The following is a 72,089-nucleotide window of genomic DNA, read 5'->3' as shown; positions in this document are numbered from 1 at the left end:
TGGCAACATATGCCATACCATACTCAAAAATACTACTGCCGAGATCTATAACTGCTTTGTTTAAAGAAATTCCTTGAACTTTATGAACTGTGCAAGCCCAAGCCAAAATTAAAGGAAATTGTGTTCTGATAACTCGACGCCCATGATATAAAAATTCACTTTGAACAGGACGGATAGGTATTGATGTATGTAAAGTATTTTGTCCATTGCACCGTGCTTTACCAACCATTGGGTCATCAAATTTGACAAACACAACTGAAGGAATACCACCTTGAAAAATAATTTCAGTTACAATACCCATAGCACCATTAACCAACCCTTGTTCAGCATTGATGTTTTTTGTCAACATTACCCTAGCATTTTCTGAAATCAGTAAATGCCTTCTTAATCCCCCTGCATCAACATCATTAACTGGAATCATGTAATCTGGTACTTCTCCCACAGCATTACTATCATCTGATGAAATGGAATGCTGAGCATTTACACGAACAATAATTGTTTTATGTTTTAATTTTTCTATCTGCATAGTATTATACTTTTCAACATTTTCCTTTGTTGAGAAAATATGTAAATAATCATTATAATCAATCTCATTGTACAACAATCTGGACACAAGACAAGAGATATTTTTTTTCACTTGGATAACCAATGCGAATACGATTTAATAATCCAGAATAAGAAGTGTCTGAAATTTGACGAACATTTTCTGTCAAGAATATTGGATGAAACAAATGCCAAACTAATTCATTTTTAAAGCAAAATGATCCTTTAACCGGCTTAAGCTGATAAAAATCACCAACAACTATTATATTACATTATGTTCTTATTCGTGCCACTCAAACGAACATAAATAATTTATAAAATAAACACAAACACGTATATTAGGATATGAAGCGCTCTGATAGTGCAGTTTACTTTTTTCGAAAGACAAAGAAGAGCTAGCGATAATGGGAATGACTTGTATATAAACTTTAAATACCTAAGTTTTGGGTTACAAATAATTTTTCCTGAATATTTTCTTTCACTTAGCCGTCTTTAGCTTTTTCTGACCTCCACCGCCCATGCTTTTTAAACAATCTACAAGTTTGGCTTTCCAGAAAGCCTGAAATGTCATCTCTTTGGCTTCATTAATGTCACAGAATAAACAGTGGAATGTAACTTTTTTTCTCAGCTATTACAGGCAGAAGATTTTTCTATTTTTTTTAGGGAAGGGGAGTAGCAGTTAGAAAAAAAATTACAACTTACCTGAAAAATCAAGGGTGGTGTTCAAACACCAAAATCCTATGTTGTGGATGGGAAGGGAAGATTTATACTTTTTGATTTTTTCGAAAAACACATTTATTTGGGGAGGACATGACTATACTCCAACAAAAAGTGTGTAAGGGAGGGGGCTTGCAGTGAACAATTACAACAGTAAAAGGTTAAAGGGGCTGGGACACAGATTTGAAGATCATATTTTCTAAAATTTTCTAAATAATATCATTATTCATATGTTGCTAAAGCATTTCACACCGAAATATATTAAAATCGTGTTTAGAAACCTCTTTTATCTGGAAATTATTAAAACTACAAAGTTGGGACGCGTTTGATTGACACATATCCTTGCACTTTCACAAAGTTAACTTTATCCATAATACTTAGGGTACATCGATACTCTGATAAGAGAGATAACTCTTAATGACAAAAATGTCTATTATCCCTTTATAAAATTGTCAAGTTGAAGTGTCTTTTTTGTCCAATTTTGCCCCGCAAGCCATGCTACAATTGTTTGAATTTTACTTAGCATTTACATTTCCTTCGGAAAATCATAAGAGTTAAAGAAACATTTTATATGAGTGAGCAGAGGTTTATGAACCTTCAGAAAAGTACAAATTTTGTTGTGCATTAATGAAAAATATGAAAACCATAATCCAGAAAGTTCAGTAGAAATGCGAGAAAGCAAAACCAACTCACCAGTATTGTCAGTCCGTGATCAGTAATGTGTGCAGACTAAACAAACTGAACACACCCCGTAAAATGTAAACAATAACAACACTAGAGTTAGTAGTGAGCTCACAAAATGATACCCCCGCCTCCCATATGATTATAATGGCAAAGTCCATGTTTTGCTATGGGAAACCCGAAATATGTGTCGGATCAAAAAGTAAAATAAGAGTTGCACAATGGTACTATGTAATAAAGATTCTGTGAAAGTCTCATTAAATTTCATTCAGTGGTATAAGAGGAGTTGAGGATAAGAGATGGGTACCCCAAAGCGTAACAGACGGACGGACGGACGGACGTACAGACAGACGGACGGACGGACACCCCGATCAATATATACCCTCCCACTTTTCAAGCGGGGGGTATAAACAGAGTTTCAGTGTGCCCTGTTAACAAACACAGGTGTTTGATGTGATATTATGAAGAATGTCGCTGTCATTCAATTCTAAGAATATTCACGTAAGATCAATTCAAATTAAATTGAAGTTATTTTTTGAATAAACATAGAGAAATTTAAAATGTAAACAATGCAACTGTGTCCAGGCCCCTTTAATGTTTAAATAAATGTAGAGGTGTCCACCTGATGACACGTGCCTGTAATACTAAATCTATGTGAAAATATTTTTATTAATTACAAATATTTTTTGTACAATGTATTTAAAAATGTAACCACTAAGCAGTATTCGTAAAATTTGTAAATATTTTTTACAAGAAGATGGGTAAAACCTATGCGTTCCTTTTGATCCAACTGCTTACTCTGTCAGCAGACAAAAAGTTAATAAAGCGCTAACTTAAATAAGTTCCGACCCTTTCTAAAGATATTCCTTAATCTCATTCTTTTGAGTGATATGGCCATTGAGCCCCTGGGGATATAAAGGGGAAAAAGAACTACACTTACATCAAAACCGTTTACTATTCAGAATCAACTTTTAACGCTTTATAAAATATAAGCACATGCGCACGGTGCTGACGATATACAGCATAGAAGAGTGAAAACTGCCATCAACGTAATTAACTTGCAAACTGAGCACATACAATGTCAAGCCTACTTTTACACACTTTCTACATAGCTATTCCAAAGAAATAACGCTCACATGCTTTAAAATAGAGGCAAGTAATAACATTTACATGCTATCAGCTAAAATTAAGCATTTACAAATTATCTGAAAAAAGAGTCCCAATTTGCCAACCCTGAATTGACGGCTGTTTTAGGAATATATTATAATTTTGGCTTCATTTCAATAATATAGAAGAAGTGATTTGATGACTTTTTTTTGCCATTAATGCAATTTGAAACTGCATAAAGTAAATGATTGCAAGACATTGATCGCGAAGTTCTTTAATTATAAATCCTTAAAAAGAAAAGTGTAGACATGCAAGAAAATACTCATATAATGATTCTCTGTGATCTTTCTTCCGATGCCTGTAGTTTCTTAAAGACATTTATGTCTCCGCTTACCCTGTGCTTTTAATTTCTAAAATTTCTTTCCTCATAATACATTCGCTGAATAAGATTTGCATTATTTAAAAATGGCAGCAAGTTATAGAATGACTAATGTACCAAAAAATTAAAGGCGATCCTGTATGTCTGACTCTCTATGATTCCTGTGCAGCTTGTTTTCTTTAAATCAACAATAAGACAGATCGCTCATTGTTTAACATCTCTATCGATATATTTAGAAAATCGCATCATCGCTTATTAAGGACCACTCGGTGCTCCTCGGGTGGCTCGTGCCTACTTTTTGTGTGGAGCGTATTGGAATCACCCGAGGATTGCCGATTGATTAATGGCAGCTTACACTGGGACTTCACATCCGAAATCAAACTTAATGTGTCATCTCTCGAGAGAGATGACAATCACTAATACCAGCAGCTGCAGCGGAAGTGGCCCCGCCTGACCGTAGGCTATGAAGACCAAATTTACTCTTATCTAACCCTATTTCTCCAAAAGCATCTAAAACAATTTCTCGTGTTCTAGTATAAGACAGAGGCCGATTATCTCTTCTAACTTTATATGTATTTGTATTTTTACAGAACGTCAAAGATCTGAATAAATATTCTGATGAATCAACCTCAGCATCTAACAATTTTATATATTCTTCTAACATATGTACGGGACAAGTATCACCATGAGTTCTAGCAATACACAACTCGTGACCTTCCTTATAAATATCTGTTTTACTTTTTACAATGTTAATTTTCATACACACATCATCAAATGATATATCATTAAGTCTAATATTTACGAGCTCCGAAAATCTCAGGAACCCTGCGAAGCCTAAAAAACACAAACATGAAGTACGCATATTATATAAATTATTCGATTTGTATCTCTGAACCAATAATTTTAAATGATCTGGTGTGATTGGTTCCTTTTTCACAACAGGCTTGGAAGTCTCTCTTATTGCACCCTCCTTTGTTAATTTCACTAAAGCAGATTCACATGGATCTTTTAGTCCTGCTAGCTGATGGGCCCAGCTTATGGAATGTGTAGCTAATTGAATTTTGCTTGATGATTTGCAATCTTTAGCGATAGAGATTATATATAGAGCCACGTGTTCATCCGTTGTGGGTAATGCAGAAATAGAAGGCAGAAAAGCGCCGCACCATCGACAGAAAGCATTGAATGCGTACCTGTATTGACTTAATGTATTCCCTGCTCTTAATTTAAGGCAGTAAGTTGGTAAAAGGTCCCTTAGTTGCTGTAACCGCTGATCTTCAATCCTTGCACTATCTGACCACCGTCCCGTTTTAAATATATCTGAAAAATGTATCTAACGGAATACAAAGATTAATTTGAAACTAGTACAAGGTCATGGTGTATCAGGATTCTCAATCAACTGCAATACACTGACTAAATAGATGTATCAGGACCATATATCAACTGCAATACATCTAACCAATACAAACAATCTGGTGTACCAAGGCCCCAGCTCATCTGCAAGTAACACCTCAAAACGTATCTACATATACATATACATGCTGAACTCGACATGAGTTTATCAACAGACTTGAGCGTTCTATTTTTAAGACCTTGCGTCTAACTTTACTGTCAGTATCCCAGAAGTGAATTTTTTTTTACCAAAACAAACATGCTTTGTTATCACCCTGAATAAGTATATCTGTACATTCATTGAAAAGTAAAGCATCTTTAACGTACGATCTATTCGTCATATCTTTATCAAAAATAAACGGCCAAAAAACAGCGGATGGCCAGTTTGGAACAATTAGGACCCCGAAAGCTTTACAGGCTTTTAGATGTTTTATAGCGCGAACTACTAAGTGAATAGGGGGTACTAACCAATTGTTTTCATGTTCCCAGTTTTGGGTAAAACAGTCAATAGCTTCCGAGCCAGGATTCCAAAACTTTGAATTATACCGTCCCAAATTACAATTATTATAATTTGCAAATCTGTCAACAGTAAAAGTTCCGAACAAATTGTTAACGAATTCAAAAAATGTTGCAGTAACACCCCAATCATCGTAATCTGTGATATTACTTAGAAAATCAGCTTTATCATTTTCTAGTCTGGGAATCCATTGTATGTCAACTGAAATTTTTTTTTTGTTATACACACATCTTGAATATATTGTAAGCAAGAGATAATCATTGTAAATGATGTTTCATACTGCCAGACTGAACAATTTTTACACAGTGAACCATTTTACTTCTTTATTCACCAAACTATCTTTAAATGAAGCTAAAGCTTATTCAATCGCTCGAAGCTCTCACCAAGTAGAGCTCATACCCTTCTCAAACTCTTTCCAAATTAAGTGAAAAATTTTTGAATCAACTTCAACAGTGTAAGCTCCTGACGCTAGACTACTCGCATCGGAGTAAATGATGACACTTTTCTATCTCTTTGATAAATACATTCCTCCAAACACACTATCGTCGTTTTGTTTTTTTTTTTTTTTTTTTTTTTTTTGTTTTTTTTTTTTTTTTTAATTTCTGACAGTCTTCTACTTATAAACATAAGCAACTCATGACTATGAAATATAGCATTAATCAAATACTTGTCTTGTACTTTTGGAATTATGTATTTTTTTTAAGAAATGAAATAACTGACAAGAAAGTAACCAGTGGTCCTTTCTACTACATTTTATCAAATTTATTACAGGTTAGATCACCCAATTGGAATTTTCTTTACAAAATTATATCAGTATTCTGTTCGTTAACAGTATTCAATCTGAAAAGTCCAATGAATCGATACAAATTTGGAGCAGAGCAAACACAGACCACAAAATTTAGAGGTGGGATCAGGTGCCATGGAGAAGTGAGCATCCCCTTCCGACCGATCACACCTGCCGTGTACTCCTTGTCATGATCGGGAAAAAACGGGAAAATCCATAGACATTTCAGTGAATAAATAATGGCCTAACAATTTGTATGAAAAACGTCAGTCAGCATTTGACTCAATGATAGGTTGTATGTGTTGACAAGGTCATTGTATCGACCGTAAAACTTGCTAAAAATTACTTTAAACGAAACTGTTAATATCTATACCGGATTTATACCGGATTTCAGTCCGGTTTTATTACTTAATATTAACATTGGCTGTGTTTTTCTACTAAGCCAGCCGTCAAATTGATTTGAAAACCATTTTTGTGTATACTCACGCGTAGAAATATGTCCGGAGAAATTCGTGCACTTTCGTGACGTCACAATGAAGCTACTGAGACGTTAATAAAAATATGACGATATAGGGCAGTGAGAAATTCAAATATTGAGTATATTTTTGGTGCATTTAAACATGTAAAATGTAAATATAGGGAATGTTCTTAAGTTTAGTGTGAATTATTTGTGTGTAAAGCACACAGACTTGCACGTAGGCATATTTTTCATGAAGCGCGCTTCATGAAATATGTCTACATGACAAGTCTGTCTGATTTACACACCAATAACTCACACAAAACTAAAAAACATCCCTTAATTATTATTCTAAAAAAAAAAATCAAATTCTAAAATTGATAAATATATTAGGTGATACATGTTAATATATAACTCAATGACATGTAAATCAACTTCGAGATCGAAAACGCAGTTGTTTGGGTCTATATTCAACAGGGTCAATTTTCAACTCGTCAAGGTCAGAAGTGCCAAGAAAAATTAATTCCAAAATGTTGAAAAATGACCTCGGATATAAATTTCACGAATTTTGGTCTCAATTTTCAACGTTTAAAAGCCACCTTCGGTTCAAAATTTTATTCAACGTAGAAAAATAAGGCTCGGGTCAATTTTCAAGCGGGTCAAAATTCTTTGGTACACCGGATAATCTGAGTTTTCGATGAGTTGCATGCTACTGTGTGAACCATAGGATTTCTTTAATGATTTGAATGAATATACGCCATCGATCGCGAATGACATTCATTTTAACACGTAGCAAAACTTTCCTAATCTATCATTCGAAAATATGGGATGATGCACGATGCACGTTCTAAACAAACAATCGATTACCATTTGCATTGCAATGCATTTATAGGTTCCCTTATCATTTTTATAACAAATAATTGTAGGCGTAATAACACTTCTCTAAGATCTACTTTACAAGTCCAATCAAACTTACATTTATCGTAATTATTTATAGCCGAAACAAAAACTTGGGAAAAATTATTATAATTATGATATTTACTATTTTATAATTTTTTTCTTGTAATGAAGATCTTTTTGGGAGAGAAATACAAGCATTAGAATGGAAGTTACATGTACATGAAGCTAGTAATGTGATTTCTCTCTAAAGCATAACATATTAAAGGATGTTGATAAAAGCAATTTTACAGACAAGTTGATAATTTATCAAAAGACAACGGCAATATATTGAAATAATAAAAAAAACTTAACAAAAGATGTTTACTTTTAAATCTGAATAAAGATATTCAGTTACTCTCGATTAAAGGACTTATCGCATGTTCCTAAATTATTTGAAATTAAAAGCGTATTACGTTCTTTATGACCACAATTTATAAATTCTGTGTTTTTACTGTGGATAAATCGCAGTAATTAACCAATTATTGACGCAAATGAAAACCCCTGCATTAAGAATCTAAGTTAATTAGATAGCGATCACGTGACCCTGTGACGTCAAAGGCGACAAAGGCTGATCAGCTCTTCATTAATCTTACAAAAATATACGCGATACAAACTGAATTTTCTGCGTTGTGGAAAACCAAATAACTCATTTTATCGATATAAAATTGAATATTCAACCTTATATGTTAGAATTGTCAGCAAGAAAAAATCTGAAAAATCTGTTAACATTGAAAAAATAGCATCGACGATAGCGAGGGAGAGGCAGCGAAGACGAAGAAACTCGCCATAACAATGCAATTTGTTTGTCATCTTATCACATGTATTAACTTATTTGATTCACAAATTAAACATTATATAACTTTGTTATTCTTTACGGAAGCCCGTTGAGGCCAATTCAGAGAAAGAAATATTTTTTATTGCGTTTAAACGCAATAATTATTGCGATTAATTACAAAACATTGCGTTTAATCGCAATAATCATTGCGTTTGAACGCAAAAGATTGCGTTTAATCGCAATGTATATTGCGTTTAAACGCAAAACACTTTGCGTTTAATCGCAAAAGATTGCGATTAAACGCAATCTTTTGCAATTAAACGCAATACTTTTGCGATTAAACGCAATAGTTTTTGCGTTTAATCGCAATGATATTTTTGCGATTAAACGCAATAATTTTTGCGTTTAAACGCAATACTTTTGCGTTTAAAAGCAATACTTTTGCGATTAAACGCAATACTTTTGCGTTTAATCGCAATAATTTTTGCGTTTAAACGCAATACTTTTGCGATTAAATGCAAACATTTTTGCATTTAAACGCAATAATTTTTGCGTTTAAACGCAATAATCTTTGCGTTTAAACGCAATAATCTTTGCGTTCAAAGGCAATAATCTTTGTGTTTAAAGGCAGTCATTTGTATCAAACCTTGCAGAGTACAATGGACCCACGCATACTTATATCTTTTATTTCTTTCTCTTTTTACTTATTAGGAAATTGTGTGTTTTCTTTATAGAATCAGATTTCTCCGAGCAAACACCCTCTGAAAGGTAAATCACTAATAAGAATTTATAGAGGAGAAAAAAAAATGTCGGGTTGTAAAAACAAAGGAATCCTAAGAACGAGACATGTCTTAAGCTTATTCTCTACATTTTTAATGAAGTTTCGGTCAGTTGTTCTGCTAAAAAAAAATGTCCCATACGTTGCAGTCACAAGTTTAAATCATGTATAAAGGGATTTTTGGAAAGGACTGAGGAAATGTTAGAATTACGTACATGATGAAGTATTTAGACTTCAATGTACATTCATAATCCTTCCTATGGTTGCATACAGTAAACACAAGAACATATGTGATGGATTTATATGAGATCAAAATCAAAATCAAATGAAAACAGATTGATCGATGTGTACTATATGTATCAAATTGACAAGTGCTATTAATACCACTGAAACTTTCTCTAACAGTTGTGATACACGTAAGCAATTCATCAGAGACTTCATTAAGAGTTTTGGGTTCTAATACATTTAAGACATTCAGGTTGTTAGGATGCCATTGTTTTATTACAATTTTCAAAAACTGGAAAATTTTGCAAAAAGACACAGAACAAATCGGATCTTCTTGAAGTTGAAGTGTCGGGTCCTAGTACATGTAATTATAAGCTTTGACTAATTCATGTTTGATTTTGTAACTACAGTATCATTGTGTTTAAATGCAAAACAAATCCTTATAAGGAAGGATTATTGCGTTTAAACGCAAAGATTATTGCGTTTAATCGCAATACTATTGCGTTTAATCGCAATACTATTGCGTTTAATCGCAAAAATTATTGCGTTTAAACGCAAAAAATATTGCGTTTAAACGCAAAAATATTATTGCGTTTAAACGCAAAAAGTATTGCGTTTAATCGCAAAAGTATTGCGTTTAAACGCCAAAAATTGCGTTTAATCGCAATCTTTTGCGCTTAAACGCAAAGTGTTTTGCGTTTAAACGCAATATACATTGCGATTAATCGCAATCTTTTGCGTTTAAACGCAATAATTATTGCGATTAAACGCAATGTTTTGCGTTTAAACGCAATAATTATTGCGTTTAAACGCAATAAAAAATATTTCTTTCTCTGAACTGGCCTCAATGGGCTTCCGTAATTCTTCGTTTTGTATATAATATTAATTTATGCAAGTCTTCATATGTTTTTTAAAGGATGGCGATCTTGAAAAATAATTTCCCGATCACGAAACATTGCCGTAATTAGAGCTACAGGTTCTAAATGTTTTGAATAAAAAACGAAAATATCTTAAAAGCCTTATACCTTAGAACTAATTAATGTTTCTATAGTAATTGAAAAGCATATAAGGAATTTTTTCCGCATTTTTCTTAATTTAGCTGCATTTGTCATTGATAACTCCGTTAATAGAGTGCATATTCTCATCTCTCTATCACCGAATTGTCGCCTATGACGTCAGGGCAGTATTTCGCTGAAATCCGACTGAAATATGCATATTGCCGTATTTGAATTTCAACTCTCAATATCTCTTAAAATATGCTTTCAACAACATTTATTGTATTCAGTATTTTAATAAATAAGGTTATAGTTAATATTTCTCATAAAATTGCGATTTTTGAAAGATCAAGCGATAAGTCCTTTAAAGCTTTAATTTCTTTATATATATTTTCAGACTGTCATCCACTTAACCTAATTCTTCCAAAGGAGGTTAAAAATTTCAGTTCCGGCATAGCTGTAGATTTTGGTAGCAAGCATAAATTATCCTGCATGGACGAATATAATCAGACGGGAGACGGAATTGTGGAATGTCTGTGGAACGGAACCTGGAGTGACGTCAATATCACGTGTCGTAGTCTGTATTTTTTTTCTTCATGTTTAATAAGAAAAAACACGTTTCCACAAACGTTCATACATACAATGTATATGCATGCATATATCGATTATAAAATTACAAACCAACCTCTAAATTAGACATCAGGCAGAAAAATCATTTTAAATGAAACTGAAAATAATCAAGTGCGTAATAAGAGAAATTAAGCGTAAATATCATTGGAACGCATTTGGATGCTGCAAATTATTGTTTTTTTTATCAGCATGTGCATCCTACCCTTTTGGGTGAGTCATGGTTCAACACGTTGCATAATGGTATGACAGGTGGTATGTGTAATTTGAAATCTCGTACGGGTGGAAGCAATTTATGGCAAAATTAATCGTATGAAATCACCAGTTTCGGTAATCTTTTGAAGAATGCAACCTTGAACCTGATCAAAAGAATGTAAAATTAAAAAAAAAAAATGTCCGACAGTGCGAGAGGCGAGACGTGCAATTGATGATGATCATAAACATACTTGCTGAGGATCTTTATGGACGTGTTCTTGAAATGCCGCTGGTCTCAAGAGCATCATCGTAAAATATTTTAATAGATTTTTTTTATATGATTTTACTATACTGAAAATTTTATAAATAGCATTTTCGTCATGCAAAACAGATTATTTTTATGGTTTTTTTTTCCAGAAACCCTACAGACGTGTTACTATGAATACGAAAAAGATACAAGTTCTAAAACATACCACCAATCTGAGGTATGTAAATTGTTAGTTATCCGTTATAATCATTTTATAATGAAATAGGAAATGATACTTAATTTCCCCAGTATTGTTGATTGTTTGAATTGCATTGCAAAGTATGCGACTATTAAAACGTGATGCCATGAGACACAAGAATTATATGAATGTCAGTTTAGTATTAAAATGGCATAGCATTTACTATTTAAATACATCAGTTAACATTCGACCTAACGACGCATTATTTGCATACAAGGTAATGGAATCGACCAAAGAATTTGCAAATTGATTCTAACATGTATTTTTAATAAAAAAAAAAAATATGATACTTGCAGTTTCCTATCAACAGATGAGCAAAAACGAGTAATTTAGACAATTTACAACGAAGTCTTTACAATTTCTGTAATATTTCTTATACATGTTATTTCGATAATTGTATTTTCTAAATATAACGCAGTACAGTTAAGGTTACAAATGGAAATATCGGCGAATTTTTTAAATAGAAATTACATTCTTTACAACGATGGGCAATTCTTATTAGGACTTTACTATTATCGGACAAATGTAATGTGGTTGAAAACTACATGTTGAGGATGATTAGATTTCTTATCTAGACTTGTGACGTAATGTGGCAGTCACGTGGTTTTAGCAAATTTACCTGCAATACTGAGGTCATCTATAAATTCCAATATTGCAAGGGCATAACCACGTTAAAAATCTAAGTTTAATTTATAATTATTTTCAGCACTCTTTGTAGTTTGTGAAAAGTGCTACGAACCTATATAGATTCTACTATATAATTGCTAAAATTACGTTTGTTAGACCTTATGTTGAATATTTTGCTGGTCAAGTACATTAAATATTGACAGATATAATTAATTCATTTGCAAGATTTCATCAGGTTCGCAGCACTTTTCAAATATCTTGATACCTCTTGAGTTTATGTGTAAAAGCTTGTCATAATTCATTGAGGGTATGCCCTTGCAATATATCGATTTATTATGACCCTTCTATTACCCTTCAATGAATCTGCATACAAATATACGGCAGAATCGCTTATCTAGTAAATGTACTGGAAGTATATGAATAAAATCATAAAATAGACATCGCATCCAAGTTAATGGCCTCTTATATATCTGCAAATATATTTTATTTAATTACAAAATACATTTTTCGTTGTATAAAATATAACTTGATCCGCCTCTCACTGCATACAATCTGCGTCAAAGTTTGCGATATGACGTCACATTGACAAGTGCATTTCGATCAGTGAATTCTTTACATATACATGTGGGATTTAACCAACAACAAAAATACATGCAATAGTAAGTATTGATGTAGTTTAAAGCTATCCAACAGTTTAAAATAGCAAATCATATCATTTTGTGGTAATTTGAAGAACATATATTTTTGTGTGATGTCATAGTAAGCATTTCCCGTAAAAATTAGGCCCCGCCTCCTTATTGCAGCCTTAACTGTGCTGCGAATATTAAAAACTGACATAGGGATTATGGCTGGCTTAATCATCCTGTCAGTGCTTTAGAGAATATCAAATCATACTTTTAACATATTTTTTTGTACTACTAGTACCTACCTGTCTTCTATTTACAATCAAATATAAGTCTACACCTTATGAAATATTATTTGTCATCTATGTCAACCCTTATCTTTCTGTTTAATATTATTTCATCTACTAATATTTTTAGCAATCTAACGGTAAATATCTTAAATTTCTTTAAGTTACACGTCCATGACTTACCAAATATTTTATACATGTAATCCACCCTCCGAAGGGACATGTCTTATGAGATAAGGTGTGTTTATATACATGTATGTGTGTAAGAGAAGGGGTTTGAGGAAAACTTGTTTCATTTTAAGACGATATTTATCCTGTTTTTTAAGCACCTTGTGTGAAATCCCTGATATGCGTTAAATATACCTGCGAAAAGTGGTATATGTGCTGCATATGTGTAAAAATACGGCTCAGTGTGTTGAATTTATATCTGATCTTGGAAATAACGTATTGGCATAATTTAACCCTACGCAAACAAAGCTTGTTTTTATATAAGAATCCAATAGTCAGCTGGATATCCTTATGTCTGTTCCTTTCACTTTGTCCCTGGTTACACTTTCAATGGAGAAAACAACACAATACATGTACAATATCATATATGAACTAACTGTAGGTTTAATTTAAGATCATTTGGAAAAGATCAAGGTCATAAGAAATAGCTACTTCAGTCAAGGCATGATGATAAAGCAGAGAATTATTCTGGACACCGGGTGATGTTTATTTCCTGAGGATGTGATATGCATATATTTATATGTTCCCTGATGCAAGGTTCTCTAGTAGGCAATTTCAACGTCGTAGAGCAGTTAGATATTATTGCGTGGACCAAAAACATTTTCCAGAGGTGTGGAAGCCCATATAAAGATTGTAAAAGACATCAGGGTCTCCGACCCTGTGGCAAAGTCATATGGCCAACAAACGAAAAGTTTCAGGCCATGATTTCATTGTTTATGTTTGTACAAGCTTATACCTGTATATATCAAGATATTTGTTTTACCACCAAGGAAATGCCATAAACTTAAGCCAATTATGTGGTCAAAATGTAATCATAAAAAATTATATAAGAAATATAACAGAAATACTTGAATGTAATTTTCTCCGCCCAACTTTATAAACTTTGTCTTGTTAGCTAAATTTTAGGTCTTTAATTAGATATACTGTCAGAGCAAGGGCGGATATCTTCTACAAATCCAATCCAACGAAGAGTTCCAGTTTATCTTGGATAATTATAAAGGTAAATAATTAAGAAATTAATTGGTTTATTCAAATTATCTTCTTTTAAATATGTATCGATGTTATGAATTCTCCTTAAAAGATAGAGGAATTATTTTCGCTTATTTCCCTCCATAAATAATTTTGTTGGCAAATATTCTGTTCATCATTGAAAACAATATGATATTATTAGGAAGTACTTATTCTTAAAACAATTATTTAATTGAATATGATTATCTAAAATTGAAACGTTTTCCCACTTCTCTCTTTTACTTATAGTTACTTTTTAGACAGTTCATGCTCTCTAAAAAGTTTCCGTAGTATTGCAAAAAATGAGTGTATATATATTTTCCCTACCATTCCTAGCGTCTTCTTTCTGAAATTTACATTTTTGTTATTACATTGAACATACCTAAGTAATTTAAATAACTTATTCACAAACTCAAATCTCAGCCTAATATATATATATATATATATATATATATATATATATATATATATATATATATATATATATATATATATATATATATATATATATATATATATATATACCGTATAACGGGTATTTTCTGCGGTTGGAAATTTTTGCGATTTAACCCCTAAAAGGTAGCAAATTAATTTCTGCGTTTTCAATTTCTGCGGTTGCACTATACCGCAAAAATTTATTTACGGGGTATGATCACTAAACTTCATGAATTATCAGAACGCTGTCATGTTTACGTTTATAAATTCATTAAGACATATTGATCAAAGCTGTATGAGAACTGGTATTAAGCTATTAAGCTTAATTAAACTACTATCTTTTAGTTAGTTTTTGTAAAAATATTTCGAATACCAATTGAAATGAATTAATGCAGTGTCAGTCCACCCAAACAACAATACAAATCTTTATTCTAACAGACGTTTTATGCGATCTATTAGAATATTTAAATATATAGATAATGATAATAAATGCATCCAAGCCATATTCTAAAATACGCTTCTAATTAACTGCCATCAAAATTAATTTGGTGTTTAGATTTTAAGCTAAAACAAACAGTTGCATTTAATCTAGTACCCTAAAGTTGACGGTTAACAATCACAGGTGTCATGTGCATTGAGCCGTAACTAATCCTGTCAGTCGTCTGCATTAGGTGAAATTCACGAGACGATCAAGCCACACTGTGTATACAAGCAGTAATTATTGTCTCAATATAAAACACAAGATTAAAAAGTGTTTAAACAAGAAAAGCTACCATGTGTTGTTTGCAGCTATCGGAGTTTGGCCGGATTAATAATTGCGAAATAGGTACAAGTAAAGATGTTTTTGTATCAACTTATGATATTATTTACAGGAAGGTTCTGATTCAATATGTTTTGGATAAATCCTAACATCTAAAATCTTCGAATTTCGATGACACCCGAATTTTCTTGCTAACGAGGATATGACCACTCATGAGTCTGCGGACGCATCGCTTTTAAAAACCTTGCGTTCCAAATAATTTTGCTGCGTCCAGTACGCAGGTTCTTGCGTTAATGAGGACCCTGTCAGACACACGCACCACTTATCATAATTGCATATACAAAATATCTATATGAATATTGAAAAATATTTTGCGATTGTAATTTTTGCGGATTTGTCCTATCCGCAAAATTCCGCAAAAATTGGACAACGGCAGAAAATACCCGTTATACGGTATATATATAGGGTGTGTGTGTGTGTGTGTGTGTGTGTGTGTGTGTGTGTGCAATCCCTCTTCAGGTGCATATATATATATATATATATATAGAGAGAGAGAGAGAGAGAGAGAGTCAATATTTATTTTGCAATGAAGATTTGTCCTCCAGATTTTATAAAATAATTGCTTGAAAACTAAAAGATTTTACAGATGCGTTCATGAGGCGAAACTATTTAGCAATAATCGTCAGTCATGAGGAGGTGAATTTTTCTTAAAGAGCACTTGCTTATACAAAGGCATACAATTCTAATTTGGGCTGTGGTGGGTCTTCAAAATAGTCATGCTTTGCGTATATGGTGGCCATGCATGTATCAAAATTCAATGGCATGCCTGGCAGATATTGAATTCATCAGCCAAAGCATAGATCCAAAAATATACAGAATAAACTCTTAGTTTCCTAGTTTTAATCTTAAACACTAAATTACCTGATTTAAGAACCATACCTAAAAGCTACTGACAATACAAGTGATTGCATCCCGCCACTCTTAGGTGAATATCAGTCATTAACGTTAATTACGCGTTTATTTAATTCACCCTTAATCTATACTGGAAAAATACATTACATTTGTTGTTGGCATGAATTGTTCAGATCAGTGGTTATATTTTTTTCAACGCATTTCTTTTCTAAGGACACCCTTATTTAAAATGGATAAAGTAAAATGTTTGCCCTCTCAGTACTCTACTAATTCAATTTCAGATGTATCCTTGGCATCATTTGAAACTTTATTTATAGCGTTTATTAAAAAATAAGCCCGAAAAAAAATATATATAGGGTCCCATTGCGTTTCTAGGTCCAAATTGCGGTTGTTTACACTAATAGTGACAGTCTGCGAAAAATATTAAGCCCCACTCCTACAATCTCCCCTGGTATTTCTATATTTTCTGTAACATTCCTACATTCCATCATTTATATCAAACATTAATATTTTTACTTTAAAATGATAATAATTACATACCTGAATTCAGCCAATTGGGTAACACACAGTATTTAGTACTCTATACTACTTCCCATAAAAAGGAAAATCACGTATACATCCGGGGATTTGGTACTCTCATTCCTACACGTTTGCCGCATCGATCGTCTCGGGAAAAGAGTACCAATTAATTTCCCATAGAACTCTATAAAAACCTTATGCCCTCCCAGTACTTTACTAATTCCCGTTAAAACAAATCTCTGGTATCATTTGAAACTTCATTCTAAGGACTTATTAAAACATGGGGGGAAAAAATATACCGTGTCGTGGCGTTTTTAGGGTCAAATTTGCAGTTATTTAAAACTTACAGTAATCGGCAGTAAATGGCTCTCTACATCTAAAATCAACCCCACTCCTTTAGTTCCCCCCTGGTATTTCTATACTTTCTGTAATATTCCCTCATTCCATCATTTATTTCAAACATTAATATTTTTTCTTTAAAATGAAAATATTTACATACCTGAATTCAGCCAATCAGGTAACGCTTACCCATTTAGTGCTCTTCTCCATCTCGTTTAACCAGGAAATGATGTAAACATCCGGTGATTTGGTACTCTTTTTCCTATACTTACATACTTACCTATCCCAGAATTAGTCAATTTTGTAATTTTCAAAGACCTGATACTTACCAATTTATATGTATGAAATTTGAGGCCTGTCATTTAGTGTCTTGGAAACAGTGACCATCTTAATTAATGACACCTCCCTGCTGCAATTAGTGTTCCAGGGAATGGATATCTTTCATTCCTGTGATCACACCTGGATATAGTTGTAATTGTCATGAATAAAATATTTATATAATTGCATGGTTTTGTTTTGTTTTGTTTTGTTTTTTTGTTTTTGTTTTTTTTTTTTGATGTTAATAAAATTATATAAAGTCACATTTGTGTCAATTTTTTCATAAGGGTGGATTCTACCCAGAATTTGAGAAAAGCTCCAAAATTTGAAAAATCGTAGCTAATAAAGCAAAATTGAAAGGTTTTAAAAAAACTGATTCAGAATTTTTTTTATGCTTTTGAAAATTAAATAATTTATGACTCTGATATACTAATTGATTCTTATCTAATCCCTCCTGTTGATTAAGTATATGAAAATAAGTTCCCCCCCCCCCCCAGTGAAAGGCACTTAGAGAAGTAGTAGGTGCCCCCTATTATACTTGTTAACAATTAATTTAGACAAGAGAAAGTCAATCCTTTTGATAACAAAATAAAGTTCAGTCTCTGTAGATTTAAATAGTAATGCCCATAAGCTACATTATTGAAATTTATGCCTAGAATAGGGGAATTCAGATCAATTTTATAAAAATCAAGAAATGCAATAATTATGACTTCAAACCCCAAAATGTACTACATAATAAGAAGCTAGACAGTTAAAAGATGGAAAATTTACCTGCAATGTACAGAAAACTGTCCGACAAAATACATCAGGGGGATAGCGAGTCTCCATCGTCTTCTTATGTAGAGAAAATGCTCATGCGGATCAGGTACCAACCTCTCGGAGGGCCGAGGACGCTGAAAAATGAAATTCCTCTACAGTGCTTAAATGTAAATGAATCAGAAAATTTAGTCAAATTATACATAAAGCATTCACGAAAAAGCAATGTTTTTCAAGTTTCTTAAAAAAAATTACAATTAATTTTTACATATCTGCTACATAGCTGAATATTTAAAAAATGGAACCCCCCCCCCCCCCAAGGGTGGGGTACATGTTATACAATATTACATGTAATTACATGTAAATACATAAAATGTCTAATGTGATACATGCAGTTTAAAGCCATTCCAGTAATTGATGAAAAAAAATCAGAAGCCTAAGGTCACAATAATTAAGATTTCATCATGTTGAAATTCTGCATGTCTGGTTAACAAGCCTAGGGGAAGTAACTCTAAGTACAAAAACTAGTAAGCAGTAGAAAATGAGTTGCAGAGGGTCACCCTGATGAAACAACAGACAGCAAGAAAGGAAAAACACAGACCTTTGTAAGCTACAACAAAGAAACAACATAACCACAAATTCATCACCCTGCAGTCCAAGGGAGGCAATCCAGAGGATCACACACACTACCAGACATGTGGTGTCAAGACAGAAAATGTACTCCTTTCACATGATCATCAAAAAGGCCCTTTTAAGGGCTATCTAAATTATTCGAAAATATACCGAAAGTGCAGATGTGTAAGAAACGAAATGAAAATGAACACCAGTTCACAGTCCCTACACTTCCATAATGTACATATATATGTAATACACAACATATAAATACACACATGCATACAAATTACATACATACATATATTTTTATATTTCCATTTCTATTTGTTTTCTCTGTGATAACTCTTTGAAAGTTAGGAGAGTTGATTTCTTGATCATTCTAACGGAATGCAAATTTTGCCACGCGAAAGGTCAGTAGCTAAGAAGGCATAATATGCATGTAATTCTTGTGTTTGACGTCAGTGGGCGGGGACTAATGAAATTGACATGTGAGGCCTCGTGTAATTTAAATCTATTAGTCTACATTTTTAAAATCTAAATTTACAATTTTATTTCAAAATGAAATGGAAATATAAGGAATCACTGTCTAGTTACTAGAGTATGCCAGGGACATCAACGATAGTTGGAAACGTGGGATAATTTATGCATAACGGGCTTCGTCCGTTATGAAAATATTCATCATAAGAGCAATCTGATGCACTTTCTTAACTTACTTTCCTCCTCTGGCCATGTCAACTCAACAACGCTATACTGATTTCTCTCCTTTCTAACCCCCCCCCCCCATCTTTACAAAGGACCCAACTCACCTCTAACTCGAACCCCCGCAGAAAACTAATTCAAATTTTAGCTATTTTTTTCTCTCGATATGACTTGAATATTCAATAAAATAGCTAAAAATAACTTTTCATGCCTTTCAGTTCAATAAACATTTTAAAAATTGGGGTCTCTATAGGGTAAAAAGTATCAATTAATTTCCAATAAAACTCTATACAAAACTTATGCCCTCCCAGTACTTTACTAATTCCCGTTCAAACAAATCTCTGGTATCATTTGAAACTTCATTCTAAGGACTTATAAAAATATACCGTGCCGTGGCGTTTATAGGTCAAATTTGCAGTTGTTTACAACTTACAGTAATCGGCAGTAAATGGCTCTCTACATCTAAAATCAACCCCACTCTTTTAGTTCCCCCCTCGTATTTCTATACTTTCTGTAATATTCCCTCATTTATTTCAAACATTAATATTTTTTCTTTAAAATGAATATATTTACATACCTGAATTCAGCCAATCAGGTAACGCTTTCCCATTTAGTACTCTTCTCCATCTCGTTTAACCAGGAAATGATGTAAACATTCGGTGATCTGGTACTCTTTTTCCTATATCACACAAACCGTCTAGGAGCATTCCACTATCAATAATTATACTTCCGAACAAGGCTTATCCAGGATTTGATAAAGCCTGTGATTAAGGTTAAAATTGGTCGAAACGCTTGACAGCAGGATAACCAGAATTTTGGCTGATCTTAAAATTGATATTTCTTTAAAAACATTACAGAAAGTAGGCCTGGAAATAATAGCAAATAGGTTGGACGTATTTGCAGCATCACGGGTTATGAAAGTCTTTGTTATACGCTATTTTACCGAAATTGATGCATGAAGTTGCAGATACTTTTCAGTGTGCCATAGTGCTTGTCATGTCGCCGCTGGTTTCAATTAGGAAAGACCAAGTTACTTACTTGAAAAAAAAAATACAACGTGGAGTTTATTTTCCTTTGAGAGGAGCACGACAGAGGTTTGTATATAGCCTATGGCATTACACTAGGTTAGATCGACCAAATAATTTAGGTCATTAGTCATCCGGTACACACAGGCGTTTGCAAATGATAAAATTAGTTTACATATTACACAATTTCTAATTACTTATTAGATAAATAAAAAAAAAAATCAGAAATGTATAGAAGAATGTATTTAGTTTGACAGTAGGCTTATTTGCCTATAAAATGCTTTTATGTAATGTTGAGACAAACATTGTATAACATTGATTTTACATGTCTATAACAGAGATTAGGTCCTTGTTTATGGCTTCAGATATTTTGGAAATATAATTTTTTCTTATCATTTCAGACACATTGGAATACATTAAGGAAGGCAAATTCCCTATCGTTCTTATGAGCCCGGAGGCTTATTTTACATGTAGTGGTTCATGGAGAAGGTTGTTGACATCTTTACCATATCAGAAGTTTGTGCAATTTATTGTTATTGATGAGTACCACTGTGTAGAACAATGGGGAGTCATATAAAAGAGGAATATTTATTTTATGAATCAAGCAGCTATCACATTGTCAATCATCATTAAATTAAATACACATTTTATTAACAGGAGAGACCATATCAGAACAGATTTTTCTAGGATTGGAGAATTGAGGAGTATTTTTCCAAAGGCAAACCTTTTAGCCCTTACGGCAACTGTAACTCCAATTACCAGAAACCATATTGCAGAATTCCTTTTCATGAGAGATTATGAATTGGTCATTACCAACTGTGACCGACCAAACATAATGCATGTTTCCATTCGGGCTCCAAATACAGTTTGAGATACTTTTTACTGGTTATGTAAAAATATCCAGGAGCAAAAACATGAAACTAAAAAATGCATTATATACTGTAGGAATTTCAAGACTTGTGGGATCCTTTTCCTTTATTTAAAAGAAAATCTTGGTTTTGACAATTCGTACAAAGGAACTCCATCAGTAAGAAATTGTTATTATGCAATGTATCATCATTCTACCTCACCAAAAAATAAGAAAACTATTATCGAAACATTTCCAAAACAAGACAGTACAATACGTTTTTTAATTGCAACCCCTGAATTTGGAATGGGAGTTAATATTCCACATGTTAGAGTATTAATACACTGGGGTGCATCACATACATTCCAGTCATACATGCTACATGTAGCAAAGCGAAAGAGTAGGAAGAGATGGACTTCATTCAACAGACATCCGCAAAACTGCAACATATGAGAACTGAAAAATATTTTGTACGATACAATCATGCAGAAGAAAGTACTTAGTCCAGCATTTTACTCCAGAAAATACCGCCTGTGTTGAGGACTTACATACATGCTTCTTCTTCTTATGCAAGTCTTCATGTTCATGCTCAGAATGTCCCGATTTACACCTATCATGTCTCATTATTGAAGATAATGACATGGTACAGGGACTGACCGAATCTAAAAGTCGTTCATTTCAGACCATTACCCACACTCAAAAATTGTCCATCAAACGGAAGATAGAGGAATGAAGAAATAAAATGATATCCGATCTTAATACCAATACATCTATTCTAAACATTGGATTACTAACTGATTTAAGTGAAAAAAGTTATTGAGGATATAGTTTCAAATGTTCACTACATTTTTGCAACTGAAGACATCTTAACAGAGCATATCTATGACGAGGAACTGGCACAAAATATCCTAAATATTGTTGAAGATGTTCTTGGTGTTAAAGAAAAATTAATAAAGATATCTCATACAATGTCAATGTATTGGACTCAATCATTTAGTAAAAGTCATATAATATTCAATTAGTAAAACACGCTTATGGCGGACAGACTAGTAATTAATTGACACTAATAACAAAGTGATTTTCATTCCCTGTGGGATTTAAACAAGCAAAATCGCCATCCCTGTCACTTCCTTATGTGTTGTACTGTATTCCATTAAAAGCTATGTAAACTGAATTATTGAAAAGCTTTTTCCCCAAACTGTATATTCTTTTTTCTTAACAGTTAGCCACTTGTGGAATTCCTTTACTTTAAAGTCATTGAAAATGTCAGACTTCTCTTGCTGGAATGATGCATGGTGCCTGTTTGGTGTAACTATGAACACATCTGCAGTTTGCAATTTTCTTACAACTTTCTGTTAATCACTTGTTGAATCTTGAGACACGTTTCCTTCAAACTGGTGCACCTTGAATTTGCTTCTCTATGTGATGGTTTACATAATGGCAGAACATCGTGATCTTTCCAATACGTTTAACTACTTCTGGACAGTGATTTCGATTGACCAATTTTACACGTGAAATAGCATATATTTGTTCAAAATTCCATGACATAGTCACCATCAAGATTTCCTCCTTTGCCCCCACTCAAAGTAATGAATATGTTCCAAATTACTTGGTGCTTTATTCGAGGTGAATACAGTGTCATTATACCAGCCTGTAGGAGAAAAACTTCCAATCTGTATTTCACGTTGTGAGCTGTGTGATACAAACGCATCGCATATTTCCAATGGCGAATGACCCTGTTTCTATTACCACTTCTGTTGGCCATCACACAGATTTTCCTTAGTAGGGAAAATTTAAGAAAATTAGTTACATAGTTATATACACCATCTTGTTGGAGACCGTTACAATCTGTTGCATCAGCTTCATTTTCAAGTCTCTCGATGCTTTGGGATATTTTATGTTAATTCTTCAATCATGGGTTTTAGTGTTCGCTTTTTTAGAGGCACATCCGTCAAGTGAATTCCATTTGGAATTCTTATGCATTGACTATTGATGTCAGTCATTCCAAAAAAGGTTAATGCTTCTGCAATAACATGACATTCACAGGCTAAATCTACAAATTCACCAATTGCATGATAATCTTTTGACGCATTTTTGGTAACGTTTTGTCTGTTTATTAAGCATTTAAGTTGATATAAATTTCATAGTTCTCTAGGACTGTCTACACTGTAAAATTTGTCCATCAGCATCAAAAATATATATAAGGAAAAATATTTAGAATTTTTAAGAAATATACACATGTAGTTGGGAGAATGTCTTTTTATTGTAATCATCAGCAATCACTCAAACCTGGATAATGTTTATCTTTTCATGAAAGTCTTCTATTATACTCATGCACCCTTCAAGTCGTTCCTCAGGTGTGTCACTATCTAACCGAACCATATGGGCTCCTCTTACCTTTTCACAAGAAAGTATGTCCCCACCAAGTGGTATTGTTCTCATTGCAGAAATTTCTTCTCTATTGATGCATTAACATAAAAATATTATATTGGTAATTTTTGTTTTAAAGGAATGAAAGAAACTTTTCTTAATATAAGTTTAGTTTAAAGCATATAAAAATATAGTCAATGGTTTGCTAAAAACATGTACAATTACTAACTGATAGGACTTTAACATTTTGCAATTCCTCTTCACTTCTTGAAAGTTGTACAAATGGATGTAAATACTCCAAGATCTCTACCATGTCATTCATTTTATTTTCACTCTTTTCCAGTATACCCAGTGGTAGCTAAAACAGAAATTCATATCTAGAGTATGTATTTAAAAACAAGAAAATTAACATGGACATGATTGACAATCTAAATGAACAAGTTATTTATCTGTATAGATAGTACAATAAACTATGACTGCTTCACTGTGACAAAAGAAATTTATTTACCATTAACATTTTCAGTTTTTGTTTAAAATTCAGGAACATATATTCATATATCTAGTTTGTTTGTTTGCTTGTATGTTGTTTAACGTCCCTCTCGAGAATTTTTCACTCATATGGAGACGCCACCACTTGCCGGTGGAGAGCTGCAAATTTTATCCTATACTCGGCACTTACGGCCATTGAGCAGTGAGGGATCTTTTTCGTGCCAGCACCCACTGCGACACGGGACCTCGGTTTATACGGTCTCATCCGAAGGACCGGTCTCCACGTCCCACAGTGGGATTCGAACCCGCGACGTAAGGATCAACTCCTTACGCCGCGACTCTAGAGCAGACGCTCTAACCACATATATCTAGTAAACAGAACTTACAATTCTTTAAATATTTCTTTCATTATGCCCATCATTTGATTAGCAGCCTGCAAATTCATTTACATGCAAAAAAGCAATGCTACAATGTTAAAAATAACATTTTATTCAACAAAGTATTAGACAGTAAAACTTTAATATTCATATAGGACTTTTAGGGTTCTCACATAACGTAGAATATATACTTTAACCTGTATGCTATAAGGGTGCAACGATAAACCGTTTGACGGTATATCGCGGTATATTTTTCCACGGTTCAATTCATGATACGCTAAACTGGTATCACGGTTCGGTTCGATCGGTCCAGAATTATCCGAATCGTCCGTTTTGTTTCCTTTGTTACAATTTCAAAATGGCTTCCGCGCAAAACGTGAGGTCGCCGATAACGCATTTACGGAAGACGGAGAAGGACTTAATGTGATTATAAGTTATAGATGTTAAGACAAATGATAAATCCTTTAGATCTAAACGTATTCTTTGGTAATACACGATATTTCATCACGTGTGTTCACTGTCTTGTTGACTAAACATGTTAACACGAGAAATATGACAACTGGTTTTCTACGTAAATAAGAGGAATAAAAGAATGAATGTCTTCCCTTTTCATTCCAATTTAAAACGAAGATTATTAAGAAAAGCCCCCGTAGTTCCCTGTAAATGTTCATCATTGGTTTAGAATATTGTCAAAACTCAAAGATCTACCCAACAATCCAATTCAAGTTAACAAAATTTTATTCTAATTATTATTAAAAAAAATATGAACATTTTATATAACCCTGTCAAGATTAAAAAAAATATGATGACAAACTTGAAAGACTTTTTAACCTTGTATCGTGATACGTATCGTATCGTGAACTGAATACCGTGATACGTATCGAACCGTGAGGTTAGTGTATCGTTGCACCCCTAGTATGCTATATCAACTTTGGCTCAAATCATTTCATTTGACTGTTCTGTTGGAAATTTGAGAATGTATGAGTTCATAATAAAATAATTAAAAGATGACATGAGACAATGTGCGGTTAAAGGAACTACATGTTCATGATCACATGCACAAAACTGATTAGTATAAAAATGAAAATATTGTGTAAGTTTTCAACTAAGATCAATTCCTGTGAATTAGCACACAACACTGCCCAAATTAGTTTATGTATTATCTGATGTTTTCTATGATTTTTCTATGTTTTCTATGATTCTTGATGTTACTATCAAGAAGGTTAGATCATGAATTCAGAAAGTGACACAAATGGTTCTATTTTCATAAGACACTTCTTCAGGTCATGTTGAATGTACCTCTCAGATGTATATACTGCTCGGTAAATAGTCGTGATCCATCAACTGCAAATGTCTGTCTTCATTCTAAACAAACTGTTGAATTTTTTTGCTGTTGTCAACAGAGTTTTTATTAGCTGCATCATTGTTCTGTATGTGGACTGGGCTTTGGTTAATGTTCTATGAACACTGAAATGGCTGACTGATAATCCAAGTTTGCATATAATATCAAAACCTTCTTTCTGCAATCGGCTATTGTACATGGATATGCCACCAGATGCTTTAGTTTATTAAGATACTTTGATGTGGAGTTATAACACAAATGCTGCTATTACAACTTTTATTGTGTCATACACTTTTCCATCGCTGAAAGTTATAGTGTTAAGTACATTCTACACAAGGGGAGAAGATTTTTGAAGTAAAAGTGCTAATTGACGGATGTCAAATTGAAGTAGATCTTCCTCAGAGGTTTTCTGAAAAGCAAGTTTATTACAATGAAGTATATCCTTTGATGTTTTGTTTACTACATCACACACACCCTTTATGGATTCTTCCCTTGTAATAACATCGTTACTTCGCAACATTAGTTTCGTAGTCAGCAGGCTTCCAACAGTATATGAAACTTTTTCTTTTACTTCAAAATTTTTGTACATTCAATTTCTCTTCTTCGTCCAGTGTGAGAGGAACATTCTCTTGAAAACGCTCATCAATATGATAATTGAAATCAGTGCAGTTTTGAAAGTTTAATCGACATGCCACATTAGGATGTTCTTTTTTGTGAAAGTTTAATCGATATGCCACATTAGGATGTTCTTTTTTGTGTGCTGTGTTTGCATTTCTTCCTGCATTGGAAAAAAGTTACAAATGTTACATTATACCCTCATTAATATTATACATACATGTACCTGTATACATGAGTTATAATCGTAGTATATATATATATATATATATATATATATATATATATATATATATATATATATATATATATATATATATATATATATATATATATATATATATATATATATATATACTGAAAGGAAAAAGAAACGCAGGATAAACTTTAAACTTTTTAGGTGAAATAATGTTATAATGTTATATATTTTAGACGTATTTTCCAGTTATTTTAACCAACATTTAAAATCATCTTTAATAAAAATGTAACCAAAATCTCATTTGATTTTCCCCAATAATTCTTGAGTCATTGTAACTCATATAACGGTACCCCCCAAAAGTGAAAAATGAAATTCTCATTATCTCACATGTGTTCCTCGCGCATCTGTCACAGCCTTGATTCTCCTATGCATAGAGTTCATCAGTGTTTTTATCCTTTTAATAGGGATTTTATTAAACCCTTCCGAGAAGGCAGCCCTTAGTTGATTGAGACCAGCTTGGACATTTTAAACCCTATCGTCCACAGACGTTTGATGCGAAAAAGATGGACATGACGGAGACCAGTCAAGTGGATAAAAGTGATTGTTTTCGAGAATATCTTGACAAACCCTTGCAGCATTGGGAGGGAGGTAAACATGCCCCCCCCCAAAAAAAAAAATAGGCAAACGACGCACGCATGCGCGAGTTAGAGGAACACTTACGTAAAGTTGACGAGCTCACAAACCAAAATCGCGCTATCGATTTCCTTCAGTTTTGGGTGAATGTAACGATTATGATAGCTTGCTGTATTAATAGCAGTTTTAGGGTAATGTGATGGTGATTATACAGGTGGCAGGATAAATAGCCCGATCTTGTCGTGGTGCTGTTACGCGTCAACGTCGTCGTCACGGTTGGTTGGAAACCTTTCTACGCCCTCTCTGAGGATGGGTAAGACGTTTATCGTGGAAAAATTCACAACAAACTTCACAGAAACCTGTCATTGTCTTTGTCCTTAGTTAGGCAATGCAATAGCCAGACCCCATGGTACTTCCGTCAACCGTACCTTGATTTCAAGAAATGCAAATCGACTGTAAATATCGAAAATGATGTGTATAACTTAAGTGCAGCAAATGGTACTACGAGATGTTTTGAAAAACAAAACGTCATCGATATGCACTTGTTTTTGGCTTTTCACCACTTTCCTTATGCGTGCCCAAATGTGTTGAAAAACATGTCGTCATCGATTTGCACGTGTTTTCGGCTTTTTACCACTTTCCTTATGTGACGTAATACATTTCACGGTTGAGTAGGTCTTAACACTGATTTTAATGCACAGTAACCAAGATATCTCTCTGAAAAAAAATTCATAATTTTCGGTTATACAGTCAAAAATTTTCGCATATTATGTTACCCTGCGTTTCTTTTTCCTTTCAGTATATATATATATATATATATATATATATATATATATATATATATATATATATATATATATATATATATATACCCCACCTCTGTTGATTTTTCGATGAAAACCTGGCTTACGATTGGTTGAAGTCTGTCACGTGAAGGGAGTGTATTACTTATACCTAGTCGCTTGAAAATCAATACATGGTCGATAGGGAGTTATCGTTGTTTTGTAACGTTCGAACAACTCGAGTTCACGCGATTTGCCGAGTGTCTGTTGACAATGTTACAGTTAACTAATGTAAGTAACGAAGATGGAACCTTTTTCTCCCTTTACTGAAAGTCTTCAAAACTGTCAGTACGTTATTAGTCTATAGCACGAAACACTCGCTAAACAACATAACGTCACAACGTGACGTCATAATAGGCATTGTATGAGTGATGAAACATATATATAGTGAGAAAAACAATTTTACAAACCACAGACAATGCATAAATATTTTATCGGTGGGGTAAATTCGTTACATAGTTTATTAGTGACAGGGTACGGGATGATACCTGGTTAGTAAATTCCATACCTGGCTCGGCTTCGCTTCGCCAGGTATAAAATTTACTAACCAGGTATCATTCCGTACCCTGTCACTAAAAAACTATGTAACTAATAATACATGTATGTACCTAGCTCCCCCACAAAAAAGAAATGTAAATTTATTATTGAAAGCTGTTTCAATATTAATTGATTTGCATGTTAGGCCTTAAGCATTATTTTTCATGCACGTCTAATAAATAAAACGTTTAAGTGGATGGTTAAATGACTTGCATGAGCCAGGCTAACTACAGTTGGCCTTTTCAGCCCATCAGCGTGGCTGCTCACCATCACGTGATCATTTTTTATTATTTTACTTAAGGGAGAAGCCATGCAAAATTTTCAACGCAAATTAGCATTACCCTCCCCATAACTACCGAATTGGATGAAAAATAAAAAAAAATTACCCTTAAATGAGTCGGATCCAATTTAGATCATTCTCTTTGGAAAGTACAATCCTCTTTTAAATCTTACTGCAATCTGTACCAATATATGACATTTTGAAATATCTCGCCAGAAGAAACTCAGCTTTACGAATTGATACGGACAGAAAGGGATGAAGATGTAACCTTTATTATTATAATTTGTTTGCAGCTGTAATAGTTGAGATAGATTATTTATCTCCCTTATGAAAAAACAACAAATGTGCGTTTCTAATTTTTTAAACTATAATTGGATTAATGTATAATTGTTTGAAAATACTTCATACGGTATTGTATTTTTTTATGAATTTATCATACATTGAAATGGATCATATTTCTATTTTTATGTACAGGGGACAATTTCATTGTGTGGATTGGTATAAAACATATACCAGTTGGTCAAGTTCTGAAATGGAATGAAAGACACTTGAATATTCCAAGTAGAACGCAACTTGAAGATTTGATTCAAACAAACAACAACCCAAATCATGGTGATTGTTTCTTTCTGACTGCCACGCACCTTAAGATTCAAGAGTGTAGTAAAATGCTGAATGCACATTATTTGTGTGAGTTTGACAAATGTCAAGATGTTTAGAACTTTTATTTTATACATTGTTCGAAAGAAATACAATTACAAAAAAGGTTCATACAACAAATGGAATCGGATAAAGTATTCGTTATGTATATTTGATTTTTGTTTGATTTATCAATCATTTGTAATCTTAAATTGAATAAGTATTTAACTGAACATCGGAATATAACACTTCATTGTCACTTTAAGTATTTGTTTCATGTATAACTCTCTAGCCCATCAAAGACATTTTCCCGGAGAACTACAGTTTTGCAGTTTGATGCATATCAAAGAACAGTTTAGTAAAATGTTTCCATATATGAGATATCACGATTAAATCTAAACACGACTCGTAGGCATACGCCATATTCGATTATTCTATCTGAAATATCAGCACCACGATAAACTTTTCGAATTCGTTACACCTGACTGCTTTATTGCAATTGTCACGGGTATCGGCGTCGAATGGCGACACGTGTTTGTGCTGGTTATAATACATTACCTCTGTATACATTTTATTGCAGTAAGGTGTATTTGTGTTTGTTTGTACACTGCACTGACCAGTGCAACTGTTTTAAGTTTTTTGGGGGGCATCTTACTGTCCTGCATTAGAAGTAATACACAGTTATTTTTTTTGTGTCGCAACAGTGTGCTGTTTAGTATGCTTCCGTCTACACTGGTGACAATTGATTACACTGAAGAGTGACTAAGTGAAAGGCTTTATATAGGGGCCCTGAAATATAGCGAGTTAATAATCGAACATGGCGGACAAAGTCCTTTTACGAAGCGTGTTCAGCTTTAAAATAAAATTAAATGTCCAACTAAAATGATTCATATTATCATAAAATCGTCTTACAACAGTTTGGCATAGTTTATTATTATTATTATTATTATTATTATTAAATTTCATGATACTGAAAATAATAACATTACTCTGACGTTACTCTTACATTACTTTTACATGTAATATATATATACATGTATATATATACATGTGTATATATATATATATATATATATATATATATATATATATATATATATATATATATATATATATATATATATATATATATATATATATATATATATATATATATATATATATATATATAATTTTTGGCGCTGTCCTACACGGATACCCACTTCCGCCTCAACCCTAGGTTGAACCCTCGACCTACAGAATGTCACCTAGCAGTAGAAGTACAGCGCGCTGGACCGCTCGGTCATCTAGGCACGTTAAAAAACTTGATTTCGATGCCGATGGAATTCTCGCGGCGCTGTCCTACACTACAAGGTCAGTGAGAATGGAAGTGAGATACAATTAGGACATCGCCGTGAGAATTCTAGGACAAAATGAACGCACTATGATTTTTTTTTTTTCAAAGTGTACATCAACATTCTTTATCATGGAGACACTTAATGCACTTTTTAAAAAAAAATATGTATAAAACAAAAAATATGGAGTTAGGTTATAGCAACAGGCATAATTATTTTTATTACATTTCTTTCCAAAAACTGATGCATTAATTTATCCTCATCGAGAACGAGGAGAAGACAGGTAGAAGATCCCTAAGCCGAGCTCTTTATAATTCCTACCCAAACATATGTATTTACATAACTTGTATGACATTGATATACTTTCAATAAATCCTTTGAGTTATTTACGAGGGACGATCAGAAGATTCTGCAAGTATATCAATAAAATAAAAAGAACAATTTGTTTCAATATGTAAAATAGATTATACCTTCAAAGTAACCCTTTTTACATTCACACACTTTTGCAATCTGCATACCAATGATTTTGAAAGCCTCTAGGTAGTCTTCCCTTGGAATAATGTCTAAGCACTGGTAAACAGCACTACCAACAGCACTGCGCGAAGTATATCGGCGTCCAGATATCATTTTTTAAAGTCTAGGAAATAGAAAAAAGTCACAGGAACTATGTTCGGGAGAATATGGCGGGGGGGGGGGGGAGGGGGGCTGAACAACCTTTCACCCTTCAAAAAAACTCTGAACTATTTTACTCTTATGAGCTGGGGCATTGTCATGAATGAGCTTGATGTTCTTCAAACATGACTTTGGTCTCAGGGTTTGACATTAACTTTTATGAGTACTAGACCAGTCGGGCTACTTCCAATTATTTTTACTAGCCCTGACCATAAAATCACTAGCCCTGACCAAACTTGAAAATTGACTTTTTATAAACTGCTAATTATAATGGAAAAAAAAGTTTCGAAACCATACTTCAATAAAGATACTGTCTCTCGCACCTGTTAAGATATATTTTGACAGACTCGTCCATAGGTCGCTAGCCATTAAGTCGGGTTAAGCGTGACATACAAATATTATAAGCCTTAATTAAGGAACAATCAATGAACTTAGTAAAAAAAATAATTAACTTAAAAATAAATACATTGTGAATTAAAGAATATATTATTCAGTAACTTCATACTAGTTTTAAATACTGAACGAAGATAGTTTCCATCGCAACTTGTCTATTACAGGTTAAAAATAGCGATTGTGTCATGCGGGAAAGTTTTCTTTTAAAGAGCGATGGGTGATGTTTACTATCAGACAAATAAGAATTAAACAAGCATTCTGAGAGTATTGCATTAGCAATACTAGTCCCCTACCGGCAAGTGTAATCTGATTCCGTTCCCGTTAAGAATTGAAAATGCCATAATTCCGTCAAAAATTAATGAATCGGGACGAAATGCAAACTTGATCTATAACTAATCAAGGTAAAGCCACATACTAAAAATCAGCTCAATATCTACAAGCGTTTAGAAGAAAATTGCGGAAAACCCGTAAAAATTGAAAAGGTCGTAATTCCGTCAAAAATCAATGAAGCGGAACGAAATGCAATCTTGATCTGTAACTCATCAAGATACATTCACATACCAAAAATCAGCTCAATATCTGCAAGCGTTTAGGAAAAAAGTGCGGAAAACCAAGTGGGACAGACTGACAGACAGACAGAGGGACAGACAGACAGACGGACAGACGGACGGACAGACTCAGAGGAAACCTATAGTCCCCTCCGGTTTCACCGGTAGGGGACTAAAAAAAACATCAAATATTTTAAAAACTTTTCAGAATATTTAATTTAAAGACTGAAATGAGGGTTATCATTTATTTCATACACACGACCAGTCGGTCTACTTCACGAACATTTTACACGACCGGACCACTCATTTACTAGACTGGGTCGGTCGGACGTGCCTTAGTGTCAAACCCTGGGTCTTTTCTTTTCATACACTTCTTAAATTTTTTTTCCCAGTACATTATTTTTGTAAAAATGTCCCGAGATACCTCGACCTTGCGGAGCTGGAATTTGCACAACTGGGCCACTATAATTAAAGAAAATAGCATACAAAATTTTCTTAGCACTCTGACACCTTTTTGCAATGACAGGACGCTCACTATTTTTTTTAACCCACATCATCTTTGCGGTTCAAAAAAGTATATCCAAGTTTCATCACCTGTTAGTAGGTCAGCAAACTTTCTCCTGTCACAGTTTTTATATATTTTTTTCTGTTTTCTGGCAAATTTTAAGCGCGTTGACTTGTGTTCTGGTGTCAAGAGATGCGGTATCCATCGTGCACATATTTTACGTAGGTTGAAGTGCTTGGTCAAAATTTCATGTACCTTTGCTGATGAGATCTCAACAACACTAGCGAGATATTTTAAACTACATCTGCCATCCTTTTTCTTAACTGCAACCATGTATCCATCAGTAACAGCTGTCTTTGGTCGCCCTGGCCTTGAGGAATCTTTAACAACCTCTGGGCCATTTTTGGACTTTAATTTTTCAACCAGCTTAATGAAACGGAAGAATCTCCATAAATCAGACAAATTTGACTTAAAATGACTTTTGCAGGTATATCAAGAATGCCTCGCGTATATAGAGGAAAATAAAACAAACATGATTTTAAACATGTTTAATATATATATATATATCTATATCTATCTATCTATCTATTTATCTATCTATATATATATATATATATATATATATATATATATATATATATATATATATATATATATATATATATATATATATATATATATATATATATATGCAATTTTGGTCGTGGCATCCTTAACGAGGTTGGATCCTGATATTTAAAGTCTTAAACTTTTTTTGTCAAGTATATTTTTAGTTTCTACACATATAGCTTAATTAAAAATCAAAACAAAAAATGGGGGTCAATACGCTTCTTTTGGCGCTGCAGTACATTTAATATGACCTTTTTGCACTGAAATTTGTGTCTTAATCAAAAATCACATCTTCGACGTTTTCCCTCCAAAGTTTTTATCCAAATAAATCATGGGACAAATTAAACTTTTAGTCTATTTAAAAAAAGACACTTCAAAATTGTGACTAAGAAAAAGTTTCAAATTGCTTCGCATAATCAATTATTTGACCTTTCTGCACTCAAAAAATGTGATTTTTCTGACATTAAAAATTTAATAAGCAAGAAAATTATTTTAAAGTCTTAAACTTTTTCTGAATTTAGGCAGATTGATCAAAGTTATCTTATATATTCAGAAAATAAAAACAAAAGTGGGGGTCTATGATGTAAATTTTTAGATATTACTAAAAAAGTGTTAATTTTATGTTAAAATTGGCTAAATTTTCTCCTGGACTTTCAGAATATATTTACTATATTTGTCACAATATAATGAAAGAATACATAAGAAATAATTTAATAGATATTTCAGAACCAGCATAAAAACATTTCACTGCAAAAAACAGCTCTGTGTGCAACCAGCGTGGAAAAATAGGAATCTAAACTTAACAGTACTGTATATATTTCAAAAGGAGACAAAATGAACATTTTCTCCTAAAAAACCTTCCGCCACAAAATTTAGTTCCTGGCTTAATCCTCTTCGAATGGAATTTAATCGTGTTTTTTTCATTGGATATAGTTTAATTTGCATTGTAGAATTCAGATTTAATGTTTGAACTTAAAAATGACGCAGAATTTTATAAATAAATGTCCAGACCAAAATCTGCTCAAAAGCTCAGGATCGAACCTCCTTAAAATGAAAGGGTCTCCAAGCATACAGGACGACCCCAAGTTAATTACAACAAGCAGCAGCAGCAAATAACATGAGAGCACAATTATACATTTACTATTAATAAGCATAATATTGGCCGTTCCAGGTACTTGTATACCGCGAACGGTAATTACAATTATATTGTATGTATTTTACTTAACCTTTACATGTACATGTATGTAGTCATCGTTCCGAGTTAACCGCGAACGTTACTAAAAATAGTTTAGCAAGCAAAGCAGTGCATGAATTTGTTGAAAGCAGCACACATTTTCACAGTAAATGAGTTTGGTTTACAATAAATCAGTTGAATGGTTCGGCGCAAACGCCACATGGCCGAAACCTTTGGAAACCACGACCAACAGCCCTAAATTTATCCTATTTACTGGGTAAACTGACTTAAACACTTTAAATTTTCTCAAGACCCCCTCCCCCTAAATTGAATGACTTTAAGAAATTAAATAGTCAGAATATGTGCTTTTTGCTTTAATTGATGTTTTAAATATGTAAGTTTATGATGAATTAAGCAACAGATTTTACATTAGATTATCCTTGGATTATTTTATAGCAAATACAGGTTTATGTAATTATGTTAAAAATAGGTGTTAAAATGCATTGGACAGTGGATTATATTGGGTATTTTTTGCCCTCAATTAAATTATGTTATTGTATTTTGTAATAGGTCAGCTTTTTAGAGAATTAAGTCTGGCCTATAGTGCTTTCATGTATGTATTTTACACAAATTGATGAATCATCAAATGTTTTTCTCCACACAGTGAATCAAAATTAAATTTTCAATTTTTTTTTTATGCTTGGTAAGCCCTGTAAAATTTTTCTTCGTTTAGGATTAAATAAATACTTTAAAGCAGAATTTAAGGCAGAATAACCTTTTTCACCATATTTTTATTCCATTTCCATCAGTTCTTAACTCTATTTTAATTATTGCTTTTCCACCAAAATAATCTTCATAACTGAGGTGTTTACACACCATAAACTTGACCCTTCCAGATACTTAACTACATGTACAGTTCCGGGAATACAGAACTTCCACATCAACTTGTTGCCTTCTAATGTCCTTAGAGACTCATAAATCATTATATAATGTTCCTTCATTACCTAGATCTATGATAGAATCAGGACAGACATCACTAATAAACGACACAGAGCAACCCCTTCGTTTCTCCCTATCTTACTGGATTGCAAGAATAGTTTACTTTTTCTTGTAGTCATAAGAAATATGAACTATTGTGTAGACATTGCATGACACTGCATTATTCTCAAATTTAAAAATTGTCCTGTGGTGGCGTCTCCATATGAGTGAAAAATTCTCGAGAGGGACGTTAAACAACAAACAAACAATCAAAACATAAAAATTACTAATTAAAAAAAACTTAATTTATAATTTGAACAAGTTTCCAGCTAAAAAGTACTGTTAAAATAATTATGCAAACCATGTGAACTTTTGTCATATGTCATGTTGTAAATTTTGACTATACCGGGTGGCAGTAAATACAAAATTTACAAAATGACACACGCATTTAAGCTTATAGCTGTCAATTAGAATATTGCTGTTGATTCTGCATAATAAATGGAGGAACGTAATATAACTAAGGAAAAAAATGACAAATGCTTTAATTGAAATTCCTTGTCCATAAACAATTGTTTTGTATCTTCCTACAGTTATGTTTCTGACAGTTTCCCTGACTGAAGCTACAGTAGCCACTTTGTGAAATTCCAATGGACTGTATCTGGTGTATCAAAATTGGTACCATTTATGATTTACGTTAAGAAGTTTCTACCCACTGACTCTTATAACCCAGGGTCCTCCATCATTTTGTTGAATATAGAATCAGCAAAAAATTTACTCTTCTATTTATGTCTTGAATAAATTCCATATAACATGTTTAAGTTTAGACGTCTGATCACAATACTTAATACCAAGGAAAATTGCCAATGTGAAATGTCACCTTCAAATGGCTATCTCTATGTATCTTAAACAGTTGGAGCTGATGAAATCAACTCCCAAAATTAAAGTCCTTAAAAATTGCCTTCTGGTTTATAGTTAAATAGCTACTTGTTGAAAAAAGATTGAAACAAAAAGATATGCCTTTAGTCTTACCTTTAAAATAACCATACAACCTGTACAATCAGTTTAAAGTTATAATGCATATGTGTACTTGACTTAGCCTACACTAAACCTTAAAAATAATAAATCTTACTGAAACTTTGAAGAAATACATGTAGATAGCCTAAACCTGGTATTTTTTTTCATGATGGACGAATGAGTGATGAAGCACTCCATGCATAATACACTCTTATATTGAAGACCCTATCCAATATATACTTTCCCCACAGAATTCATTATTTTCAACCTTAAGTCACACACTACGTAATTCTCCTACGATAATATTCTTTTTATTCTATTTATTTTATTATTTATATTTTTATGAATGAGTTGCATGTTTCTCGCCATTTTATGAGTTCTGAATTAGTATATCCAATGTTTCTGTAATATTTTAAACCCAAGCAAGAGTTTTTGTCTTCTAATCTGATGGACGTTCATAGTAGCTCAGTCGGTAGAGCGTTCGCTTCGTGATCGGGAGGTCCTGAGTTCGAATCTCGGCCGCGACTGACCTAAGTCGATAAAAAAGGGTAGCAACTGTTCCTTCGCCATGCGCTCGGCACTTTGAAGTGAAAGTTGCGGGTCCTTCGGATGAGATCTTAAAAACCGAGGCCCCGTGTCACTAACTGAACGTCCACACTGCACTTCACTAATCACAAAACAACAACAACAGTATATGCATTGTAGCGCATTGTAAGAGGACGCTAGGATTTATTTCTCACAGCAAACAGAGCAGTACTATTATATGGTAAAATGTAAACCCAACTATGCTTCCCTCGCCGCCCAGGAAAAACCATAGATAAAAATTCACAATTTTGTGTGTAAAAAACTATGGAAACCTGTAAGTCCGCAGCAATTGCGAGGTAAACAAAATGAATGGCGGACTCATTCTTACAAACCTATGTATAATTATGTAAATTTTAAAAAAAAAAAAATCAAAATGCTAAAATTAGACTTGCTCGGGCAGAGCGTGCGCTAGAATCTGAGCTCTATCACTACAAGAAAACTATTCAAACACGTCATTTCCAAAATCTTATTTCATTGGCTGTTACCCAGTATACAAATGCTACTAATACATAAAAGAGACTTCCGTTTCTGTACACACAATTTGTTTACATGTCGTTAGGACAACTATTTCTCGCTATACTATCGTAACGCGAGAAATTATAAGTCCACACTGCACTTCACTAATCACAGAACAACAACAACAGTATATGCATTGTAGCGCATTGTAAGAGGACGCTAGAAAATTACCAAAGAAAGGGAGAGAAAGACGGGGGAATTAACAAATTATATAAACCTAATTTTTTGGATACTTGAAGCCTCTTAACAACTGAATCTTTTATATAAATATTTTTACTTGAAACACATTTCCAACGACCGTGTCTTTGTATACATCTTTCGTCAACATTTGAATTGGCTGCAACAGAAGCACCACCTGACCTAAGTGAGTGAATTCCAATATTTAAATTCGGAGCCACAGATTTCAACATACTTACAATGTTTTCTTTTGCTGCTGTGTAACTAATGGGTTTATTTTTATTTATCAACTTTGCAACACCTTTGCTTCTGAACACTGGCTTAAAAATAAAATCGGAAGACAACAAATTAATATTTGCTGCATATACATAACGCAAAAACATATTGTATGGACAAGCGCATATAACATCCTTAGCTATTAACACTTCGTTACCTTCTCTCAACTGATCATTTTTACTTTTTTCAATAAAAAGCTTTAAATAATCATCTCCAACCAAAATATTGCTACATTTTAAAGAGCTAATCTCGTCGAATCTCAAAAACCCTGCAAATCCTAACAGTATCATTGCTAAATTTCTTAAAATTAAAACATCGTCTGTGTCTTTATGCAATGAACATAAACTCTGCAACATATCGTTGTCGATGGGATCTTTCCTACGCACAGGTTTTGCAGCTAATCTTTTTGCCGATTCTTGAAGTGATTTTACAAACGAATTTTCTGTGGGATCATCCAAACCGCATAAACTGTGCATCCATTTGATCGAATAAATTGTAGAATTCACGGTGGAATAAGATGCACCATTATCCAATAAATGGGTTATATATAACGCAACACGCACAGGTTTTGCTGGAATTTCACTGTAACTATGATCGCTGATAAACTTCTTCCATCGCTGAAAACTGTTTGTATATTACGCTTTATTTGTATTTTCACTTTTGGAAAACAGAAGATACTTTGACATGTGGTTGCTAAGGTTTCCCAGTTTACTTGTCAAAGGGACACCACTATCTTGTACTGCTCTGTTTACAAACGACTGCAATTTTAATCCTAAAATCAATAAAAAAATTTAAATCACTCATATGTACATATACCATGTGCATGAAATACATGTCAACCTTTCCGTCAACCTTTCCATTTTTTTTTTTTTTTTTAAATAATTAAAATCTAATTTTTAGTGCTACCATTTTGAAATCCAGAGGAAACTTGGCAAATACTGATTTTTTTACTTTTACCGCAAGTTATTAGCTTTTTCTCTGGTAAATATTCCCAAGACTGAACAAAACTTTTAAATTTTTTACCATCAAACAACATCGGCCAGAATGGAGATGATTTCCATTCTGGAATAATCAAAGTTGCCTTTGCTTTGTCTGAAACAAATTTGTTTATAACTTTTAAAATTAAATTTGGAGGAGGAACCAACCAATTGTTTTCCTCTGTCCAACAAGCGTTAAAAGCGTTTATACTTTCTGTGCCTGGACACCAATACTTTGAATTAAATCTAATGCATTTTCTGTTGTAATGTGTGGCAAACCTGTCAATTGTATGCACACCCCACAGTTTTTCATAATAATAAAAAATTTCATCATCAATTGACCAATCATCCATATCTGTCAAACGACTCAAACTGTCCGCTTTTTTATTTTCTGCCCTGGGCTTCCAAAGAGGATTTATTTGAATATTGTTTTCTGAACAAGTATTAAAAATTTCATCAGCAATATTTTGCAAGTAAGGTTTTCTACTACCAACTTGTAAAATCCCAGAAACATTTTTGTTATCTGAAATAATTTTGATGTTTTCATTGGCTAAATGTAAAATATTACTCTTGACAACCCTCTTAACAGCTTCTAGCTCTCTCCATGTTGAACTATACTGACTTTCATTTTCTGTCCAACTGCCAGACACACTTCCGATACTGATTTTTTCGTTGTCATCCGACATACATTCAATAAAACCACCATAGCCTACATCCGAGGCATCACAAAATAAATGAAAATTGCATACATCTGATGCGTCAAAGCTTTCAATAAGACAACCATTTTTGTTCAAAGAATTTAAACTTTCCCGCCAAAATTCAATTTCATTTAAAGCATTAGCGGACATTTTTACCTTTGAGTTCCAACTTGCTCTGCTCATTATGCAATCATACAAATGTCTTGTTTTCAGTCTGGCAATATTTCCAATAACTGCCTTCATTGAAATAATCTGGCCCACAATTTTTGCCAATTCTTTAACTTGGAAGAAAGCACTTTTCATAACTTTCAAATGAACAATGTTTAAACATTTTTAAGACGCTCAATCCTGTCTTCTGTAATAAAAATTTTACCTTTTGTCATATCCCAGAACAATCCTAACCATATTCGGTCTTGGGTAGGATGCCATTCACATTTATCTTCAGCAAACAAAAATCCTAGCTTTTCAAAATGTTTCTTAACGTAAATGCTAACATATTTTGCGCTATCTAAACAAGATTCAGCTCCAATACCATCATCTAAAAAAGTAATGATTCTCATACCTTTTGCTCTCAAAAACTTAATAGGTTCTCTCAGAACTTTCGTAAATATATAGCCTGCAGTAGATATACCGAAAGGTAAAACATTAAAAACATAATAATGAATTTTCCCATCGACTTCCCATGAAAACCCTAGAAAATCTCTGTGATCATTGAAAATCTCAATATGATGATAAGCGGATTTAAGATCAAATGTGAAAATAAAATCCCCCTTTTTAACATTTCTTTAGCTACTGAAGCATCTTCATATCTGTACTTAAATTTATGTAAATGTAGATTTATGTCTGCAGTCAAGTACTAGGCGTGGCTTACCGTTTCTGTTTCTCGCGACAGTCAGTGGGTTGACAACTTTAGGAATATTACAAACCTTTGAAATACACCCCTTCTTTAATAGATTTTCTATTTCTTTTGTCACAAATTCTTTGTCATTCAATGCTGACCTATTATTACGTAATACTACCAATGGTGGTTCAGTTTTGAATGGAATTCTATAACCTACCTTGATCAATTGAACAATGCTTTCATTCGCTCCCATAGCTTCCCATTCACTCACCTGTGACCTCAAACGCCCAACCGGACTAATAATTTTTAAAAAAATTTCGTCAACTTTTGGATAAATTTCATTTTCAAATTCGCTAACTATTGCATTGAAATTTTCACTTATTCTCTTCTTTTCTTGGGCAGTCCCGGCTCCAATGGCCCTTCGCCCCACAGTCATAGCATCTGCCTGGCTTGCTTGTAGAATTCTTTTCATCCGTCTCCATGCGAGAAAAAGTTTCTGCAGGTGGCCTCTTGAAGTAAGGTGCAAATCTGTAAGATCTTCTTTTCAAATATCTGTCCTCTTTGGCCTTCCGTTCTGCTCTCATTGTGGCTCGATACATTTTCTTTTCATCGTCGGAGTCGGCCGCAATAGGATTAGTTTCGTATTCTTTTACTACTTTCCATCCTAACTGAGACGTGTCTGCTAACTTTATAAGCTTTTGTCTATTCTTTACTAACTCAATACCTTCTGTGATGCTAGATTTGGCTGACTCAATATTTTCTTCGTTTACCGTGGCTGAACTAAGATGCTCGTTTGCTTCTTTTAGTTTTGATAGCACACGCGCCTCATGCTTGTATTGATTTTCATTGCCTTTCTTCCGGAAAACGTAATGGTCGCTGAGATTCTCTTCGATTCTGTTTATCTGCGAAGTTGAGATTTGTTGAATATTCTGCTGAAAATTCGAGAGCTTAGAGTCTATCATGGTCTGCAAACTGTTCAATAAATCTGCTTGCTGTCTAGAAACTGCTAAATTGACTTCTTCCGAAATAGTTTGAGCAAACTCCATTCTCCTAGCGTCCATCCCGCAAAAATTAGACTTGCTCGGGCAGAGCGTGCGCTAGAAACTGAGCTCTATCACTACAAGAAAACTATTCAAACACGTCATTTCCAAAATCTAATTTCATTGGCTGTTACCCAGTATACAAATGCTACTAATAAATAAAAGAGACTTCCGTTTCTGTACACACAATTTGTTTACATGTCGTTAGGACAACTATTTCTCGCTATACTATCGTAACGCGAGAAATTATAATTTTTAGCAATATATTCTTTTATTTGGCAAGTAAATCACCTTTATCTAGGTAACCTGTCAGATGAAATGCATGGGGATACCGAACAGTATTCAAGCTCAAAAGTCCATTAAACAATACAAATATTGGAGCAAAGCAAACACGGGTACGGACCCTTAAAACATCAGAGGTGGGATCAGGTGCCATGGAGGAGTGAGCATCCCCTGCTGACCGGTCACACCCGCCGTGTGCTTCGTGTCATGATCGGATAATAACGGGAAAATCCGTCGACAATTCAGTGTGTAAATAATGGCCGAACAATTAGTATGAAAAACGTCAGTCAGCATTTGACTTAATGATAAATTGTATTTGCTGACAAGGTCATTGTATCGACCATAGATCTTACGAAATGATGACTTTAAACTGGACTGCTGATATTCTTGTTTCATTAACTTGTTTGTCAGAAGCAGAGAATTAGAGTTATTAATAAATATTACACGATTCACAAATGATTACTATTTCTTGGTCACATAGAACACCTACAAACTTTAAATACTTACTCATAGCTAAAAGAATAAAATTTTTATGCCCCCGGATCGAAAGACCCCGAGGGTATATTGTTTTTGTCCTGTCTGTCTGTTTGTCTGTCTGTTGTCAACTTTAACCTTGCCCATAACTTTTGATTGGCTGGAGCTATGACTTTCATATTTCACATGTGTATTCCTTGTGACAAGACCTTTCTTTGGGTACCATCATATTTGACCTTTTGACCTTAGAGTTTGACCCACTTTTGCAAAATTTAATGAGACTTTAACCTTGGCCATAACTTCTGAACAGTTGGTGCTTGGGGTTTCAGACTTCACATGTGTATTTCCTGTGACAAGACCTTCCTTCATATACCAACAACTTTGACCTTCTGACCTTGACCTTCGAGTTTGACCTATTTTTGAAAAACTTTGACCTTGGCCATAACTTTGAACAGTTGGTGCTTGGGGTTTCAAACTTCACATGTGTATTTCCTGTGACAAGACCTTCCTCTGGATATCCATCTCTTTGACGCTTTGACCTTGACCTAGGAGTTTGACCTACTTTTGAAAAACTTTAACCTTGGCCATAACTTTTGAATGGTTAATGATAGGGCTTTCATACTTCACAGATGTAATCCTTGTGACTTCGCTTTCCTTTGGATACCAACAACTTTGTCCTTGACCTTGACGTTTTACTTACTTTTAAAAAACTTTAACCTTCGCCATAACTTTTGAGCATTTGCAGCTAGGGTTTTCAAATTTCACAGGTATATTCCTCGAGACAAGACCTTTCTTTGGGTACCAACATTTTTTATCTTTTGGTCTGGATTTTGACTTGCATTTGAGAAACTTTAACCTTCTCCATAAGCTGCCATACGGGGGCATCAGCTCCAACCAATCAAAAGTTATGGGCAATGTTAAAGTTGAAAACAGACAGACAGGACAAAAACAATACACACCCGGGATATTTCGATTCGGGAGCATAAAAACACAAATTAATAAATATTCCAAAAATGTGTCTGCATGTACAACATAACAAAGTTTCAATAGGGACTAAGCCAGATGCTGACGTGGGAATTTTGCAATCCAAGCCAATCGTGCGTTATCTCGAAAAAAGAATAATCCATCGATGGGTCTAATCATCAAAATAGATATTTGTTCATACTATTTTATGAAATTATTTTAGAAAAAATATGATTGAAAGTATATTGTTTCAAAATTCTGTCTGCAACAAAATTCGTGTTCCTTTTGTTTTTAGATCGAAAGAGAAAGAATTTGAGATATTCTGACCCCGATCTAATTTGTTTTCTAGCTACCCCAACTCAAATAGCAGAACAAAGTTTTCCTCATAAAATAAGCGCATCTAATTTTTTTTCAAATCAAAAGATGCTCTTAACGTAAAATAGATTAAAAAATTGAGATAAGCTTTCCTGAAAAAAAAAAAAAAAAAGTTACGCACCCTTTTGTATTAAAGAAAGAGGATCGGGGGTCATATCGCTGATCTCAGCATTAATAGCAAACTAACTATATGTACTTTGGCCAAAGTAGCTTCATAAAAGTAAATACAATACAATACAAATTAAACAAGCTAATTCAGAAATTTTTTTTCCACCGCTTAAGGAAAAAGAAGAGCATGCACAGTAGGATCCCCCCCCCCCCCCTGGATTTGTAGAATTATTAAATGTATACATGTATATTGAAGCAAATAAAAAATGCCACTATGGATATAAAGATTTGATTGCTTATTCTTTAATATGTGTATAGGAGAGTCTTTTTATATAGAATATTTATCACACTGTAATAGTAATTTTATGAGTTTGTACAAGCCGGACGTCATAACTTTTCCATTTCACATGCTGAATACTATCATTTAGTAAATCAAAAAAAAAAAAAAAAAAAAAAAAAAAAAAAAAAAAAGAATTAAAAAAAAAAGAAAAAAAAGAGGATCGTCCTGGATTTGAACCCGGTACCTCTCACATGCTAAGCGAGAGTCATACCCCTAGACCACTGAGGCACTTGACTTAATAGCAAATTAAATGCAAACATTAAGTCACATATAATGTTTATATTCACGTTCGTTTTACACAACACATGGTGTCTAACTTAGTCTTTACTAAACAGTTCTAATAGAGGTAATAAGTATATAAAGTCCGCAGACAACCTGTATTATACGTAATAATTCTCCACATGCTCCTGTGCTAAAAATAGTGCCAAGCGACTTTTAATACAATAAATAATAATAATAATAAAAAACCGGGGCGGGACACTTTGAGAGGGGCGAGACAGGCCCTAGGGAGTTATGGTATAAAACTTTATTGCAAAAGCTCAAAAGCTTCTTGAGATATCGCCCGGAAACGAAAGTGTTACACACGGACGGAAAATATGAATTTACGACCTTGAACTTTGACCTTTTGACCTCAAAATCAATAGGGGTCTTCCTTAGGCCACAGAAAGTTGTTATGTAAAATTTCATTGCAAAAGCTTAAAGGATTCTCGAGACATCGCGCAGAAACGAAAGTGTTAAAACAGACAGAATTTATGACCTTGACCTTTGACCTTTTGACCTCAAAATAAATAGGGTTCTTCTTTAGACCATAGGGGTTACCATGCAAAATTTCATTGCGAAAGCTCAAAGAGTTCTCGAGATAGCTCGCGGAAATGAAAGTGTTACAGCCAGACAGAAATACAGATGGACGGACAGACATACCCAAATTAATATCCCCCACTTTCAGTGAAAGCGGGGGACATTAAACATATATCATATGGCTTAGAGGGTGACTATACAAGAATGTTTGCCCCAAGGTGACAGGAAAGTCCTGGAGTGTTATGTAACCCGATGCCGAAGGCAGAGGGTGACATAACACGTGCACTCCAGGACTTTCCTGTCACCGAGGGGCAAACATTCTGGTCACACGAGAAGCCATGTGGTATATGTTATATAACATTTTTAAAATTAAAAAAATGTTTAACCTTAAATTGTTTAAGTTTAGACAAATAATCCAAAAATGCTTTCATGACGTTAAGAATTACTTAATTACGCTCCGTTGTTTACGTCTGCTTAGCAACCGACGTCTTTAAATCTCGAACCCGAGCTACAAAGCGTAACATAAAAACACGTGAAAGTGTTCGAGAGGGTGTTATAACTGTTTCCGTCGGGTGATATTACTGTTTCCGGCGTGTGACATAACTGTTTCCGGTGTGATTCAGCATTCTTCAGGGTTTATAGTGAAACTTATTACATTTGTGATATAATAGGAAAACCTATTCAAAAATGATATATAAAAAAATGTACCTCACACCTCTTAATACTACAGGTAATCAAATAACTGGAAAAAGGCCATCATATTGTGGGGGAATAAATTATTTCTTAATACATCTAAATACTTAGAAAATTACTTACCTAAATTTGCAAGAATATTGACCAAGCCGTGCGAATTTTTTTTCAAAGTGCGTTAATTTGGTATTGATTTGAACATATTTTATTGTTTAGATGTTACAAAAAAAGGATCGGACATAAGTTCTTACATCTTAGAACGTCCTCTCCTTTATAACAATTAATTACACAAAATAACGTTCAAAAATTAAACTACACTGGAACCAAAGGTCAGTATGATTATCAGCTTACATAGGTTATGCATGTTCAAAATTGATTTGATGTAGTATGCACAAATGAATCTAAATATATAAATTCAAAAACGACCAGATCTCTTAATAAACAATTGCACATTTAAAAATAAACTTTCATTTTCAGAAATGTTAATCGAATCATCTTCCCATAACAGAACGTGAGTGTCTACAAATACGTAAATTAATCATTCTAAAAATAGCATTAAACAGATCGTTTCTTGGGACGTGTTTTTCGCACAAGAAAAAAAGAAATGATATACGTCCTCATGACAACAATATAAGTAAGTACATAATTTGTAACACATAATTCAAAAAAATAAATAACTAGTTCTAGTGCGCCTTTTGACAGTAAGCATTTGGTATTTTTTGAAATATACTTGACCCCTAATAAAAAAATCATTAAATCGTAGTACAGAAAATAGCAGTAATTTTGATGTACATCTACATTTACAATAGAAAAGTCCAATTGCGGCTCGATATTGTTCAATTGTATTACCCATGTCAAGAGATAAAGAGAAATGTTGAGCGTTGTTTGAATCAGCCGCAAGGAGACATATGATAAATAAACATGCAAAATTTTTGTTTGACCTTTGATTATAAGAAAAAACGAAAAAAAACATTGAGAAAAACTTTGGGTAAAAAAAAAAAATGGTACGAGTCGCAAGGCAAAATAAAAGGCCTGTTGACAGATACTCAGTCCATTGTTGAAAAAATTATGTACATTGATACATATATACTGTTAACTGTAAGAGCATCGTGATTAAGAAAGTTAGAAGGAAAAAATTAAGGGGAACAATTTATATCATAATATGCCTTAATAGTTTACGAAACTTTTCTTACATTAAGAAATCAATGCAATTTTTTATGCATTTTTTGTTTTTATTTTTGTTTTTATCCCCATGAAGCAGAATTTATTGGAAAATAAACATCTTATGAAAGGAAGGAGACTGTTACCTTCAATTCGACATTTACAATCATAAAAATACATAAAGCACTGTTTAATCCGACACTTTTAATCCATTTCAATGTGAATTCCAAGCTTTTTTTATTCCCATTTTATTATTTTCAGTGTTATTTATACTGGGCAGTCGGCACTCTGTCTATTCCGACACAAAATTTGTGTTCAAGTACTAGTACATGTTGGATAATATAGGTTTCACTGTATATTGTCGACCCTTTATCAGCGCAGTACTATTAAGACTGCATAAAGGAGGTGGGGACTAATTTCTAGCAAAAAATTTAATAAGACTTCACTCAAAAGTAACAAATCTTCAAAATTATAAAAAATTATTACTTCACGATTTTAAACTTTATCACATTTGCAATTGCGTTCATTTTTTTCGTTAAACCAGTAAATCAATTCAATGTTCTTGTAAATGGATAAAATTGACGCATTTTAAGTAAGATGAAAGGTGGATGAAGTAATTTCCACATTTTATAATTTGACAGTATTCCATTTACTGATATATATAGTAAACAGACTATTTATTTTAATTTATTACCTTCGTTTGATACAACATGCATTATTGAAGTCAAAGCTGTTTGAACGTTCGCGGACAATCTCAATCGTCTTTTTATTATACTCAAGAAATTTAAGTTTACCATATCATCATATGTAAATATATTTATTTTAATGTGTGAAGTTTCATTCCGTATGATTTAATGGAACTCGTGGTACCTAATTTTAAAATCAACATGTTTGTAATCATGGAGCACACTTAACAGCATTATAACGCCAGACACGTAATGAGTTTCTCAAAAATACTATCCCTTACACATTTCACATACAGTCTGCTGCCCTACCTGCTCATTAATAGCTTCTCTATATCACTTGTCTTTAGTTTACTCATAATTATTAGTAACATACGTTCGATTCTCAAGTGTTTTCATTTTTTATACCGCGTTAACTATGTTTTCCCGAAGTGAAGCCTCCATTTCTTTCGATGATGTTACTAACTCTTATGATAAGATTTGTACTGATTACCCGTTTCTCACAGGCCGCCCTTGGCATGATACAGAGTCTAAACCACTTAAAACCGTAAACAGTCATTTACACACAAATACCACTATTTTCTGACGTATTTCCTGCTTTCTCTGGCATACTAAGGATTTCGAGTTCCCGAGTGCAACTCAAAGTTGTATTGCTAGTTGTTGCTCCATGATGTGTTATGAAGTCATCTGTAATGGTAAATATTGTTGTTCTGTACATAGTGTCGTTTCCTCCTGCATAAAGTTCGACGAAATGTACAGTCACGCTTCGGCACATTTTGTTGTCGGCGAGAATATGTACTGTGAACATTTGCAAATATTGTGGCCGATATATTGTGTTGAAGAATATTTTCCAAGATTGTGAAGAGAGAGAGAGAGAGAGAGAGAGAGAGAGAGTAGGGCAGAAACTCTTGCCACTTTGAAGTGAAAGTTGCGGGACATTAAAAACTGAGGCCCCGTGTCACGGTAGGCGTTGGCACGATAAAGAAACCTCACTGCTCAATGGCTGTGAGTGCCGAGTATAGGTCTAAATTTGAAGCCCTTCATCGGTATATGGTGAAATTTTAAATTATTTTTTTTTAAATGGACATTCTTTTAGACTTGCATAAAATAGCCAAAACTCCAAGAATGTATTTTCATGGGACCAACTGAAATGGATTTTTGCTCCATTGTTCTTGATATTAAGGTGAAGGTCAAAGTTCAGGGTCCTTCAAAATATGAGAAATTAAACACTTTTTTATCTCTCTTTTTTCATAGATCTTTGCAACTGTAATGGTCACTTTTTTGAAAAAAAGAAAAAAAATTTCAAATTTTCGAAAACTCGCGGTACGGACATCCTATTGGGTGTGAGGTTGGGGGAGGGGGGGGGTACCAATTTCTTTGACAACGCAGTCGTCCATAACAACCCGCACACCCTTTCATAAAATTGAAATAAATGTATAGAAACGTCTTATCTGTCCAGCCTGGAGCTAAATGTCATTGAATGTAACGAAATGACCTAGAATTTACTACGGAAGGAAAATAAACTCTGATTGAGAACATACTAAATTAGCATTAAAAATGTTTTTAGAGCAAAAGGTACTATGTGCGTGGCATGTGTGCTTTGTATTAGCATATAAGTAAGTTGTCACTTGATAAAAATTTATCAAAAGAAGAAATAAAGAAATTGAATAAATTTGTTATTAAAATTTTAAAAATGCGTTGCATGTATATTGTTTTGCAGGGCTTTGTAAAATAAAATGAAAATGTAGAGCATATAATGGTATTTTATGGCATAAAAATAGATCATATATATTATGTGAAATTATTGGAATATTCTTGCTGCTGCCTTATTGTTGTTCAATTGCAGTAAAATATTGAGAGAAATATTATTCATTAGTTTTCTTTATTAGCAAGTTTTACGGTCGATACAATGACCTTGTCAACACATACAATCTATCATTGAGTCAAATGCTGACTGACGTTTTTCATACTAATTGTTAGGCCATTATTTATACACTGTACTGTCTACGGATTTTCCTGTTTTTTCCCGATCATGACAAGGAGTACACGGCAGGTGTGTTCGGTTGGAAGGGGATGCTCACTCCTCCATGTCACCTGATCCCACCTCTAAATTTTGAGGTCCGTGTTTGCTCTGCTCCAAATTTGTATCGTTTCATTGGACTTTTCAGATTGAATACTGTTAACGAACAGTATTCACATTTCATCATACAAGGTCTGTCCACAAAAATCATTACTTTGTAACACACACCCATAAAAGATTTTTTTTAGAACTGGAAAAGTTTTCTTCCCTCTTTTTATTTGTGTCAGAATTTTTGACCCCCTTCCAAAAAAAAAAAAAAAAAAAAAAAAAAAAAAAAAAAAAAATTGAAAATTAAAAAAAATAAAAATCCTGTATCTATGGAATTCCATATACGACAGCCAACTGCTTACTGTCAACTGCTCACTGCTTTCTGCCAACTGCCACACATATTTGAATAAATTTTCATATTTATATTAATATTTATGTGAATTTTCATAAAACCAGGCGCGGATACTGGAATTTTTTACAAGAGGGGTCCACCCCAGTAAAAAAAAAATCCAACTCAGAAATTTCTTGACAAGAAAAAAAAACTTAAACTCCTTTCCTAAACGAGAAAAACCTATTTCGGCGGGGGTGGGGGTGGAGGGGAGGGGGTTGACATCTATGACTTTTCATATCAACTTAACACGGATCTGCGTTTTCTAGGACGGGGGGGGGGGTCCAAGGTCACTTTAAGTTGATTTAGTATATACATTAAATAATTCTACAAATTCCAGGGGGTGGTCCGGACAACCCCCTCCCACCAACCCCCCCCCCCCTCTAGATCCGTGTATGTAAAACATAACTTATTTGGGAAAACAAAGAGATATAAATTTTTAATTTGAGGAAATATTTCACTATAGGAATTAACGGATATGGAAATTTATTTTCAAAACATCTTCCCCCGTGAAACAATAAATCTTTTTTTTTTTTTTAGTTTCTATTCATCCCAAAGGTTTTCTCTTAGGAGGGGGGGGGGGGGCACGTGTTTTTGAAGATTAAAAACAGGAAAATAGTCATTTTATTACCAATTTCAAATGAGATAACAAATAAAAAATGTTTTTTACAGATCTAACAGATCTAACATTAGCCATTAAAACGATTTACATAAGACACATATAAAAATCCCCACACATAGGTACTTTTTCTAGGGTCAAAAGAAAATCCGAAAGATATAACAAGATATTTTAAACTAGGCAAAAGTTGTTTGTTATTATAACTTTCAGTAATATTTCTAGTATAAATACATTTACCAACAAATGTTATTCAAGACCCTTTTAAAAGTTTGTTCTTTTGTCGTATGTGACCCCCCCCCCCCCTTACCCGCATCAAAAAAAGCTATCAAATTATTTGCCTGCAACGAAATGCAGAAATTAAATGTTTTGTTTTTAAGAAGAAATACCCCTTCTTCCGATTTACTCCTTCCTCGTCTTTACAGTTTAAAAATTCCTAAATCCGCCAAATTTTGTTATTTGTTATTACCACGTACACTAACTCTCGATTCCCGCCTACATTTTCCACCAATTAATTCAGTATAAATGGCAATTTGGACATGAAAACTTGTTTGAATGCAAAGAAAAGTTCATTAGTATTAAGTACTAATTTTGAAAACCAGTGACAAAAAGAAGTTGCTCTTATTTACAACTCCTTTCATAAGGGGGTAGAAAATTTTATCAGTTGAAATCAGGCTAAAAACATCACCATTTTCAAATACTCATGAAAATGGATAAATGACTCTTAAATCTCACCGTATGTTTTAACTTGTGTAAAATTTAACATATGAGATTGATAAAGTGATAAAGTACTTTTTTTTTTTTGTTATCTCACTTGAAATTGGTAATAAAATGACTATTGTCCTGTTTTTAATCTTTAAAAACGTGCCCCCCCCCCCCCCCCCCCTCGTAAGACAACAAAACAAAAACTGAAAAAAAGGATTTGTTAACTCACGGAGGAAGATGTTTTGAAAATAAATTTCCATTTTCCGTTAATTTCTATAGTGAAATATTTCCTCAAATTAAAGATTTATATCTCTTTGTTTTCCCAAATAAGTTATGTTTTACATACACGGATCTAGAGGGGGGGGGGGGGGGTCGGTGGGAGGAGGGGGGTCTAGACCATCTCCTGGAATTTGTACAGTTATTTAATGTATAGGCCTATACTAAACCAACCAAAATTGACCTTGCAACCCCCTCCCCCTTGAAAACGCGGATCCGTGTTAAGTTGATATGAAAAGTCATAGATACGAAGCATAAATGTCAACCCCCCACCCCACCCCCCACCCCGAAATAGGTTTTTCACGTTAAGGAAAGGAGTTTAAGTTTTTGTTTTGTTTTGTTTTTTTCTTGTCAAGAAATTTCTGGGTTGGAATTTTTTTTACTGGGCTGGGCCCCTCCTGTAAAAAAAATCCTGGATCCGCGCCTGCTTTTATGAAAATTCACATAAATATCAATATAAATATGAAAATTTATTCAAATATGTGTGGCAGTTGGCAGTAGGCAGTGAGCAGTTGGCAGTAAGCAGTTGGCTGTCGTATATGGAATTCCATATGTATCCACTCACAAACAATGTTGTCATTATGATAATAGAATTCATTGTACGTTGTAAAATATACATGTACGACTTGTGCTTAAGTTAGGTGAAATGTCAACAGTTTAAAATTTCTGAATACATCAAGAAACGCATTTGGACGCATTTTCAGCATCACAGATACTTAACTGTTGGCGTTTTCTAAATATTCGGGTTACAACAAAATAATTGATATTTTCTGAAACTAGAGAAGAAACTAAACATTTTTTCTACTCAAAATTTTTATGTGCGATGTTGAGAAATTATCATAAACTTGAACTGAATACCGCATATCATTGCAGGAAGTTGATAAAACTACGCATAAATGACTGATTTTCTGCTATCTTCTGCTGGCTTTATCTAAATTACAAACACAATAAAATAAAAAAAAAATGAATGCCATAACCTGAAAGCTGGGAATATGCCCTATATTTTTTTATTCCGGACATTATAAGGTACATACATCCGTTACAGAGATATTTGTTGTTGAATATTGGAACTTTTACGAGTAAAATGCACAAAATGCACTATGACGTCATTTGACGTTTTACATGCACAATGAAATCGTTCATGAGCTCAGTGTAAAACAAACTGGCTCTTTTGATATATGGAACAGATTTATTTAAAAAAAAAATGATTTATTTGTAAAGAAGAGTTAGTGTGCGACACGTTTTGAGCCATAAACATGTAATAAAAGGAATTTTCCATAGCTTTGGGAGATATATTATATACATCTAGTAATATTCTTTCACCTTACGCCCCGATTGTGTGCACCCATTGTATCAGAAATCCCTGTCGAATTTTGTGCCAGTCTTTCATGTAGTAGAAATAATTAATCAAATAATTAAATATCATCCTTACCATTTTCCTAATCTTCAGATTTATTATTGAAAACTGAAAAAAAAATCTTTTTTTAGTACTTGGTGTACTTTGAAAGGAAAGGTGCATTTTTATAAAAGCGAAAGGATAGATAACGCAGTTATCCTTTTTTAATAATTAAAAGATAAAAAAAAAAAAAAAAAAAAAAAAAAAAAAAAAAAAAAAAACTGTCACAATGAAAATATATATCAAAAGTACTACGTCGTACGTCGTAAACATAGCCAAATTAAACAAACAGCGGATTTAAATCAGATTGCTATATATATAGAAATAATTTCTGAATAAACATACAGGAAACTCTTCTTTTTTTGTTCGTGTTAATTTCATTTTTCAGTCTTCACAGTGTTAAGAACAAATCTATATCAAACGGGATAAAAATGGAAAACTTGGGATAAACTAACAAATTCTCCCTCATTTCCTAATCCTTTACAGATTAGCAGGGATTACAAGTATATGTGTATTGAAGAAACTGAAAAGTTGAATCTACTGCTACAACAAAAATAAAACGGAGCGAGTATGTACATGTTAGATATGTATATTTGCCAGAACAACGCGCGAAAATAGCAAAATGCGCTTTTGAATATAAAAACCGCCATTTTACTATTTTCTAAAAGCTGTGGAGAAATGTTAATGAAAGTACAATCAGAAGTATTCGGAAACTATGCTTACGCTCTATAATTTTGCAAAAGCGTGTGTTTTCCATTATAGAAATCAATGGAAAATATTTTCAAAACATCTCCCTTTCCTTTTTACAGCAATTTTGAATTATTATTTAACAAATTCATACCAAAGCTCTTGTTGTTCCTGAGGGTGGGGGTGGGGGTATGTTTACAGATAAATTACATGAGTTAAACATATGGAAAAAATGAAGGATCATTTATCCATGTCTATGGGTGCTTTAAAATCTGAGTACTATTTTAAAATATCTTGATGTATTAAAGCCTGATTTCAATGGATATACATCTTCTAGACCCCATATAAAAAGAGTTGTGATAAAGAGCAATGAACAATTTAAAACTGGTATTAATAATGTCATATTGTAATTTTTGAATTTACCGGGCGGTAGTAAATACAACAAGAGGCTGGGCAACATCGCTCACCTGGACTGGGTTGCTCAAAACCTTGGTTAGCGTTAACCGCTGGTTAAATCTCTTTTAACCATTGGTTAAATTCTGGACTGGGTTGCTCAAAACACTGGTGAATTTTGACCACTGGTTAAGTTAGCCGGTGGTAAAATTCTATATCCACTGGTCAACTAACCACTGGTCAAATATTTGTTGCTCAAAATAAATTTAGCCTCTGGTTAGTAAACCACAGGTTAAATGATTTAACCAGTGGTTAATATCCCACAATGCATTACATTTGTCCACTTGTCAACCAAAAAAAAAAAAAAAAATGGCTACCATGGGAAAATACAATATGAGTAAAAAAGTGAGAAGCTATAATTGTATTGAAATGTATTGAAGAAGTGGAGAGACACCCATATATGTTACAGTTATCAACACTAAACAAACGGTTTAAGTCACAAAAAAGTCATGAAAGCACAGATTTGGCAAAAATTAAACTATGCTGTAAATTCAAGTGGAGGTTCAAGAAGAACATAGAGTGGTATTAATAAGAAAATTAGCACCACAGCCAAGGTGGATAGTAGGTTGTGTAAAGACTGATGATGATGAGCACCATGTCCTCATTTAATCTAGTGTCAAAGAAAATGCATAGTGACTCGCCATATATCTCTTCAGAATTATTCCTATTCAAATCTTACAAGGTAAGTACATCAATTTGCATCGTCTCATACTTAAATAATAACTGATAGAACACCTTTACCTGTTATCACCATGTAAACGTCGTCTGCTATGCATCCGAGGAAATTCGCACTGGTTGCATTCTCGCTTTAAAGGCCTTGCCAGAAGGAACTTGTTTCAATGTTTTAAGTCAAACACTTACAAAGAAAAAAAATAATAACTTTCGTCACATTTATATCTGTCTTTTTAACACCGATGGTTAGAAGTCACTACTATTTGCACTTTTGTAAATAACAGAAAGGTCATGGTTGAATACATAGATAAAGTGAGTTCGTCACTAAGGTATTTCGCTCCGTACCAATACCCTTTGTAACTACAGTGATTAATGCATTATCCAAAGTGTATTACATAAATACCACACCTTTTAATAAGCATCAATACTTAGAGAAAATAAAGGACTATATGTAGATATCTATAGATATCAAACGTGCAAATCATTTTCTATAATTATTTTTTATTTATTTATAATCATAGAGCATATAGGGACCTAGGCCTATTCAAATTGAATGTAAAATCAAAGGAAATAGTACACTCTTTATTTGATGCAGAAAGCAAGAAGCATCGCTTAACAAAATGGGGCCAAAGAAAAAATTGTCAAGAGAATGATAATCAATATTATAAAAAATTAAATAAAAAAACAAGACATTTTGAAGAGAAAAAGGGGGGGGGGGTCGATTCCCAATTTATTTAAATGTATTTTAATGATTTATGTTTCGTTACCAAACTAATATATCAGTTTATTTGTATTCGTTATTAAGCCTCTATACAAATGACAAACAATTTTATTCATTTTTACATACATATATTTATCATCATTTTTTATCAGCAGGGGGTTGCCACTTGATGATATCCTTTGCAACACCTACAATTGTAGCCTTGAAAGAACCAATTCGAAACATACTTGCTGATGCTGAAGACATGAAATCCTATCATATCTCTGATAGTGTTGTTATCCCCTCTTCCATATTACTGCAAAGCCATTTCTACTTGACTTAAAAATTACTGTGTCTTTGTTACTACTCCTCAACATTAAATTCATGATTACAATGCATATAAGCCTTTGTTTTGTTTGTTTTCCTACAAAAATTTACAAAAAAAAAAAAAAAAAAAAAAAAAAAAAAAAGCAAGAACAAAGTAGCTATGATTATCCACTGGATAAGAGACTTAACCCACCTCTGTGGAATGGCTAACTTTGGCTTATATTTAACCACTGGATAGCAAAGTTGACCAGTGGATAAAATCTGAGCAACAGAATTTAACCAATGGTTAAAAGTTAACCACTGGATAAGAGAATTAACCAGCGGTTAGCGCTAACCAGTGTTTTGAGCAACCCAGTCCTGTTGCTCAAAATTTATCCACTGGTTAACTTTGCTATCCAGTGGTTAAATATTGGCCAAAGTTAGCCATTCCGCAGAGGTGGGTTAAGTCTCTTGTCCAGTGGATAATCATGGCTACCTAGTTATTGTTTATTGTAGATTTTGGAGGATTAACAAAAGAAACGAAGTCTTGTATACATTGTAATCATGGATTTAATGTTGAGGAGTACTAACAAAGACACAGTCATTTATAAGTCAAGTAGAAATGGCTTTGCAGCAATATGGAAGAGGGGATAACAACACTATCTGAAAAATGATAAGATTTCATGTCTTCAGCATCAGCAAGAATGTTTCAAATGGGTTCTTTCAAGGCTAAAATTGTTGGTGTTGAAAAGAATTTCATCAAGTGGCAATCCCCTGCTGATAAAAAAAAATGATGATAAATATAATTGTGTGTAAAAATGAATAAAATTGTTTGTCATTTGTATATATAGGCTTAATAACGGATACAAGTAAATTGATATATTAGTATGGTAGACAAACATAAATTATTAAACTACATTAAAATAGATTGGGAATTGACCCCCCTCCCCCTTTCTCTTCAAATGTTTTGCTTTTTTATTTAATCATTTTTTACAATGTTAATTATTATTCGCTTGATCATGATTTTTTTCATTGACCCCATTTTGTTAAGCGATGCTTCTTGCCTTCTGAATTACATAAAGAGTACTATTTCCTTTGATTTAACATTCATTTTGACTAGGTCCCTCTATGATTATGAATAAATAAAAAATAATTAAAGAAAAAATGATTTGCACATTTAATATCTATAGATATCTATATAGTTCTTCATTTTCTCTAAATATTGATGCTTATTAAAAGTTGTAGTATTTATTTAATATGCTTTAGATAAAGCATTAATGCATTTTAGTTACATAGTGTATGGGTACGGAGCGAAATGCCTTGGTGACGAACTCACTTTATCTATGTATTCGACCATGACCTTTCTGTTATCTACAGAAGTGAAAATAGTAGTGACTACCAACCATCGATGTTAGAAAGATATAAATGTGATGAAAGTTTTTTATTCTTTGTAAGTGTTTGACTTAAAACATAAAAATGAGTTCCTTCTTGCATGGCATTTAAAGCGAGAATGCAACCAGTACGAATTTCCTCCGATGCATAGCAGACGACGTTTACAGAGAATGGTGATAACAGGTAAAAGTGTTCAATAATTTATTATTTAAGTATGAGATATGCAAATTGATGTCCTTACCTTGTAAGTATAGCCAAGTATTGAATAGGAATAATTCCGAAGAGATATGGCGAGTCAGTATGCATTTTTTTTGACACTAGGTTAAATGAGGGCTATGGTGCCCATCATCAGTCTTTACACAGCCTATAATCCACCTCGACCGTGATGCTTATTCTCCTATACCACTCTATGTTCTTCTTGAAACTCCACTTGAATTTACAGCATAGTTCAATTTTAGCCAAATCAGTGCTTTCTTGACTTTTTGTGACTTAAACCGTTTGTTTAGTGTTGATAACTGTTACATCTATGGGTGTTTCTCCACTTCTTCAATACAGTTGTAACATTATAACTTCTCACGTTTCACTAATATATGATATTTACCATGGTAGCCATTAGTTTTTAGTTTACAAGTGGACAAATATAATGCATTGTGGGATACTAACCACTGGTTAAATCATTTAACCTGTGGTTAACTAACCAGGGGCTAATTTTATTTTGAGCAACAGATATTTGACCAGTGGTTAGTTGGCCAGTGGATATAGAATTTAACCACGAGCTAACTTAACCAGTGGTCAAAGTTAACCAGTGTTTTGAGCAACCCAGTCCAGGTGACCCATGGACCCATGGGCCTCTTGTTTACCATGGAGAATGGAGACACATAACGCACTTTTAAAAAGTATGTATAAATCAAAAATTCTGGACTTAGATTTTAGTAATAGACAGCATGAATTTGTTATATTTTTCTGAAAAAAACTGACGAATTGATCTACCCTAATCGAGAACTAGGAGAAGACAGGTAGAAGGTCCCTCAACTCAACTCTTTATCTTTCATTAGACATACCCAAATATATGTATTTACATAAGTGCATGGTGTTCCTTTGGGGATTTTGTTTAAATATAAAACAATTCAAAAACTGTGGTCTTTATCGTTGCGTGGTCGTAAATCTCAGTAAATCTATCTTCCAGATCGCATTTTGGGGGATCCGTTCAAGGTTTGAGAATCCCCCTCCCCCAATAAACTCTTTTGTTTAAATTTTTCTCATAAATGAAAGATTCTTTTTTATTTTTAGAAATATCCCATATGTTTGTGCAAAACAGCATTGGGTGTTTTACATCCCGTTGAGAATGTTTCACTCCTTTAGAGACTTCACCATATACCGGTATAGGGCTTCAAATTTAGACCCTTACTCGTCATTCAGGGTCATTGAGCAGTGAGAGATCTTTATCGTACCGACGCCTATCGTGACACGGGACCTCGGTTTTTCTTCAAATAATTTGCATTAAAACAATAATCGACTTCAATGAAGTTATTCAGAAAATTAAAATACAATATTTTAGAAAAAAAAGTCGAAACAATTCTAAGAAATCTAATCAGGAATTACAGGACTATGAATTTTATGTTTGCATATTTCAAACATTACCATATGACTGTCCTTTGTCGAGAATCTAGGAGTATCTGAATTTTATAAAATTTATAAATGCATGTAAACCATGGACGAGAAAATGATCAAAATTTTACTTTGGTAGATTCAAATTTCATCAAACCGTCTTTATACAACTCAGCAATTCAACAATATTTAAATAAAACTTTCTACATATTACGGAAGAACCATTTCAGGAATCAATGTCTAGTTTGTTGGGAAGGCCAGGGCATCAACGATAGTTGGAAACGTGGGATAATTTAAATAAAGGGCGAAAAGGAATATGCATAAATTATACCACGTTTCCAACTGCCGATGATGTCTCTAACATTCCCAACAAACTAGACAGTGATTCCTGATATTTAGATTTATATGTGAAATAAAAATGTTAGTATGAATCGATAATGGTTCCTATTTTAATGGGATTGAAATAAACGAGGCATTGTAAATGAATTTCCATAGTACCGCCATCTGACGTCAAATTTTACTTTAAAAAAATAGTCCAATAAAAATATGAATTTAACGGTAGTATATTTCTGTTATTAATTATCAACATTTATTAAATGAAAAACGAATGAGTCTTTTTAAAATTCCGATCAAAGTCATTTGATTAGCATTGAAGAAAGATGTAACCTACAAGATGAAGCTGTTTCACCTCTCCGTTTCCATGTTGAAGGTCGGGCTGCAATCGAGAATTGGTGAGGAAACCTGTTTGTGTAGATGATATATTAGCAAATGAATAGGAATATTATTTACAAAACCAGATGACAAGGGCTGAGTTTGTGGAGCGATGTCTGCATTACATGATAACGTTGGTGTGTATGTGACGATTTCTCGGCTCTTGTTGACAGTTTTGACGGAGGCTAGATTGTCACCCTCGATGATGGACGACAACGCTGCGCTTTTGTAGCAGACGTTTCATCAGAGTTATTTAAATGTATTTGAATAAAGACAATATTCTGATTAAAATTCCTGAATGTTATTGCATTACTCTTCATTTATTTATTTTGTAATAAGATAAAGCTCATCTACTTATTTTATAAACAAGTTACATTTTTTTTCATGAGTGCATTCATAAGCCATTCATATACATACTGATTATACTGAGAAATTTACATTTCATCGTAATTATAAAGAAATCAACAAAATGGATTTTCAAATTGTTTATCATAAAGAAAACAGCTGGAAGTATAAACAATTATTATTATTTCTCAATTAATTTCTGACTATTCTTTTTTCGAGCATGCACGAGTAACGTATAGTTCAGTACACTAAAAATTCAATGTTCGTTCTAACTTTGTTAAATTTATTTTAGCAAACGTCCATTTCACACAAGTAATTGAACTTCTCCTTGCAATTTATGTTTTTCATCTTGGTCTTGGTGATAATGAAACACATTTTATCATCTTTAGGATCATAATCAAATGGAAACCCAAAATTCCTCAGCGTTTCTATACTAACTTTTTTACGGCTGTGCTGCCACATGAAAACATTTCCATTTTCCACATGTCTCAAACCAATCCATGCAATGAATGTTCCTGGAAAAAAATCAGATTATCGGTAATTTAATTCTTCTTTGGTTGTGGGGGGGGGGGGTTGAAGAAAGACAAAACCAAAATATCGAGAAAAAGAACACACACTAGTCTATTTGTCTGTACAACAGTTTCGCATTGGTATCTGTCTTAATTCTTAATTTTGGTGTGTATCTGGTCGATAAGGACAAAAAATTCTATGGAGATATTGATTAAATAGAACTGGATATTTTTAAGGACAAAATTACCGATCATTTCAGAATTCGATTTTTTCTCTGGACATACATTTACACTGGACAGCTATCAAATTCAAATAAAACATTAACTTATTTGTAGATTTTCGAATCAACTTAATTCTTATCAAAAATTGATATGTAGTTGTTCAACATATAGAGCTTTATGAAAACCATTTTGATGAATAGATTTTATTTATGTATCAAATTAAGAAAGTGTAGTCTCAACATTACAATTATTGTCCTTCACCCTACAAAAAGTTCAATTTTAGCTTTGGTGGCTATTAATTTCTGTGTAGAGTCAAATTCACTATTGTATTTGTAAGCAACACCTTTGTATGTAAATACAAAAAAATTTCAAGCTCAGTATTATCAAAGAATCATATTTAAAAATTTTCAAGGTATTCGCATTTTCGAAAAAAAAAAATTCTAACTTTAATCTTTAAACTTTAAACATAATTGATATATATTTCCATTGAACTGTTGGTGACTTCAATATATCAAACATCTTCTGCCGTCCTTGTACACTTTCTAAGTAGAAAGCAGAATTATCCGCAAATATTGAAGCTGAACACTTGCAAAAAAATGTGTGAATATTTCTCTCTCTCTAAAGAAATAACAAATAATGAGGATAACATTGGCGAGAGACGTTCAGCCTACATAGGACATGTTTGTAAAGAAAAGTATCTAGACAACTGATCATCAACTTTCACGCAGCTTTTCAAGCCAATATGCAATATACATAGAGTAAATAATATCAAATAATTTTCCATTGATACCTTATTTCATTAATTTATTCTACATGTACTATACCGAATCCTGTCAGGGAATACTCACTCCTCCATTACCTCTGTTGTTTTCGGGGGGTCTGTGTTTGCTTAGCTCCCGATTTGTATTGTCTATAAGGACTGAGCTAGAAAACTGTTTGTTATCTTCACATTCCATAGCACAAACAATTTCATCAATTGTTATCAGAATGTCAAGTTCTCCGTAAGTCGATTCGGTTAATTCATTTTTTTTTTTATACATGTATATGGTCTGCTTGCTCACTAGCAATTTTTTAAATATGTTTATAAAATGATTTCTCGTTAGAGTTGCATTTTCACTATTTTTCGGACCTGAAAATGCGATAAAATCTTTTTGGACTGGATAAGCGGAGCAACTCTATTTGAATACTCATTTGTGTCTATGATATTGTCGTTTTTGTTGATTATCTCAGTTTTATATTTTTGATTAGTAGTTACGAGTTTTTTATGATTCTCCCATGTTCTGAATATGTTGAAAACAGCCAGTTCTTTTCTGCATTCTTCATATAAAGATCACCACTGATCATCACCCTGGGTCATCTATCCTGGGTTTTGTTTCTTATAAGGGTTATAAGTAATTTCTTTTTCGCAGAAAAAGGGGTCAAATATTGCATTTTTAGTGCACTTACAGTATAGTTTTGAAAGTTCTTTATAGATTGTACCTGATTCAATAAAATCCACTGCCTTTCCAAATCTCATTACTTCCTAACCAAGTTTTGCATTTAAAACTCAAACCATTTTCTCTGATAAGAGAGAGCATGTTCTTCTTACGAACAATTTCTAAAACGAGGCAAGCTAATGACAAATAAGTTGATAATACAAGGATATCACTTAATAAGTGAAAAACAGATAGATGGACATTATAAAAAGCTCAAGCTCTCTCTCTCCCTATCTCTCTCTGATATATATATATATATATATATATATATATATATATATATATATATATATATATATATATATATATATATATATATATATATATATATATATATATATATATATATATATATATATATACAGACCCTGAAACGTGCTACTACCCCACACGCACGCTGCACGAATGGTTCACGCTCCCTACACTGTTTGCACGAAACGCTGAACAGTTTATACGAAACGCTACACGGTTTGCACGAAACACTACACGGTTTACACGAAACGCTTTGCACGAAAGGCTGCACGGTTTACACGAAAGCCTGCACGAAACGGTTTATACACGTTTCTCACACGCTTTGTACACGATTCTTGCACGCTATGGCCTCGATCTGGATTTTCTATTTGGAATCTCTCGGACTTTATTTCAATTACTGATTAATCAAAGATTAGTTAAGAATTGCAATCATTCAGATTAAGGTAAGATTAAAACTCGCTACACCATACTATATTAACAGATAAAATACTCAATGTTCAGTTGTAATTAATATATAAATGTCAGTGAGTATGTTACCCGCCCGGTGAAATACTTAATATCGTCTGTGTACAAACCTTTTTTCACTAGACTCTAAATTACGCACTGAAGAAATAAAAAATATTATATTTGTAATTCATAATCTTTCACAGCATTTAATGTTTTTCCAATTATTGTTTGATATTAAATAGTCGTTTTATTACTAAAAAATAAATTTGATCAGTTATTGATTTGAAAAAAAAAAATGATTCAATTGTGTATGATTTATGTAAACGGACTGATTTTCTTTTCCTTTTTTTTTTAATTATTGATTGATTTATACATTTTTTGATTTAGTAAAAAAAAGATAATTTCATTTGATTAAATTAGGTTTTGTTTATAATTTGCAAAGGTAATATGTAAACTGCATCTAACAGGAACATTGTGCAGGAAAGGTGGGGGGGGGGGGGGGTAGATTACCGAGATCTTACTGTTGAATCTTCGAATCTGTGCATGACTAAATATAACAGGCACTTATTTCAGTAAGTATACCATCGGGAAAAAAAATATTATAGAAACAAGTGCCCGTTCTAAGAAAAAAAAAGGATATCCATATCTCCAGCACGACCCGATACATGTAATTTATTAAATGCACTTTATTCAGAATGGTAAATATATCGTTTCATTACAGAGTTAAACTTTAATTAATCATTAAAATTTTATATGATAGAGAAGCCGGGGGATAGGTATTGTAATTATTTAGTTCTCTTTTGAGGCATTGGTTTATCAAATAAAAACAATATTATACCAACCGCCTTTTAAAATCCTTGATTTCAAACCCCGTCTAGACAAAAAAAAAAAAAAAAAAAAAAAAAAAAAAAAAAAAAAAAAAAAAAGAAATCAGTTTATGTTATCAATGGTCACGGCTCTTAACAATACATTCAATATATATGTATACATGTCAAATGTCCTAAAAATTAAAAAAAAAAATAGAACTGCGTGATTAATAAAACAACTAATATATGATTATTAAGGATTTATCTTATTTTCGAATGCACTGGCAAATTAATTCAATGTTTACAAACAGAAGGTATTAAGGTTACATAGAACTATCAAATTCTGGTTCAAGGTGTTAAAAAGTGAAAATTGTATTCTCTTATGCTTGTTTAATATGTTACTTGAGGAATGTGAAAAAAATATATATATATAAATTATATATATATATAAACATCTGGGTAACAAATATAAGAGAAAAATTGTTTGAAATTGGGCTAGGCGACCTTTGGCATAGTCAGGAAAGCATTCAATTAAAAACACATTTTCCTATTATTAAACAGAGAATTGTAGATATTTTTATTCAAACAAGTTTCGAGCAAATAAATTGTTCATCAGATGCAAAATTTTTAAGCATGTGATAATTTCTCTCTCCGATATTACTTAACAAAAGCTATTCCAATCAAATATAAGAAGCAATTAAGCAAAATACGTATGTCATCCCATAACCTAGCTATTGAATATGGTCGTCACAATAACATAACAGTAAATAACAGATATTGTGAAATGTGCCATTTAGATATTGAGGATGAATTTTATTTTATTTTAAAATGCCCTTACTTTAGTGATATTAGATGACGATATATTAAGAAATCTATACTACTATATTAAAATAATAGACTCGAATTTTTGGCCTTTAATACCGATAAATCGGAAAGGTACTGTCGTTTGTTTTCTATATTTTAAACATCATTGGTACTTGAAGATTACCAATTTGTTTTTATTTTTTCTCAAATAAGCTTCGCTAATTAATAATCAACGAAAATTCCTTAAAAAATTCCGGAAATCATCTGGATTTTTTGGATTTTACAATCTTGCGCGTGCGTATTACATTCACGCTAAATCACGGTGTTCAAATCAGAGAAGAGAAAAGTAATTTGTACTAAGTAGATATACATTTGTTATTTTATAATTTTCTCTAATAAGAAATCATAAATATATATGAACAAAATATATAGCAAATTTCCGATGAAAATTTACACGTATTAATGTTTCTGAGTTTATCCATGCAAATGTGATATTGTGGCCGCTTGGGTAATCATTCACCATCTCGGAGACGCATTTATTATAAGTTATTTATGTCTCTGGTCATCTCAAAGGAAGTCAAAAAGCTCATGATCGTAGTAGCAATATTAATGTAACCACCCGATTTTATTTTATTCTTTCTTTCTTTTATGCTTTTTTTTAGGGGAAAGGGGGGTGGGTGGGTGTTACAACTCCAGCTAGAATCACATCTAAGTGAAGTAAGCATTCTTTTCCCGCCAGAAATTACAATAACATTATTTTCATTTCTTAACTTTGAAATAAATCGAAATAATTAAATAACGTCAATATAACCGATATTTTCAATTTGAAATGTGTCTAAATGATTGCAACTTGAATTTGTTCTATTACCTTCACTGCTGAGATTTATAACTTCACCTCCAAAAATTTCTTTAACTTAAAAAAAAAATTATTAAATTATTGTTATTGATCTTCGGTACGTTATATAGAAGGGACAGCCTGTTCTTCTAAATATGCATTGGTTGTCGTGGTAACTACGCTTGATAGGTAGTCTGAAGTCAGCCCTTGCGGTCCGTACAGTTCATTCTATCAATGCTGCTAAAATATCGATTGTTTGTAAAATTTAATCCATGCATATGTGGTAATTGTCAAAACTATGAGGTGGGACAAAATTAAGATCGTAAAAATATTTATTCAATGATGAAAGGAATTATATTTAATCGTAGCAAACAAACTTATGTTTTATTAAATCGCCACAAGAAAAAATACACCAGCGTGAAAACAAGTTGTCTTCTTCAGCAGCCATGGCAGTTCTCATGTGATGTAATGATTTTTGATTGAAAACGTTTAATACTGCAGTAGATTAATTTTTGTCACTAAACAGATATATAAATGTTAATGAGGTATGTATTTTATTTTTTGCTGCATTATGTATGTATGAAGTATGAAAAATTCCCATATTCAGTTCAAGATCCGCTCCCAAATTCTCATTGGCTGTCCCAAAATAAAATCGGTAAAGGTCAGTAAACTTTAAAGTTTGCGATAAACTCAGACTTTACTAAATATTTTGGAAAAATTTATGATCTGAATAATAACATTAGAAACATTTATTTTAAAATGTTCCTGATTACATTGTATGATTTCAATTAAAAAATGGAAATGATATATTGTATGATCCAAAAAGAGTTGTACCCCAACCCCAGGAAAAGGCTTCATTATTGCAGCAAGAAGTACCTTCAAATTCCTACTTTCCTACTTAGGATACCCTTGCGTGGCTTATCTAAGATAATGATAATTTATGTTTCCCATATATTTTATACTTAGGATAAACAAGAGACCCATGGGCCACACCGCTCACTTGAGCAACTATGGTCAATTACTCTGACCCAAACAGCTTTAACAAATCAGAAATATCTGTACAAATTTAGTTTTTTATATTAAGCTTTTGATACATATTCTAACTTTGAGATTTTTCTCCAAAGACTTTCATATGTAAAATTTACAGTAAATATTCTGTTCCCCCCTCTCCCATTGTGGTTGTACCCTATCATGACCCCCCTGTGATCGTCATCATCAAATTTGAATGTACATTATATTAATTTACATTTCAGAAAACCTCTCTGGTCAAGTAGTATTGGAAAAGAAAATTCATAAAAAAATTTCCTATAAATACTCCCATGGATACCCCTCCCCCATTGTGGCCCCACCGTACCCCCAGGGATCATGAAAGGTCATGATAAGATTGAAAGGAAATCAAGAATGCTTCAACATGAGTTTCAACATTCCTGGCCAAAAGGTTCTTGAGAAGAAGATTTTTAAAGATTTTACCTATATATTACTGTGTAAAATTTCACCCCCCCATTGAGGCCCCACCCTATCCCTGGGGGTCATGATTTTTAGAGTTTAGAATCTATACTACCTGAGGATGCTTCCACTTAAGTTTCAACTTCCCTGGTCAAATGGTTCTTGAGAAGAATATTTTTGAAGATTTACCAAAAAATTTCAATATTTCTTAATTATCTCCTTTTGGTAAAGGGCGTGGTCCCTCATTTTGACAATTTTTGAATCCCCTTCACATAAGGAATTGTTTTGTGCCAAGTTTGGTTGAAATTGGCTTAGTGGTTTTGGAGAAGAAGTCGAAAATGTGAAAAGTTTACAGGCAGCTAGAGTGACTGACGATAGACAAAATGTGATCAGAAAAGCTCACTTGAGCTTTCAGCTCAGGTGAGCTAAAAAGTAAAACACATTACATTTGTTGAATCATAAAAGATGAAAAAAACTTTCAAATTGGTTACTATTTATTTCGAAATTTTAATAACTATAACAGATTTAAACACAACTGAAGCAAACATATTGTTTCCAAAAGTTGAATCAAAATTATTCAAAAACCGAGGTTTTTGTTTTAATCGAATCGATTCAAAATATTACTACTCTCAGTGATTCAAGGATATTACATTAATTTTTATCAAAACAGACAGTCATGAGAGCATTTTCTTATATCATATATGAAGTACATTTGATATTCTTAATTTTTATTATGATCTCTTGAACAACCAGTATGTTTTTGTTTTTTGTTTTTTGTTTTTTTTTTTTTTTTTGGGGGGGGGGGGAGGGAGGTTATTTGCAAGATAATCTGTTCTGCTCCACATCTGCTAAATTGTGTAGAAATACCAGTATAGCACATTTGTCCATTTACATTTCTGCTTTTACAGATAATATACATGTCTATTACCTATTTATATATGAAGTATATGTATTAGCAGTGCTTAATAACTCTTTTATTGTTGAGGTCATACTTTGAACAAGTTGAGACCTGCAGTGTAAAAATTGTTATAAAATTTTTTACACCTTTAGTTTAATAACTACATGTAATTGTGTAAAAATACCAGCTAAACACATTTCTTCATTTTCATTACTTTGCTTGATATGTATCAACAGTGCTCAACTCTTTGTTGTTGTCATATTTTCAATAAATATCCACAATTTCTTTTATTAAATTTGTTTGGAAAGGTGAAATTTATATAAGCTCCGGCGTGATTCGAACTCATGACTTGATTTATAGCTAATTGTGGGTCATTCCAATTCTGCGCTACGCCGTTACGCAACAATTTTGCAAAAAAAAAAAAAAAAAAAAAAAAAAAAAAAAAAAAAAGAAAAAAAAAAAAGAAACAGAATTATATTCACATTCATTGTTTATTTCAAAAGTACCTTACAATATATGAATGTGTCGATGTATCTATTTTGTAAATGTCCGATATGCACATCATGGATGCATTCATTACAATGTCAATCCGTGCACGCACGGGTCAATGTCTAGTATTACTGGAAAAAACCTTCAGTTTTTAAGTTAATACAACTGCTCAGCGTAAATTTTTTTTAAAGAACTGTGCAATTTAGGTATTTATCTCAAACGTGCTTTTGAAGTACGAGAAAGTGTCACAAAATCATTTCCTGTCTAATGTATATATGGTCAAACTGTATATTACTAAAGTCTGTTACAATTTAACATTATATACTACATATATTTGTATTACCATGCCACACAACCTTAATCTTTTGATGTTCGTTAACTCAATGCTATAAGATGTATGTCTTGGGCAATAAAGATTATATATTCATATCGTAATCGGATAAATTTAAGAAATAAAACCCATGGGTATTTATTTATACTCATTAAATACTAATAAAACCGTTTAATTTCACGAATTTACAAGATGTGTTTGTGAAACACTGATGCCCCCGTATGGCAGCTTATGGCGAAGTTTAAAGTTTCTTCAAATGCAAGTCAAAATCCAGGCCAAAAGATAAAAAATGTTGGTACCCAAAGGTCTTGTCTCAAGGAATACACCTGTGAAATTTGAAAGACCTAGATACAACTGTTTAAAAGTTATGGCCAAGGTTAAAGTTTTTTTAAATAAAAGTCAAACGTCAAGGTCAAGGTCAAAGTGGTTGCTATCGAAAGGAAGACCTTGTCACAAGGATTACATATGTGAAGTATGAAACCCTAGCACCAACCATTCAAAAGTTATGGCCAAGGTTAAAGTTTTTCAAAAGTAGGTCAAATTCCTAGGTCAAGGTCAAAAGGTCAAAGTGGTGGTTGGTATCCAAAGGAAGGTCTTGTCGCAAGGATTACATATGTGAAGTATGAAAGCCCTAGCTCCAACCATTCAAAAGTTATGGCCAAGGTTAAAGTTTTTCAAAAGTAGGTCAAACTCCTAGGTCAAGGTCAAAGGGACAAAGTGGTTGATATCCAGAGGAAGGTCTTGTCACAAGGAATACACATGTGAAGTTTAAAACCCTAGACACCAGCTGTTCAAAAGTTATGGCCAAGGTTAAAGTTTTTCAAAAGTAGGTCAAACTCCAAGGTCAAGGTCAAAAGGTCAAAGTTGTTGGTATGCAAAGGAAGGCCTTGTCACAAAGAATACAAATGTGAAGTTTGAAACCCCAAGCACCCACTGTTCAGAAGTTATGGCCAAGGTTAAAGTCTCATAAAATTTTGCAAAAGTGGGTCAAACTCAAAGGTCAAGGTCATAAGGTCAAATATGATGGTACCCAAAAAAGGTCTTGTCACAGGGAATACACATGTGAAATATGAAAGCCATAGCTCCAACCAATCAAAAGTTATGGGCAAGGTTAAAGTTGACAACAGACAGACAGACAAACAGACAAACGGACAAATAGACAAACATACAAACAGTGAGACAGGACAAAAACAATATACCCCCGGGATCTTTCGATCCGGGGGCATAAAAATCAATCGTTATTGTCGGATGTCATCTTAATTAGCTATGATTGACAAGAGATAATTGCAGAGGAAGTTTTCAGTCCCGGCACGCGGAAGCCGTGATCGCTGTTGTAAATGACCTTGATCACAGTCGTAAGAAGAGTGATGAAAGTGTCAAGATTACAATATTTTTTAAGGGGTGCATCGGGCGCACCCCGAAAAAAGCAATAAATTATTTTAAAAAAGAAACCATCAATAAAAGACTTGTTTACAACAGAAACTCAGTATTTTCATTTGATCACCCCCCCCCCCCCCCGGAAATATTTAACCCTGTATTTGTCAATGCATGTCAATTATAATTCATTTATATGACTATTATTAATCAACCAATTTTATGCATAAAAAAGACTATAAATGACTCATCGTCTCAAAATTATTTGTATCACAATCTTGTAAAATAAGAAATAAGAAAATTATGTTCGTTTGAAAAGAAAATCAATTAACTGTGCTCCCCGGCCTAGAATTCCAATACTTCACATTTATAGCAACGCACTAAAATTTGCTTTTAATTTTTCACACCTGCCATATCTATTTATTATTTTGTATTAATCACCGATATATTCTTGTAATCCCACATCGCATAATTGTAGAATGGTGAAGAGATTCAAATAAATGAATGAGAAGGAAAAGACCGGATTCCTAATGAATTTTCTTTTAAAAAATGTTCAGTATTGCTCCCTTTAAAAAATGTATAGAATCAAATACCTTAAAATTTATGTGCATATAATTAATTACTTTTAACACATTTTCTGTCCATCTTTATTGAAATAAAAAAAAAAGAATTAAAGAAAATCATACAAATATGTAATACATTACCGAGTAATTTTATTTCGTTGTTTTCGTTTTTTTTTTCACTCTTAAGATACCACCGGTATCATATATCCGAATGACATTAGTTACAAACAACACAGAATAACATGTTGATCCATCAATAGCCATATTTAAAATAAAAAGACTTCCGAATGAATCCTACACGTTTCTCACACGATTCTTGCACGAAAGTCGCACGTTCTCAGAAGGTTCTCACACGCTTCTCACAACACGGTTTGCACGAAACGCTTTGGAGCTTACACGAAACGCTGCACGATTTACACGAAACGCTATATACACAGTTTGCACGAAACGCAGCACGGTTTCCACGAAACGTTACACGGTTTGCACGAAAGGAAAGCGCACGAAAGTCACACGCTTTTTTTGGGGTAGTAGCACGTTTCAGGGTCTGTATATATATATATATATATATATATATATATATATATATATATATATATATATATATATTAAATCTTCCAAAAAAAAAAATAATGCATTTGTCAAATCAAAACGGAAGCATTTCCACATAGTGTAGATTGAAGTTGTTTAGCGTTTTCAATTTATCATAAAAGACAGGTTATTTTTATTCGAAATGATACCAATATATCATCCCTGTATCTTCATTTTACGTATGCCTTAGGTGAGCATTTTGGTCCACAGCCCCTTTTGATTTATAGTTCTTAATCTTTTTAATCAAAAAGAAAAATACATGTATATCCCTAACAAAATTTCAAAGGAGTCATTATTCTACGGGGGTTATTTTTCTTCACGTAGAATATGCAAATTTTTCTTCTTTTTCTACAGGCAAAAGGGTCATTTTTCGATTTTGAATAACGACCTTACATTAATTGAAGTTGACGTGAACCCTATCTGCTGTCATCTGTTTCATTAGGCGATTTGACAATTTTTCGTCTATATAGAGTTTAATCACCACTAGCTATAGGTTTGCTCGCTAATTGTTTTTCCTGGCTTATTTATATAAACGGTATAGTTTTCTTCTGGCTTCAAGTACTGCGGTGCGGAACTGTTCCTGG

At 33.1% G+C, this 72,089-nt stretch overlaps 1 protein-coding gene and 1 pseudogene across 1 annotated transcript; both read right to left on the bottom strand.

Moving 5' to 3' along the window:
* Nucleotides 1-26,762: 26,762 nt before the first annotated feature.
* On the bottom strand, nt 26,763-40,376 carry LOC133193896 (integrase/recombinase xerD homolog). Its single transcript, XM_061329811.1, has 5 exons — nt 40,259-40,376; nt 39,737-39,805; nt 39,392-39,485; nt 38,538-39,337; nt 26,763-26,968 (listed from the first exon to the last, which is right to left on the bottom strand). The coding sequence occupies exons 1-5, from the start codon at nt 40,374-40,376 to the stop codon at nt 26,763-26,765; spliced, it is 1,287 nt and encodes a 428-aa protein (XP_061185795.1).
* A 524-nt stretch (nt 40,377-40,900) lies between these two features.
* On the bottom strand, nt 40,901-42,290 carry LOC133193623 (uncharacterized; annotated as a pseudogene).
* Between the last annotated feature and the right edge of the window lie 29,799 nt (nt 42,291-72,089).

The sequence above is a fragment of the Saccostrea echinata genome, unplaced genomic scaffold (assembly GCF_033153115.1).
Source record: "Saccostrea echinata isolate AGI-Se365-2 ecotype Australia unplaced genomic scaffold, CSIRO_AGI_Sech_v1 ptg000028l, whole genome shotgun sequence".
In the NCBI taxonomy this organism is placed as follows: domain Eukaryota; kingdom Metazoa; phylum Mollusca; class Bivalvia; order Ostreida; family Ostreidae; genus Saccostrea; species Saccostrea echinata.
This window is presented reverse-complemented; position numbering and strand designations above follow the sequence as displayed.

Bases quoted from the DNA above. Each gene is read 5' to 3' on its own strand.
- LOC133193896 (XM_061329811.1), bottom strand. From the start codon at position 40,376: ATGTCGGATGACAACGAAAAAATCAGTATCGGAAGTGTGTCTGGCAGT. The intron at 39,338-39,391 runs GTATCTTCTGTT...ATATACAAACAG, and splicing joins CTTAGCAACCACATGTCAAA to TTTTCAGCGATGGAAGAAGT. The intron at 26,969-38,537 runs GTAAAAATATTT...TTTCCAATGCAG, and splicing joins TCGTTGGAAATGTGTTTCAA to GAAGAAATGCAAACACAGCA.